The sequence below is a fragment of the Bipolaris zeicola genome (assembly GCF_000523435.1).
Source record: "Bipolaris zeicola 26-R-13 unplaced genomic scaffold scaffold_93, whole genome shotgun sequence".
Lineage (NCBI taxonomy): Eukaryota > Fungi > Ascomycota > Dothideomycetes > Pleosporales > Pleosporaceae > Bipolaris > Bipolaris zeicola.
In genome coordinates, this window is record NW_006912142.1 from 1 (window position 1) to 65591 (window position 65591).

The window sequence follows — 65591 nt, forward strand, 5'->3', positions numbered from 1 at the left end:
ATTGATTCTATCAGAGATCAGCTAAGTAGCTTAGATCTCCAACACTATATAACCTATAGGCTATACTATTAAAGCTTAATATAGTGGCGCAGACACTATATTAATTACTGCGATAGATAGCCACCTAGGAGGCGCAGACACTACGCAACGCGCGCGAAGTTAAGGCTTAAATTAGTCTTATTTAATAGAGCGTGAGAAAGCGCTGTAGGTCTTCTACTAACTTACTTACTAAGTAGATCGCGTAGTTAAGTAAGAGAGCTTAGTAAATAGTATATAAAATAACGCTTATAATAGAGGAAATAAGTACCCTTTAAGCAGCTCTAGACGAATTAAATAAGCGTAAGAGTCGTAAGCGGCAATACGTATAGATAGAAGAGACTCTTACTATAGATAAGGTATAAGAAGTATTAGCTAAATAAGCGGGTAGTAGTTATAGCAACGGTAAGAGTGCGTCGAAGAGGGTGCGAGGAGAGAGGCAGTGCAGGCGTTATAACTAGACTAGACATAACGTTCGTACCTACGTAGTTAAGATAGATAGTATAAGTAATAGTATTAATTCTAATAATTAATTTAGTATATTATAATAGTTTATTAACTGTGATAAAAATGCGTGATAACGTCTCGACGTCGACGTGCTAGTGGGGAGGTGGCCACTCGCTTGGGGTGGCCACCCGCTTATGAACTACGTTATCCTTGATCACTTTATAGTCATATCTCATATGGAAAAATCTTCATTCCAACATAGTAGAGATGTACTTACAAATAGAGATGTAGCGCTGATCTGGGCGATCCCTGGGTCTAATCAGGATACGAATGGAATGTGAATCGGGGTCAGGTTTGCTAATGCTACTGGGGTCTTGTGTTGTTACAATATAGAAAGACGTGGTTCTGTTTTAACTGGCTCTCCCGCAACTTGATAAACTGGAAATCACCATTCTATATTATAGTAAATTACTGCTTTTTAGAAGAGATATAGAAAGTAATCATTGAGTATGGCAACTACCACTGCTTCATAACCTGACTGCTAAGAGTGGCAGTTGTCATGGTTATTTACTCTATACTATCTTGACAGCATAGGCGGCCTTGTTTGATTTTCCGGTTTCACCGACTACGGAAGATGTAGTCCTTCTTCTAATCTCTATGCGATAAGGTGACACAATGCCATCATTGCAACATGTAGCGAGCCAATCAATCACGTCAGACAAGCACGCGCTCTTTGCAGATATCAGCATCACACACTCTTCTACACTTCAGAAACCGTTTCGACTCGAACCTCCGTCTTGTGATACCATCTTAAACTCGGTTGCATTCATCGAAACGTGGGGTTTACCTTCTACCTCCCACAATTGTGTAAGCGCCAGGTAGAGTGGCTGCCCATGAAACACAACACCGTCTCACGTGCCTGCGAGGTTGCGGCGCAGCGCCTGGGCGTGTACTCGATGACACAGTGAAGAGATCGACTTCACATAAAAGGCATCTTGAAGTTCAACCATCTTTCGTTAGACCTCGCACACGTTTTATTCTACCTTTCTTTTAACACCCAGATTGCACGCGGGCCATGAACGAGCATCATCTGGGGACCGCTCTTAGCAGACATTCTGACTTGTTGGCGCAACTTGGAGATCGAGAGCCAGCAAGTTTGATCGAGGCTCAGGCAGTCATCGAGAATATCAGGGCTGAGAAGGGTTATCTGGACAGCGAGACCCTACAAGATCTTCACAAAATCAACGAGCAGAGTCGGAAGAAGATTCTGCATTTAGTGGAACTAAAAAGAAAGACGGAGGCGGCGTACACAACGAGGTACGACTTTCCACATCACCTCGGCATCAATTATTGAAGTCATCTAGTATTTCTGAACAACTTTACTCATCGAAGTTCCGTTTTTTGTATGAACTAATCCAGAATGCGGATGATTCTTCTTACCGTATCTCCACATCGGCATGGCTACGCTTCGAAGTTACGCCAGAAAAGTTCGTGATTGAGACCAACGAACTCGGGTTCAAACGAGATAACATCGAGGCTATCTGTGCGACTGGGCGAAGCTCGAAGAAGTCGTCGGCGGAGGATGATCATATCGGCGAAAAGGGCTTTGGTTTCAAATCAGTCTTTTCTATCGCTGAAAAAGTCCACATACAATCTGCCTGGTGGTCATTTTGCTTTAGACACCGAAAAGGCGAGGATGGGCTCGGAATGATAACGCCATTGGATGCGGAGCCCAATGTATTGCCCGAAGGAGTAACAACCAGAATCTCAATGCAGTACTCGGAAGAAGCGAGACAAGACTATCAGCGTCTTGTCGAAGCTGTCCGGGAACTGCCAGATACGACTATCCTATTCCTGCAGAGGCTTCGCGAGATTCACATCAACATTCTTGATGATACTGGACAGTACGAAAGGACCAGTATTAGCAAGCAATACGATTTGGGAAACCGCACATGCACCATTGAGCGTCGCCAAGTTTCTCAAACTGCTGATATAGTAGACATCTGCAGATATCATCTATTTCGCAGCACTGTGCGTAACATGCCTGTGCACGAGCGTCGACAAGACCGCACCGAAGCGAAAATTGAGCTCGCCTTTCCGTTCGATTCCATCACCCAGCAACCTAAGCTCTCGAAACAAGGTCAGCATATCTTTGCATTCTTGCCGTTACTTCGGCTAGCCCAGCTTCAGGTTCGTCATCCAAATAGTGCACAAGCTCCAGCTAATGATGAGACCTAGTTTTTGATACACTCCGATTTTATAACTTCTGCAAGCCGGGAAAGTGTTATCGATTGTCCATGGAATCTCAAGCTGTGTGAAGCAATAGCAGATACGTTTGTGTCTGCTGTGAGCGGCACATTTGCCAGACCAGATCATCACTGCAATCACTCATGGCTGGACTGGCTACCGAATTCAGGGATGGATCGTCCTTGGAGTTCACTGTATACTTATATCGTGAAGACGTTATCTACAAAGCCAGTTGCTCAGACTTGGGAGAGCTCACGGTGGGAGGTACCGAAACAGTTGCGGATTGTATTGCCAAACGCTATGCATCACGGATTGCCCATCCTCCCCGATTTAGAAGATGAGATCTTCCTGGCTCCAGGATACACGACTAGACAAGTATCACGACTAAGGGAGTTGGGAGCTACCAACCTCTATTGGGATGAATTGATCGACCGCCTTCAAGCTGATTTGTTACGACCAGGGTCAAGACTCAAAACGACCCTGGCTACTGATCCATGGCATGAAGCTTTCGCTGGTCTCTTCCTCAAAATCTTTGAGACTGACGAGACGGCAATGAACAGAATAAAGCAAAGAATTCGAAGATTGGGCATCATTCCATTGCTTAATGGAATGCAATGGACTGGCGCACCTGGAGCTGGCATGGGTGGCTCTGAGAAGGTTTATTTCTCGTATACCGATCAAACACCGATTCCAGACCTATTCAATATGCGACTCCTCGACAGGTCTGCGTCTCGAAACACAAGGCGTAGAGCATTTTATAAGGCCTTAGGCGTCGAGGAATGCACCCGAAGCACAGTGTTCGCGAAGATCAAAGAGAGCCATCAGTCCCAGCCACCAGCTTGCGATGCAATTGCTGATCTCCAGTATCTGTACCATCAACGCTACGAATCAGATGACCTCAAGAGCTGGATTTGGGCACCTCTGACAACTGGCAGCGCCATCAAAGCTGCCAACAAGATATTCTACTTGCCGACGAATGGTGAGTTTGATATGTACCAACTTGTGCCGTCATCGAATCGATGCTTTCTTTCGAAGACACTGTATGACATCGAGCCTTCGGATGTACTCGTGAACAACGAAAGCTGGCGCAATTGGCTTGCCCGAAGCTTTTTGGCACAAAGCCACCCGTTGCTTATAGGCGGCCCATCGTTGAATTGGAATGGCCATGAGCTTTCGCCGTCCCTGCAGTATGTTTTGAAGCATATCCCAGCCAAATTTCTAGGAACACTCCGCGCCCATTGGCAAATCTATCAAATTCGGGCTCACTTGGTCGAAAAACCTCTACGCGCGTGTCATGTTCCGTGCATGTCGGGAACTTCTGCACCATTGGCGCTTGCGTATCTCCCAACGATAGACATCATGAACGAGATATCACGACTCGGCATTGAGGTCGATGCCGTACAGCTGTTGAGTGTGACTGAAGGCACACTCGATGAGGCTACCTACAGGTCATGGAAATTTCTTGAAGACTTCGGTGTCACCTCTAGGCCTAATTTGAAGTTCTATGAGCTAGCTATTGAGTCAAAGGCTAAGCAGACCACGAACGTTGATGTCAATGTGATCGCGGACATATATCTACAGATGGTTCGAATGGCCACGATCGAAGACCATGACCATTTTAGGTTAGGTTACCCTCCGCCTCTTCTTTGAATCGCTAACTAATATGTACATAGAAACCGTTTCGACAACTACTGCATCTGGGATGGCCATCGTAACGAATGGGTCACGCGCAAAAATTGTTTATGGGATGGTCCTGAGTTCATCAGCTCCAAATCTGTTCTTTCGCGCACGTACAATGGTTTTCCGTGTCTTGGCAGTTTGTTCTCCACCATATTGGATGTGCCAAGCACGAAAATCGAAGATGTGATACAAGAGATCGAGGCACGGCGTGATGGAGAAGAAACTGTCGCTCTAGATTTTATGCATCAGATTTATACATATCTGCACAAGGTGGCGAGTGGTGACGAAGACTGGCAGAAGATAAAGTAAGTCACCATTTCGACTCTCTCGAGTGGTATCATGTTACAGCACAAAGGTCGCCAAATGCTCGCCAATCTGGAGCGAGCATTTACCTACCAGGCGCATGTTTAACCCAATTAAATCGATCATACAGAGTAAATTAATATGCTAATAATAAGATAGGAGTGCGTTCACCGAGAGGCAGCTAGTGCTCGGTGATAACGGGATGTGGTATACTTTATCGAACTGCCTCTGGGGTAGTCCTTTTGCCTTGAGTGGGTTGCAAGACCTCTCAAAGATATACTCTGATATGGAGAATCTTTTCGTCCGAAGACTCAAAGTCAAGAGGGCGACTCTAAGTATGCTGATTGCTGAGGTCAAAATTATGGCCGAGGCAAGACAGCCACATGTCGAGAATATGAAGACGCGCTTGATTGATATCGGCAAAATGCTGGCAAAAACCCCGATGGATAGCAGTGTTTCGAAAGCGCTATCCAACCTCAAAGGGATCAAATTCTTGCCTAAGATGTCGAACGATGGCATATCTGTGCTTGTAGGTGCAGAAGAAGACTTTGCCATATCAGATCATCAACGATATGGCGACGCATTTGCAAACAGCAATGCTTTGCTTGACTTTCGGGTACATGAGGTCCAGAGTCTTCATAGCATCTTCAAACAAATGGGCTTGATGCATCGCTATCTTTCGTCCTTGGTGAAGGAGGTTTCTGATGTTGGAGAGAACTGCATTGAGGACGCGGTTTTGTCTCAGCAGCTCCAGGTCAGGGCTTACGCATTATACTGGTATGTTTACAACTCTTTTCTATGGAAACAACTGGACTATTGAATATTGGCAGAAGTCTGCATGGGAAAGAATAAACCTCTGACCATTGAAAAACATCCTACTTATGCATGAGCTGGTCTACCATACTGTTATTCACACTATAAATGCTGACGAAAAATAGCTGTGCCGCAAAACACAAAAGCAGAAAGGCTTTTCACGGAGATCGTAAACTTTTCGAGCAGCTCACTACGATACGCGTCTATACTACGGACGACATGACCACGAATCTTGTACTTAACCTGAGCTCTAGTACGATCAAAGTGCAAAGTGAGCGAATCGCCATACATAGCGAGATTTCTGAAGGCATGATCAAGATATATGTCCCTTATAAGACACAACAGCGTCGAATCTGTTACCGTTCGCAGCTTCCAAATTTGCTCACAAATATACTGAGTACCGGTCCATCGGCCAATTTCGATATCTCGACTATCATCTCGTCGAGTATTGAAGAGCTTGAGGATGTCCTGGTCGAGCAAGACATTCCACCAGTGTCATGGGTCAACAAACCTATGATAGTGGTTCCATATGGTCCGGAAGACGATAGGCCAATCACGCCCCCGGCATTTCACACCGGTAGTGACTCAGCGACAGCATTTTCGCGCTCTAGACCAATAACACCTGATGCGACACCCACATATCATGGACGAGCAGTGCCGACTCCAGATGAAGAATACATCGCAGAGGCTACTCCACCTCCAGAATACCCTGTACTCATAGAGCAAATCGTCCGAAGTGCACAAAGAACTAGTCGCGTGCGCCACAATGCCGAAGACATTGCTGATCAAACGACGTTCGCCGATCGAGCTCGGGACTATGATCACTACGCGACTTTTGGTTCCCGGGAGAGAGATCCTTTCGTGCATGATAGACGTATTGGTGCTGCAGGCGAAGGCTATGTAAGTTCATCATTCCTACCAAGCTTGACTTACTGACGTGCAGTTCAGGTCTTCGAATTGCTGAACAGCCTCAATCTACCGAAATTTTCAGAAGCAAATTGGCGCAGCACCATCCGCAGCGAACTTTCACGCTCAACGCACTTCGCAAATATAGCGAATTGGACAGGCCGCGAAACAGCAGATATCGTATACAAGGACGAATCTGGGCAGCTTACCCAGTACCTTCGTGAACATTGTAAGGGCGACTTCCCAAATCAGATTCGCGAAGACAGGAACTTTCAGACGCATCCGATCGAGTATTTTCTCGAGGTGAAGACCACAACTGGAGATTGTAAGACGAGGTTCTACATGAGCTCTGGGCAGTATAAGCGGGTATGTGATGTTTCGAACAAGAACCAAACTGCTTTGGACGAGCAACTACTAACACTTGCCTCTAGATGGAGAACATGGCGCTTGGAGTTTTTGAGTGGCATCCTAGCCAAATATATGTCATCATGAGAGTGTACGATTTGATATCACCAGACGTAGGCCTGAAGATATATATTGATCCTCTGCGGTTCAGAAACACCAAGTTGAAATTTGAGGCGGAGCAATGGTTTGTCAGTACTCTGTAGTGCAGCACAGATCATTTCAATGTAGTCTCAAATGTACACACTTGATAGGACTCGCTATGACTGCGATCTAGGCGAGTCTGCCATGCAGTCAGATGCACATCAGGGTGGTGACTTTGGCCAAAGCAGTGAAAGCTAGAATGCAATCTGCATGGAGTACCAATACAAAAATGGAAAGAAGCAATGCATACAGAAGAATCACAAAGATGTAGAGCTTGAAAAATATTTATGTGTTACTTTCCGGCAGTAGTTTTAATCTAAAAGTGACATACAGGGTTAACGCTCTGGCGTGCCGATGACTTGAGACAGCCATGGCGCTCATGACTATCACCCCGCTACAGCACAGCCAAGCCAAATGAGATCACTGTTGGCACGATGAAGGTGCACGAGGTGAATCAACTTGCAGCTGCAAATACTGTAGTGAGGAAGCGAATTGATTGTCTGTATCTGCTATCGTGTTGAGTATCTACAGGGACTTCGAGCCCACACCACCGCTCTTGCCACCGCCACTCAATCTATTCTCGGAATTATTATGAATATCGCCATTCCATACATGGTTAATCCGGACGAAGGAAATCTAAAAGGTAAGGTCGGCTTTGTGTTTGGCGGCCTTGCCGCTATTGCTACTCTCGGTGCACGGATCTATGTCCCAGAACTCAAGGGGCGTACAAATCGTGAGATTGATATGCTTTTTGCGGCTCGTATTCCTACAAAGAAGATGGGCTCGTATCATCTTGATCAGGAGGTCGCATCAGATGCAAGAATGACCATGAAGCGAATCCAGGCTTGATGATATGTTTCTTCTTTAAGTCCTTGTTCACAGACCTCGTGTAAAAACTCAAGTGTTATATGTATCTCTAAGTAATAATACAACCCCGGATTTCATCGCGTAGAAACTGATTGGCAGGATCTTCGCGCGCAAGCCACACCGCAAGACTCGTCATGAAATTACCTATCTGGCCTACGTCGCTGTTGCCGTGGAAGAGGGAAAAAGCTAGCACCCACACATGTGAACATTATAGCTGAAACTACTAAAGATATGATTAATAAGGTAGCAGGTTTGAGGAGCATAAGCGCACTTGACTGAGGAGTAGGAAGGGTTGGTTTCATAAGCTGATCAGTATGAAAAGTGAACTCCAAGTATCACCAAGCCAGCTATCGTCAAACATTGATGCTAATATGCTGCTGGAGAGCACATAGTCTTGTTTATTTTTGCCTCAAAAGATTTTTTGATGATACTTCGGCAAGTTATCTGTCTGACTTTCATCTATATTGCGCTGAATCAAAAGTCAATATGCGTGAGCCATAACCGCATAGTAGTATTAGTGAGAATCATGTTTTGTTTACTAATCATCTGGTTTTGATAAAAGTATTAGGGATATTTACATTTTACTCTGGGCATAAGACTTAGTAAGAATGTAAGTAAAGATCATTGTAAATAAGCTCATGGCAAGTCCACCGATCCAAGAGGCTTCAGCGTCATCTCTCACCTTGTCACCACTCACAAAGAGAACAACCCAAGCCCTGTTACCTAGCCCCAAGACAGTTCCAGTGCACCAGCAGCTTTCATAGAAACCGATCAGCTCGAATATAGAACTCAAGATGATCCAGGTGGCATTGACAACTGCAACAGATTTACCAACTAACCGCATAAGCACGGCAAGTCTACCAACCCATTTGATCTGAGGACTCCGTGGAACTTCGTGCGCTGCACCTACTGCTCTGTTCCGTCGCTCTTTTTGATATATAAGCATTACGTGGTGTGAAAGGACAACAGATATCAACAGAAGAACGTGTGCGGAAGTTGCGAGGATGCCGTATAGTAGATAACTCCCAGAGCAACATCCGAGACCGCGCACCTCTGTCAGGTATGATATGACAATGGCCGACCCAGTGACGCCCCACTGAAGAAATACGGCGACAATATTGGAGATTATGAAGTTCCATTTCCAATCAGAACTCTCTTTAACATCCTTCCAAGTCATGTATGGCTCATCAATATAGTGAGATGAGCCGACTGCGACCGGGGTCGTGTTAGTTCGGTGAACCTGATCTACAGGATCAGAAGGATCAGCTCGAACTTGCTGTGCATCCTGCAAATCGCGCCTTTTTTCGAACTCATCAACGATTCTGTCTCGTAGTTTTGGATACGTCAATATGCGTGCATAATTGTAAGCGGGGCCCTGGTGTGCTTCGTCTCCTTGCACACTACTCCACAGGGCATGATGTAGTTGCTTCAGCTTCGGCGGGTTTATGAAGCCAGACTCGGCTTCTAGTGCTTTTATTGGGGCAGACTTTCCACTTAGTATCTCGCCTTGTATTGCTTCTCGTACGGCGTCCTTTCGTGATTGTGTCCCAACAGCCATCCAACCCAAGACTACCGGAACTAACCAAGTCCAAAGCGTGCCGGAGGAGAGCAAAAGAGCTTCGGAATGCTGACCGAGCGATGTAACGTACGATTCAACAATGGTCAAAACCCAAGCAATGACTGCAAAAAAGGTCTGCGCAAAGAGGGAAAAGGTGTACTGCCGGCGAGTCTTATGGAGACGCTCTTCGAGGGGTAGCCATCGATCACGCAACCGCTCGGTATCCTCCTCAAACAATTTTTGGAACTCATCTTCTTGTATTCTGATTGGAGACTGCTGAGAGTTACAAAGGAAGTACTCCGCCGCATCTATTGCCTCACTCAAAGGTGATTTAGTTTTACCGTTACCGAATTTGGCTGCGAATATCAACGATGTGGAATGCGCATTGAGAGCTGTCGACATAAGAGAGAAGGTAGATAACATCGGACTTCCGACCGCGAGGCAGAAGCTCTCAAAGTTCCCAGATATGGAACCCGTTTCGTACGGTAGTTGCGCCGTCAGACCGAGCCAAGGTAGGAGGTAGTTTGTCACACCCGATGTGAAGATTGGAAAATCAAAGACCTGGCAAAACTTAGCGTTGAAATCATACAGCGCGAATTCTAAAACTCAAATTATGCGTGGAAACTCCATAAACCGGTACCTCCGGTTAAGTGTGCTGGTAAGGGGATGACAATACCATAGGAAAGTTCTGCCTGGCGCAGTACGCATGACAAGTCTCCATATCAATACCCCATGCATCCCATGCGTCCTTGACAAATGTCACGGGCTTGCGGCCATGCTGTGCGACCAGACCCCCAGCTATTTCCGTGAGGTTTTCGGCCTCGAGAAGGCGGCGTACACACTTCGTTGCCTACGAGGAGCCATCGCCGATCGGCGTTAGGAAATCTGTCAGCGTTGTATTGTTCATGTTATGAAAATGTAGAGATGACTTTCGAATCACAAGTATATGCTAGGAGAGAGATCAGACTTATCAGTCTCGCCTCAAGGACCAGGCTGGCAGGCAGCAGTTGCAGCTGCATTGGGTGTCACAAGCATACGGCAGGTATCGATGAATGCGGCTAAAATGAGGCGAATGTTTGACGATCCAATCAATCATGGTCGGTTGAGAATCTCGCATATGGTGGGGGCTGTGCTCAGCGTAGCAACACAGCGCATTCTACAGTAACGAGGTGAGGTTGCAAGCCACATTACCTTAAGACGGGGTTGATATAACGCAAGGCCACTCAGCGTTGATGATTAAGCGCCGCGATGCTACTTCAAAACACCGATCGCCACCAATAGGCTATAGTTGGCTTTTCAAGGGCATTTAGAGATAGAAAAGGCTTAAAGGCGTCTGAAGTAAGCTGAAATTGATGCGGCGCCTACAAAGTATATTTCTGCGATCTTCATGGCTACCACTGAATGGCCAATATATCCCAGAACAGAAATGTAAGTCCAGGCTGCACTTACCTCGAACACATGACTGTGTCCAATTGTATATGTAGTTCCGCGGAATGCTATCTGCACCCCACAGAGAACCTAAATGTTTGACTAGATCTATATCTACAAGGCCAGACTTCAAGAAACTTCAGCCTCATCACTCAAACTCAAGTATCGTTCTAAGGAAGATAGTATGGTAAAGATGATAAACAAAGCCAACGGAGCTTGAAGCTGCGTATCTACGACAAACGCGTAGCGCTATGGTTTCCTGATCCTCCTAATCCTATTCTCTGCGCGCTTCTCATCTAAACGGTATAGCTGCACCAAATCTGCGCATAAAGAGCGTGAATGTGTTACGACGCTTATTTCTGGTGTGCAATCGAATTCAGGTATTTAGACAATGAATACTGTCATATATCTGTTACAATATTGCCGGAATAATTTGCTTTAGCAGGCAACGCCTGTGATGGATCTGAGATGACAAATGCACGCTACTAAGGTCAAGATCTCTTAGCGTTTTCATTATATTTTTCGTGCACGCCTGCTTTTTACAGAATTTTATCATTAACATATTTTTGCGATAGATTAAAGTATATAATTGTAAATCCATACCAAGTTCAGTACAATTTTGATGCGCAGTCACATTGTTAATACAAGGCAATTTGGCGAGATCTCTCTCATTGGGAAATGCCCAGCGCTTAAGCTTTTACTCTATACACACCTCTATCAGACAAGCTTTCGCCCCATCTTACTTGCTCTGGATCGTAAGATTCGTCATAAATGAAACAACAATGCTAAAATAAAATTACACATCCTAATATAACCATAATCGTTATCCATCTGATGAATGATGTCTGGTTGATTACAACATAGCCAAGGTACTTCCACAATAGGGCATTTCGTGCTGTGGTTGAGCCGTAAACCCCTGAGAGCATACGAAATGCCCAAAACTATCTATAGTATAACCTTTGACTCCCCATTGCAGTCTAGAGATAAGAGAAGGGTGCCCTTTCCCAGGTAAAGTATAACAAGCTGCAGGAGTCTGGAAGCGCATCATGGGGACATTAGAGAGAATGCGAATTATTCAAAATGCTTTTGACATCAAAAGGATCATGCTGAGTGGGGAGCATGCAAGCCAGAACTGTCCAGTGGTATCTGTTCTGATTGGATGCTTGCCTGATTATCGGAAGCATATCTTTCAAAACGAATGGAAAAGATGGAATTTGATACGAGCTAATGCGAAAGCCCAGACAGTATCATAGGAGGGAGAGAAAAGCGATATGGTAGCTGCAGGAAGTGGGTGCGTCGCTGCTGAGCATGCAGGGTTCTAGACACCCGTAGTCCTTTACGCTAACTGGCATAAAATCTCTCACTCTAAAACAGCGGGAATTGATGTGATCCTTTGAGTAGACCTATTCTTGGGCATATTATGTCTTCAATAACGCGAAAATCTCTCGTTCATGATACTGGCGGTGATAATGTTGATTGTACGGAATGTACAGCGTGAGGTTTAAAGGTTGCGCACAATTGTACATAGCAAATGCCAGATTAAAATGAATGTCAGATTGTGAGAATGGTAGAAGGAACTTAGCCAACGAGATACTATGGTTGGGATGACAGCACAGCCGAGAGAAAAGTAGGGATGAGAGGGCGATGCCATTGTAAGCAAACATCATAGCTCTACATCAATGAGAGGAAAATACGGCATTCTCGGCTCAGATGTAACCGAGGTAATGCACGTTGTGCCTCATGTGTCGTTGTACGACTTCGGTTGAGGAAACCATGGTAGATTTAAGGTGATACTGCATAGCCAGCGTTGACGTGAGCGGTGTTCATTGTCACGCAAAAGTCACCCAGGGTGCCTCGACTTTCAACATATAGAGTTGGGTAAAGCAGAGAGGCACATGTGAGTATTGCAGGTGCGGATAATCATAGAGAAGGAACACGAGAAGATATGTGTCAACCTGCATATTTAATAGTGGAAAGAGCCTTCGCGTCTATCTTGTGAGATGAGTTGTCTTGACGGTTAAATCCTACAACTCTTTTGAACCAGAACTGCCACGCAACCTCACAGATCACTACTTCCAACGGCCTCACCTGAGCCAGGACCGACACTAAAGAAGCAAAGATCTATACCCCAACCCCGTGTGTTACATGAACTTGACCCCAAGTATGCGGCCTAGATGGCTAGATTGGCGATACGAACGGTTAAATTCACGGACCGAACCCGCGGATGCGCGGCGGCCTGAGACTTGGCGATCTTGGCTAGGATTCAGGGTCGAATCCTAAGAACCGATATAGTTAGTGTTTGCTGCACGGAGCGCAGATCCTTACATACACAGTACGATCAAGCCTCTTTTACAATGTGCAGGTTACCTGGATGTTGTGGTATTGTGTGTAGTAAGCAGGTAACAATCAAAGCTGAGCGGGGTCTTAGCATCGTGAGCTACTGGCCATGCTGAGCCACTCGCTATGCTGTTACTTCAATCACACGACGATCGTTAGGCGACCATCTGCAAGGCGGGCTATCTGGAAGGCAGGTAGCTATTTGCGGGGTATACTACCTACGGTACTAAGACCTAATAGGCGATATGTACGGGCATCTATCATCAGGGACGTCTTGGAGACACAGTCAGTGCTGAAATCCTACACCAGGAATATGAGATCCGCATGTTGGAGCAAAATAATCAGTGTTTGATTCGTCGCTCGGGGTCCAACACAGAAACCTAATTTACTTCTTCTTTAGGCGTACCAAATCCTCAGTATACTGATGTTTGAATTAGCCCTTTCAAGAATCATATCCCGAGAACTTTCCAAAGAAAGGTAGTAAGTGACATAGTCTTCGAGCGTACATTAAGAAGACTCGTCATGTGACTAAACGAAAGAGAAGCCTGAGTTGATGTATAAAAGGCATACAATTCTCCTCAAATTTGGAAAGCATCCAGACAGCATCCATCAGCCTACGGTCAACAATCAATCGCACACGCAAACGAAAACCTTGAAAGTCAATTTTCAACCAACCTCAAGCAAGTCTTCGAGCCTATCTCTATACCCCCATTTCCTAACACCCCCTTAGGCAACAATGAAGTTCACCACTTTCGTCCCCTTCCTCTTTGCTCTTGGAGCCGCTGCGCAGCAGAGCGCCCCCGTTGTTGGCGAGGCTGTGCTCGATCTCTCTGAGAATCGCCCAAGCCATGCTGACGTTGAACGTTCTGACGTTCAGCTCGTGGGTACCAACTCTCGCAACCCACGCAGCCTCCGAAGCGGAAACCTCCTCAAGCGTGAATGCCAGGGAGCCAACAGCTATGGCTGCTCTGCTAAGGGTTGGTGCTGGAAGGAATGTGGCAGTGGTAACTGGTGCTGGACTGCTCACAATGGTGGCAGTGGCCAGTGGATTTCGTGTGGCTCATCCAATGACTGCAACCGTAACCAGGCTTGCAGCATCGGCGGCTGCGGAGAGTGCGGATGCAGCGGATGCACCAAATAAGTTAAGGTTGCATCCGGAGTTGCGTTTAGGGGGCGTGCATATCGCTTATAGCAAAGAGCACAGTTGTTTGAAGGAATCAGAAATGGGGGCGAAGTTCAACTGCCGGTATAAGGATACTCTCTACTCTTTACGTACTACCAATTCTATACTGTACCCTCAGACGGAAAATAAAATGTGTGATGTGGTTGATGGTTTAGTGACTTAGTGGTTAGTATTTCGACTTGCGAAGTAATTGATACATCCTGGGAGACCAAGGTCCGATTCTCCGCTGACAAAGATCTAATCTCTTTTTTTTCACCTTTCCACAGACTTCTACATAACAATAAGCAGCTACATGATCAAGGCGCAATTTCTGGGCGTCACTTCGTTCCCGTGACGAACTAGCATCCTCGTAGCTAGTTAGTAGTTAGTTCAGGCTTCGCTGTACTGGTAGTAAGCGATGATAATAGCACTTTCATGAGTAAAAATATCAATTACAAACGACGATATACAGCCCAATTCTCTTGTTCACTGCCTTTCTGGGTCATAGATTCTTATGCGCTAGGTTCAATGAGACTTCCGATTACAACAAGAAGCTACAAGGCTACTTCATGCTGTTACTTTGGACTACTTCAGACACACTCTATCTTTGATCATTTTTTCTTGCATTGTCTTAGTCTATATAAGAATATAAAAAGATTGCGTTCTGAGAAGCTGAATGTCTTCTAGAAGTAGGATGCGTTGTAGTTAGCCCGTATACCACCAGCAAGTCTACGAGCATTAGTAGATTTAACAATGGCCTGAACAGTATTCAATATCCATAGCGCGCGTCCTCACCCACTAATATTATTAAAACGTTACATGCTTTACTAAATATAATAGCTCCATCCGTCCCTCAGTAGGCCGAGTCCTGTCCCGCTGAATCAAGGTGGGTATTGCAGCGCGATGCGGGGTATGCGCATTGCCACACCTAGCAATGCGGTTAGCTCGTACGCTGTTCTGCTTTTTCATTTTGAAGATTAGTGTATGGTAATTTTGGGCTGAAATGCCTCATGCAACTGATACACCCACGTGCATGGCAGTGCTTAATAATGGCATTCACATTGGAAAGGTTCAGTTAAGGTTAGCACGTCATTTAGTGCCCATATCTACGAATTTCGGCCCTAGTGCTGAAAATGGCTAGTCAAGTCAGAGGATATCGGTGAGTAGTTGCTACTCTCGTCGATTGTGCCCCCAAGTGCTGGCGCGAGGCTGAGCGGGGACTCCCATTGATACGATCTCAAGGCAGCAGTGTACCACTTGTCGGTTCTTCATTGGCTAGTTAAAAGTTCATATCAAGTAGTTAATTTCAAGAGCTGGTTTCGGCGTCTCCATCTCTGTGTACGGTAGCACAAGTGCCAGAAGAGGAGCACTTCTGAATCATCCCAGCTTCAAAATTCTAAGTCAGCAGAGCCGTAATGCCCGGAACCTGGTTCCTCCCTTCCGATTTTACCTTCACAACCGAAGGCCCGCTTCGGCTAAGCATGGTGATTCCCCACTGGTCTCGACCAACTACCGTCTTTGCGGAAATGGGCTCTGGCAGCAGCAGTGCCGTCACGTTACCCGCGGTCAAAACCACCGTAGAGCGCAACCGGGCTTTCAACCGCTCCAAGCCGCGCTCCAATAGCGTCGGGATGTGGGCCAAGTTCGAAGGGCTCGCCTCAGGGTTGGCCAATACGGAGACAGGCAAGAGCCGTATCACAGACTATAGTACAACGGACCATAAGATCCGGACCTTCGTAGATCCTCTGATGCCCGAAACAGTAAGCACGATTGCGAACCTGCCAACGGTACAGAAACGGATCAATTCGGGTATGTTTGGTAAGCGAGCCGTGTACGTAGTGACCGGGCTGCGTATCGCGACGTCGTCGTTCACTGTCACGGAGGAAGACTCATCGAATTTGTCCATCGAGGTCGAAGGGTCTGGCCCAGCTTCGGGAACGACTCCGGTCGAAGTTGGAGGCAAAATCAAACATGAGAGCGGGAAGACGGCAATGAATTCTTACGATACAGCCCCAGGGATCGTGTTTGCTTATCAAATTCATGTCATACGAACCCGTCGTGCCGGGGTGGAAACAGAGCTCTTTTCTCACACAAGCGGCTTCTTGACTGGTGAAGGAGGACAGAAAGAAGACCCACTGGTGGTTGTGGACGCCACCAAGGAGGAGATCGACGAGGATTTGGAAGAAGAGATTGATTACGAGAGTGCCCAAATTGGAGAAGATGAGACTTGTATTTATCTCCTCCCGAAAGCATGATTGGATGATCTGGGCAATCAGACATGAAATACTACGATGGTGAAGCCCACCGTCACTCTTGTAGCTGCTTGTTCATTTGCTCAATCGCCCCGCATATAGAGACTAAAATATCCAAGTCTTTTTCCTTTTCTCCCCAGTACCACATCGGACTGATGAAGTGCTCTTCTTCGTGGCGAGTAAGTGACATGGCTTCCAACATATGCTCCATGCCCTTCTTCGTGGATATTTTCGCAAGAATCTCCTCAAACCCATTATTTTTCATTATCGATGGGAGTGCTACAGCATAAGAGAGCATCATTGCGACAATGCCGGCGGCAATGGCGGTGGCTATGGACGTCCCTGCGCTGAGATCCGCCTCTGGAAAGTGACTCTTCACCTCGTTGACCATAGATGACGGAACGTCCTTGCCATAAGTACCCAGCTTTTTGCCTGTATGGGCTGGGTTAGAATTCAGGAATACACCTTTCGAATCGCCAGCGTAGATTGAAATGACGTCCTTGTGACTGGCAGGAAAAGATATCCTTTGCGACCATGAATTCCCAGCACTCGCAAGAGCAGAATCTTGTTCCTTGCGATATTTTTTGACCCTTTCAATCGCTTCATCGATTACGGTATGGTTCATCCCCGGCTTATCGTAGTACCCGAAGGACATGGAAATGATATCGACATTCCATTCTAGATCTAATCCCGCGTGCTCGATTGCCTAGCACGGAGCTGTCAGCAAAATTTGTAAAACGGTTACAGGTCCTTACTTTTGCAATGCTTTGCTGACTGTTTTGTAAGATGTGAGTATTCTCGGCCACACGAATTAGGTATAAATCCATTATTGGTGCCACATGCATAAGCAGTCGTGCGATGAACGTGCCATGGCCAAACGAATCGGTTTCAAAGTTCGATTCACTAGTAGTGAAATCTTTCCAGCCCTTAATCCGCTTGGATCTTTCGGGATCCTGGAAAAACTCAAAATCCCTCTTGCAACCAGTATCAAGAATGGCGACTCGTATTGGTTTCTTGATCTTTGCTAATCGTCGACAACGATGGATATGGCCTGCAATCTTTTGCAAATCAGACAAGTATCCTCCAGTGTTGTTGTTGTTGTCGTCGCCAGAACAAAAAGAAGACAAGGTGTCACGGGCCGGGACGGCCGCCAAAAGGGACAGGTATCAAAACAGTATATAGTACAAGTTGTNTATCTCGGAACTGTGGGAGGTGAGGCTAAGTACAGAATCCCAGCCAAGGCGCTATACCCAAACAGGGTAAGTGAGCTCTGGCAATGGCAGCGCCATAACATGATGCGGGCGCTGAAGTCAGTATATCGGCGGATTATTGCGACAGTGTATCTCTTTCCGAGTCTGAAGATTTAGAGATGATACATGAGCTAGCACTGGCGGTGCAAAAGAAGGTGCTGGGTCACGAGCATCTCTATACGCTGGGTAGTATGCGCAGATTGGCGCAAGTGCTTGAAGGCCGAAAGAAGTACGAAGAAGCAGAAAAGACGTACCGACAAGTGCCCGAAAAACAAGAGAAGATCCTTGGGCGCGAGCACGACGCCACGCTTTCAAGCGTCACCAATCTTGGATCAGTGCTTAAACAACAAGGCAAGTACGAAGAGGCAGAAGAGATGTACCGACAAGCAGTTGATGGCTGGGTGAAGGTGCTTGGGCTACTACACCCAGAAACTCTCAAGACCTTAAGTAAACTTGGATCAGTTCTGTTGAGCCAGGGCAGATACGGGGAGGCAGAAGTAATATACGAACGAGCGCTCAAAGGCTTCGAGAAGGAGTTTGCACCAGAGCATATATCAACACTTAACGTAGCTACGAACTTGGGCAGGGTCTACGAGAAGCTAGGCAAGGTTGAGCAAGCTGAGCATATGTATCAGCGTGCGCTAGATAGAGATAAGATCGCATAGGGGCTAGATTATATAAAGGCACATACTATAGTCAACACCAAAGACAGCCTCTACGGTGATCTATTCACGCTTAATGAACCTGAGAAGATACGCCAGTATATGGTGGCTACACACGGAAAAGCCATTCATCCCAAAAGCCCTCCACCTTACTTGCTGGCGCTCAATAATGTTTGGGCTGTTGTCTCTATGCAAACAAAGAGCTGTCTAAAAGACGCTTCACACTAGTATTTCAAAGCTCTCTTGAGCGATTATAAAATCCGTTCAACAGTATGCATAAAATATAGGTAAAACAGAGTAGCAAGCTGCTCAAGCCAGATAAAACTGACCGACCGGGTCAGTACAGTTTCGGTATGACCTGAACGTCACACAGCTGATGAGAGCTTACTCAGCTTATCACCGCTTTTCATTCTCATCCCTGTTGATGCCTGCTTATATAAAGCACTATGTTTAGTGGCAGATATCAAGAGAAATGGAAATCTCTTATGCTAACAACCAACAATTGAGAGACTCGCTGGATAATTCATCTGATGGATAAGATTTCATAAGTCGCAAGATTGAGAACATTTTAGCCTGATTGACGGTACAGTAGACAAAATTACAGTTCCCAAAAACATTCCTTCTAAACGCGGGGGGCAGGAGCAAACAGACTACCTACCATGAGGTGAATGGGTTAAGGGCGATGGGGTAGCCACTATGACGCTCGCTCAGTTCGTCACATCCAACAAGCATCATTAGCAAAGCTTTTGTACTATAAAACATTATATTCGTCATCTTTGCATAGCACTTTACGCATCTTTGTAATCCTCAGCTGCATAAACCTTATCTCTTCAAAGCCTTGGAGGACTATTCATCAGTTACATAATAGTAGAAAGCGTTGCCAAATCAACCATGTCGAGATGTGCCGATGACTTATGCGCATTCCATTCCAGCTCTTTCCTCGTGCCTGGTGGATTCGGCTGACTGCATATGGATATCTTCACAGGTGCTTTGTCCTTACGCATCGACTTTATCCCATTCAACTGCAGAAATAAGACCTTCCCACATGCAATCGTTGATATATTCCTGACATCGATAGCTCGTTTCTATTCTTTCATCTCTTTCTATTCCATATGCAGAGATGAGACGTGCACGAAGCAGAGACGTTCCAAAACAGTACATGGGTTGTTGGAAACTGAACAAAAGAGAGTTTGGAATGAATTCAATAGCCCCTGAAATGTACATAAGTAAACACATGAAGAAAAAAGATTGTAGGGATACATAGTGCTGGTGTAAGATAAAGGCTTACAAGCCTAATCTCCGAATAGCCGCATAGTTTACACTAGTAGCCTTACGCTCCACATATACTCGTGTCAGCACAGTGACACTGACAGAATGACACTGGTTTGGGTTGATCGTCCATCAGTACAGTCAGATTCTTGCAGCGACTTTTGGCCGTGGAGTATCGAGCAGTCTCACTCCGCAAATCACAGCGTATCAGACAACCATTTTTGAAGATCTTCTTACAGTCTGACCATTCACACATCCCGGACACCAGACACCGCAATTTCGGCACCTTGAACCGATTAGAATATCCCATATGGGAGCGGCTTTATCCTTTTGTGTTTGGCTCCCAAGAAAATATATCTAGGGCCAAACACGCCAAGTTTCTTTCGGTGTACATCTGGGCTCGCCACACTAGACCGGTCTTCAGGCTTTATTACTCGTTCTTTGCCATTTCGCAGATATCCCAAAGCCGATCAGCTCGAACTTATCTCTAATAACTAATTCCACAATCACCCTCTACACTCCAGCCATGAAGCTCGCAAGCGTAATAGTCTTCTCCTCCTCCCTTGTGGGCATGGCTTCAGCAGGCTACCTGATCAAGAGTGTGCCCGCAAAAGTGATACCGAGGGTAAAACCAAGAAGCCCGATCAACGGAAAACCTGGGGTAAGCAGAGACCCATAACGGTATCCAGCGCTTCTCTAATACAAACGCTAACGATTCTCAGTGCGACAACAGTCAATGCCCTCCACCTCCCGACATGGGGTGTTTGACCTCGACCAGGCACTCTATCGAGTGTGGCAATGGCAACGACGAATGCTGGATTATTGTAAGAAATTTATTCTTGCATGGATGATGCATAGATGCTAAAGAAAAGCTAGCCACGCGACTGTGCCTCATTGTGCCGATGCGAGTTTTATAATCCTTACAATGACCTGTTGGATTCTTGCGCTCGTGTAAGTAGTGTTCTCATCGCCAACTTGTCCTCACACTGCATTGATGCTAATTTGTTCTCGCAGGGTGTCCCAGGAACAGATAGTTATGAGTGTGTCTGTCTTTTCGACTGCGATCCTTTGGGCCCTAAATCAGGCAATGGTCAATGTACGGCTGATCAGGATGCTTGCAAGAGGTCGTAGGCTGGATCATTGTTCCACCATCACGGCTAGCATATAGGTGTATGTTTAATAATTGATACTAATAGCTAATGCACGAACCGTTCATAGCTAGCAGAACGCTCCCCGCTCTATGGGATCTACATGGTTAATGATTTATCTCCAATCCTCAAATCCTGGTTATATAATTGTTTTACGGTGACAGGCTGTGGCATTCCTTTTACTAAAGGCCCTATAGACGGGGACTAAGCGTAGAACCAGACCTTTTGAAATACTGTACTTTCAAGTGCTAGCATTATCACTAAATGCGATTTCCTTTAATCATCGTAGGTGCATTATAATTAATAGTCGTGTGATAGTTCTGATCGAGTGGGGCCTTGCATTTTCGGACGTTCGGCCAAAACAAATGCATAGCCAATAGTAAACCTATTTCGATTTTCTTAGTAATGGTTACTCTTCTTCCATATACGAGTTACTGACTCTAAGGTGTTGCTTTTGAAGAGAAAGTCATTCTCATAATGCAGCTAATTAATCTGGTATAGGTCGCCGTCGACTTCCAGCAATGCGGCCTTTGATGCGCTTAGTTTTATTTATTGGATCTGCGCTATTGCATATAAATCAATCTAACGCCCCAATAGCCCCTCTATGGCGGTGTTAATGATGCACACACGGAAGAGCCACGTAAGACGTAAAAGAGGAAGTATAAAGTGTCGGTTGAAAAGCTTTTGTAACTATTTATCTTCTAACTAATCATGCTCGATCACCCCAATCGTCTCAACTTATCTCAACCATCTTAATATAAGCTACTTAGAAAATATGAAGACTTCATATGCCGCCATTGTCTCTATTCTCTGTGTTGGAGCCTATTCCTACAACTCTCAGCAAGCCCTTGGCTCAGTCGATGTTCTTGGGACTTCATACGAATGCAAAAACGGTTCGCAATCTCCAAATGAAAATATAGTCAAGGACTCCCGGGAATGCTAACATCAAATGCAGGTGGCACACCTACCCTAGAGTGTACCGATTCCTCTACAGTTCCGACCTGTGCGTGCGCTTGTTCAAACGGCATCACTTTCAACCAGAATCTCTCCCTGAATTCTTCAACTACTCCACCTACGCCTTCCGACGATACCTGCCAGGCAGACAAAGCCATGTGTCTTAGTCGGGAGCAAGACCTCTTAAGAAGAGAGCAGGAGCTTTCCGAAAAATTGGCTAGATTGCAAACCAGCTCTTGGAAATACCTGGGTTGCTTTACAGACGCCATTCCCAGAGTGATAGACAGCAAGACGGAGTACAGTACCGTGATGACACGTGAGATATGTGCGGACTTTTGCACGGACTACGCATTCTACGGTGTCCAGTATTCTACTCACTGTTTCTGCGGAAACAGCTTTGAAACCTCGACTAAGAGTGTTGATGAGTCGGAATGCAACGGGAAGTGTGGCGGGAGCAGCGACATTTGCGGAGGCTATGGTAGAAACAGCCTTTTCGTAAAAGTGCCCTAAAGAGGTTTCCAGATATATGGAAGACCAAAGGACAAGTGTGAGAGAGTAGCAATGGAGGGTGGGCTGCATGAACAGAATGGATGATCTTGAGTGGATATGCTAATTAGGAGGATAGTTAGTTGTACTCGCATCTTCTTCATTATCTGCGGGCCGCATGTTTTTTCGTGAAGGCTTTTCCCAAAACGATCACTGATGAATAGGTGATTCCGCCGTAGTGGCCCATATCTTCATCATTTCGCATGAATAAACATAACATTGTAATCACAGATGTGGTCTAAATCTCTCCTTTTGAGTACAGAACATGGTATGAGACTTCCAAGCCCTATTTAATTATTAGGTAATCGTATTATAGTGATTCTGTTGCGCGATGACAAAGACTCCGGATCCACTTCTTTTCGATCGATCAAGAGGCATAACCATTTCCTAGATCCTAGCTTGTAGAGTGGGTTGGAGTTACATACCGGGGCTAAAGTCCAAAATCTACCCCACCTCTACCCCTACCTGAGGTCTATGCAAACACTATCATACACCTACCATACCTCGTGATGGGATGTGCCCATTTGCTAGCTTGGGAAATATGTAAGAAGCTAGTTCTGTCTGGACAGACACGTCTTTTGGGTTATTGTACACTCCAAACGTCACACAAATACCAATCTTGTACCAGAAAAAAAGGTATGTATTATCTAGAATACTCGCCATCCAAGGTATACTAACCATCAACTGTTCCAAACCAGGACCGAAGAAAACAAAAACAGATAAATCATCATAATCGTCATCATCAGCTCTCGATCTCTCGAATATTTCAAGACCATGATGGGTATTATACAGTTCACTTCACATATCAACCCAACCGATATCAACGGAGAAGCGACACGTTTTCTCAAAGATAACGCAACGTACCACCGTTGTACTTCCAGAGCTGCTCCAGACACACAGAAGCAGCCACGTACTTCCAGCTCTGGAGACTGCGATAGTTCTCCCAACCTGTTACCTCCAACGCCACCATGAAACACGCAATAGATCGCGGCAACGCCTCGGTAGCATCTTCTTCACCATCCCGGTCCTTGTCGCCATGGACAATGGTTTTGATTATGCTGCTGACATCGCGGTTGAAGCGCTCCTGGACCTCGAGATTGGCCTCGCGGATGTAGCGGGAGGGCGCGCGCTCCTTCTTTCCAAGGATATTGCCGCTGAATACTTCCAGTTCAGTAAGAGGCTGGCCGCGCGTGGGACGCAGCGTATCCATAATCTCGAGCATGTTGTCCTCGTACGTCTCGCGCAGCTGCTCGGCAAAGTCCCAGTGGTGCTCCCACTGTAAGCCCTGTGTCTCGCGAATGATGTAGCGCTTGAGTTTGTGAATCAGCGACTCCTTGCCCCAGCGCTGCCGGAAGATCTCGTAGTCTCTCTTCATCTTGTCGAAGAACTTCTTTTCATCAATGGCGCGGTACAGAATTCCTAGGATTTTGTCACTACGGTAGTAACGAATCCTCCCTTTGTCGGCGTCAAGCACACTAATGCTGTCAGGATCATCAATGTCGTCTTCTTCAAGTTCTGCGAGTTCTGCTGCACCAAGCTCGTTGATGACCAAGTTGGATCCTGGCGCCATGAAATCAGGCCGGAAGTGATCGATGCCCTTGGGTATTTGCGACATATCCGCCGGTACACCCGTCTTACTAAAGTCAACAGCATCAGAAGCAAGCTTGGCGAGAATCAGGCAGTCCGGATTTCGCGTGCCGTCAGGTTTTACATCGGCTCGAATCTTGTGCTTGTTGGAAATCTGACCCAGGCGATCCATTTTCATGTACTCAATGAAGAAATCGACAATGTCGTTGGCTTCCACTGGGCGACCCAAGTCCTTGGCAGGTATTTTGTCATATTCTGCTGGCTCCACAGTGTAGGCAGGAACGAGCCTCTGGTCGTATATGATGTGAAACAGGTCGCCATCAAGATCGCCTCCACTCAATTGTGATGGCAGATCGCGCGGACCCTGTTGTGAGAACACAACACAGTTATGAAGAGCACGGAGGGGTGAGTCGTCTGGGACATCTACTGCATCCACGAGTTGGACGTCACCAGGGTGCAGTGCTGGAGCTCTGGTGACAACAATTTGATTACCAACAAGGATACTCCTCTTCAGCTTCCCGGTCCTGTCATGGTCCTGTGTTGCAATATAGACCTCGCCATACTTGAGGGTATTCGTCTCGTCCATGACGCCGTACAAGAGGTAGCCTTTCTCGATTGGGATTCGAGCGCGGTACTTTAGACTTCTTAGTGAAGACATAGCTGCCACCTCCACAATGTCGGTCAGGAATCGATCCGCATGAAAGGACAAGCCTATGCGGTGCATCATTTCAAACAACTGTGGTACCTTGGCAAAGACACAGGAGTGTGAGTATGCTGTAAAATGTCAACGCCAATTCTGATGATGTAAAGCCTAATAAAAAACGTTGTTAGACTGTAAAAAATAGTGCTTACCAAGGAAGCTAGCAGCATTTAGTGGATGCTCAGTTATAAGTTTCAATGTGTTGACAGCCTCATCCTGTACACCCAGAAAGTTCTCCGCTGGGACGCCCAGGTCTTCCAGTATCTTGATGAACTGATGATTAAGAAATACTTGAAGTGGCTTGTAAGCGGCTCCGCAAAGCTCCAGGTCTCTCCAAGTTTCTTTAGCAATGTACTTTGTCATGCTTTTGCGAACATGTAACTGTTGACCAGACAAGGATGCATCGAGTGACAGGACCCCTTTGGCGCCTCGGTATCTAATCTGCAGGACGGTCGGCCTCTGCTGCCTTCGCTCTGGTGGGAGAGCGCGCCATACAGTACGGAGAAGCTCCAGTGATATTGTCCCGCAGCCATCACTAAACGTGCGACCGTTTCTCTCAACATCGTCCTTGACTTCGGTAACGTAGGCGGTTTCTGGAACTGGGACTGAGAATATCGTGTCAGAAAAGGCTTGACCGATTCTGGCGGCACACTTTGCGCTGCAATGGATATGCGAAAAGTCTCCAAGGTCTTGTATAACGTTTCGGGCGCGGACCAGGGACCCGTCCATCTCAAAAGGTGCCATGAACCAAGCTTGATGATTGCGCAGTGAAGCATGGGAAAAGCCGAGGAACTGAAAGGTCCGTCCTGCAACTGAAATACCGTTCTGAAGGACATTGCGGAAACGCTCATAGACTTGATTCTGGGACGCACGTGAGTCATGGAACACGGATAGTCCATCTTCATCGGCGAAGAAGACCCTCATAAAGTACTCGGTTCGTGTACTGTATTTTCGAAGGACACGGTTGGACACGTCCCAGTCTGGGCCTCGGAGTAATATACCTAAATATGGCATTAGTGCAATGAAAGTCTGTACATGCCCAAACGCTTACATACCTGTTGGTGTTACAGTGGCTTTGTAAGTCAAAGCAAGATGATGATGCTTCTTTTGCTTGCCATTCAAATCTCTGGAAGCTAGTTTCCAATGTTTGCAATCTTCAGCATTCTCTTGTACGAGTTCGACGAACTTCCTCACCTTGAACGTCTCTACGGAAACGTCCGGGGCTGGTGTAGGCACTTGTTGTCCCAGCCGCCTTACTGCAGTTGCAGTCGTCTCAGCACCGTGTTGCTTTGCGATTTGCTGAATATGTGGTATGAGATTGATCATCGCCGTTGGAGTAATGGTACCTTCCAACACGAGCGCTGCAAGCTGATAGCGGACCGCAAAGTTGAAGGCGGGCGTGATGGAGGGATTTTCGGTGGAAAGCTTTCTCTCGACGACAGCAAGTTCATCTTCAATCCTATGGCTGGCTTTGTTGGGAATCGTAGTTTGCCAACAATACTCTTCAGGTACTGAGTGGTCCTTGACGAAGTTCCAAGCATGCTGAGCACTCCGCGTATCAGAAAAGGTGATCTGATATACCATACACAAAGCGGAGTTCTTGTTGTTGTTGGCATTGAGTGCGCAGAGTCTCTCTAGTCTATTTGTCTTTTGCTTTGGTGTCAAGTTGAGCGCTGCCAAACCTGCGAGCAAAATTTGTACTTGAGGTGCTTCTTTGCCAGCATAGAGATGCAGATCATCAGTAGACTCGATGCTGTAGAACTTTGGAGGAGACTTTAGGGTAAACGTGATGGCCCCATTCCTTCCTTGATTTTCGAAGCCAAAGGATGGCACGACATGTTCGATGATTGCGTAGGGTATATCAATCCGACAATGCCAATTGTAAGATTCAAGGGTACTCTCCTGTAGATACACCTGTTTGATCGTATTAGCTGGCTACAGTTGAAACTTGAGAAAATGGCATGTAGAAGGCAACTAGTACCGAACTGGCATCTGCAGCTCATTTCTCCGGTCGTCTTGAACATATAAGTCGAGAAACTTACTACTAGAGAGGACTTCCCAAACGTGATATAGCCTTGCCTCTTGTCTTTGTACCTTTCCTGAAATGAAAGTGTCCCTAAGGTGGTGTAATCCCACACGCCTGTCATAAGAGCCGAGAATGAAAGTGTTGATCGACCAGCTTGCGAAGCCTGCGCTGTCGGCGCCTGGCTGCCCATTTTCGACCTCATGGCTGCATCCTTCTCCTGCAGCGATCTAACTTTGAGAGGATCAGGTTGCCCAGGCTTGTTGTTCTTGCAGAAAGTGAGTGCCTGACCCTGGAAGACCAGGGAGTGCAGAGGAACCTGTCTGCCGCGACTTCCGTAATACTGGAGGAACCTGTTGCCACTGCTTGTGCTTGGGACCGTGAGTATCGCAAACGGTCGTCCTTTGTGGCTATTGTGTTTTCTAATATCGAACGCCAATATATCAAGCTTGTGCAGTTTGTCTTTCAGGAAACGCTGCAACTCGATGTGATTTGCATCTTTGGGCACCTAGCAGCGCGCGATTAGTTTGTGTTTCGGAACACATATGCTTATCTCCCTAGCCTGCTGCTGCAAGTCACTACAGCTGACTGCCTTAGGGGAGGGGACTTACGCTCGGAATGTAGATGTCCATGACGGACAAAATGGTACGGCTTCAGCCTTGGTCCGCGCAGCGCTAGAGCAAGACTCGTTTTCCATGCGCGTGTTGGAACTGCAAATAAATGAGAAAGGAGGTAAAATCGAGCTTCACGGATATATCTTGTTGTAGGTGAGTGTGATTACAAAGTGGGGACTAGCGTTAAATGCGCGGTCTCACGTGCGGGGTTTGGCTGCCACTGTGTTGGTGAAGTGGGAATACCTTGCAACAGCAACTCTAAAATGGCCAGAATTGGCTTTCACTGCCAGGGCGAAACGCTATTGTTATTGGCTTTCTGAGACAGCCGCTGTGTTGCCTAGTTTCGGTCGTCAGCCACGGCGGTAGTAGTATGCAGGAGGCAGAGTGAAGCATGTAAAGAGCTCCAGCCAACAACCAACCAATCACTACTAACCGCTTTAACGCATGGCCAAGGCAAGGGCGTGGCACGGTCAAGACCGATTTAGATATGCGGGTTGCTGAACGGGCAGAAAGTAAGTCAAAGCCCGTGCGGTCTATCGATTTGGAGAGGCCAAGGCTTATTAAGTATCGGCGCGCATAGAGAGTGAAATAATACAGGCTATTGTTAAAATAAGTCAGGAAGGTTTTCACAGAAACTCGAAGCAACATCACAAACAAAAGTTTCTGCTTTTGTTCAGTGGCAAGGATGACCCGGTTCTTGTTTTCACGGGATTTTACAGCTTACGTCTTGTCTTAGGCTATGGACGGTATTATTTCTTGTCCGCTTCCTTTCCCGGGGCTTCCCTTCTCTCCAGTATTTTATCCACCAGGCCAAAGTCAACCGCCTCTTGCGCATCCATGAAGTAGTCGCGCTCCATGTACTTCTCAATCTCTTCGAGCGTCCTCTTTTTGGTGATATGGTTCTGGTAGATTCTGTTCAACTTGTCTCGTATCCTTAAAATCTCCTTTGCATGGTCTGCGATGTCGCTGGCCTTGCCACGGTAACCACCGCTCGGCTGGTGTATCATGACGCGAGCATGTGGCAGTATGTACCGTTGTCCTTCAGCGCCACCAGCAAGAAGTAGTGAACCCATGGATGCTGCGATACCCATGCATATCGTTGTCACTGGACACCGGATATAGTTCATTGTATCGTAAATGGCAAGACCGGCGCTGACACTACCACCAGGACTATTGATGTACATAGAGATGGGCTTCTCAGGGTTATCGGCTTCGAGGAAGAGAAGCTGTGCTACAGCATTCGCAGACATGTAGTCGTCTACTTCGCCATTCAGACAGATGATACGTTCTTGGAGAAGACGCGAGAAGATGTCAGAGGTTTTCCAGCCTCCACCCTAGGAAGTCAGACATGGTTTTGGAAACAAGACGAATTAGAGCTCACAGTGGTCTCTGTCACGTAGGGTATGGGGAGTGATATCGCGCGTGGTGTTTGTTGCTCAGGCTGTTGCGTGTTCCATTGAGGCTGAAAGCCAAACTTGCTCGACATGGATCGAATCCCATTCCTGTAAAGACATCGCAGGGCAGATGGCCTTGTAACCCGTTGTAATACTGCAGCCATGATTTGTGTTGTGGAGATCGTTGGTGCTTTCCCCGCAAGAAAGCTATGGTGCATGCCAAGCCGGAGGTCCGATGCCATCATGTCGCAGCTCAACCAAAGTCCTATCAACCTTACCTTGTTTCTTCTTCTTGCCCGATGCTAGGCAGATGGATCCTTCGCCCAGGGTCACGCTTGAGCCTAGCCAGACGGCACCCCAAGGCCCAATGCCGCGCAAGCTCCGCCCACATTCCCGGTCACGTTTTAAGAGGTGACGACCTCGGCCCCACGCGCAAAGATGATTACCAGACTGTCCGCGTCCGTAAGGACAAGCAGGCAAAGGATCTTCCATTGCCTCCATTACTAGACCCTCTGGTCTTGGAACAAAGGTCGCGCTTCGAGCAGAGAAAGGAAAGACCAAACGTTGCCAACTTTACGACATTCCAGAAGAGACTGTGGGAGAATCCATTTGGTACAAGACACCATGACATTTCTCTCAAAGGACTGCTTACTGACTACTGTACAGCTAATGCCTTAGCATCACCTGTGCGTCAATGTCGCTCAACGCAGATCTCGCTTCCTGTCGCTTTTCTGACGTCTCTCCACCCACGCCCTCACCCAACCACCCAAGATCCATGGCTTCTTCCCGTCTCACTAACAACCGACACTAAACATCTTGGCCCACCATATCGATTCTTGGGAAGACACCTAGTTGCAGCACATCTAAGCAAGAGCAAAGCATGGCAGAAGGTACTAAACTCACGCATGAGCGAAAAGCTCGGTGCGCATAACCTGAAGAACATAGTCTGGAGAGAAGATATGGCCGACTTCATACTGGAAATGATGCGCAAGAGACTTGCTGGTCGCTTAGCTTGGTACTTTGGATTTAGGGGTCGCTTGATCCCTGTTCCAAGTCCCCGGACTGAAGACATAGAGGACGTCGAGGATGTGTCCTGTGTGCTCATTTTTCGTTCGTTGCGCACGCGTGCGAATGATTTAAAAGTTCGTTCAGACGAGAACAAAACAGAGTTGGAGAAGTGGTCAAGCTATTTTGCCAAGAACTTTGCATCGAAACTTGATCCTCACGCCGCTCCAGGAGTCACGCACACATCGCCACACTGGTACTCGGGGCCTATAGTGCCTCGCATGCAACCTCGCCTACAGTTTCCTGAGCTCGAGTTTCATGTTACCACATGGAGAGGGAAAAAGGTGGCAGTCTACAGCTTATCAGATTTGCTGGGAGAAGAACAGGCACAGATGTTGGTGGAAGGTAGCAAGTACGCAAACGAAAAATGTGTCGTTCTGAAGAGGGGAAGACACAGCATACCAATCCAGATACTCCTCATGCAGGCCCAAGCGTATATTGCTTGGCCAGGACCATGAGTACGATTCAATTACAAGTTTTAGAACAAAGTTCGCCGCCACCTTACTCTTCACTAAGGTATATTACTTGCCAGACACCTCGCCCATTCTCTTTTCCCAATCAGGTTTTGTCAAGCCAAAAAGATGCATATCCAGTACCTTGCCATTCTTCTGGCAATGACCCTTCATCACACCTTCAGGCGCGTAGCCAGACTTTTCAAGGCACCGCATGCTTCTGAAATTGCCCGAAAAGACACCACCCCATATCCTCGTCAAGCGCTGTCCATTCCTGTCCCAGTTTTCAAACACCCATCTTGTGAATCCCTGTAACACCTCTGTCATGTAGCCCTTTCCCCAGTGCGCTGGGGCAATCCAGTAACCGACTTCGCCAGTGTGAGCATTGACATCACTGCCAGCCTTGATGCCGAGTCCTCCGATTACAACGTCTGGTTCCGAACGCTCGCATACAACAAAGGCCTCTTGGTATGGGAGTACAGTGTTCATGTTGATCCATGTCTCGGCGCTGGATATTGTGTAGGGGCTTGGAAAGGCAAGAGACATGTACTGTGAGACGCGTAGGTCGTTGGCGTGTAAAGACATGGACGGGGCGTCTGGCAGGTACATTGGACGGATTATCAGGCGTTCTGTTGTTGCTATTGGGGTAGGATATGCTGTGCCCTCAGATGCGGTTGAGTTTTCCACTGAAGTTTGCATCGTGGCGGGATGCGCTGTGGTTGGTTGATCGGCCATGTTGACCAAAGTTTTATCGCTGAACAAATGTGAAACGAAGGAGCCTGGCTACAATAGATGAATATATATATGGTGAGAGATTTGCGAGAATGTTATTTGAGTCAGTATTTTGACTCAACACATTATATAGATGGTTCCTTTTGAGTATGACGAAGCAGCTCAAGGCTGATGCACCTTCCCATACAGGACATCATATGACTCGAAGTGTCAGGCAACCAAAAAAAGCCACGGCCATTCACAGCCTTAATATGGCGTGCAGAAGTTGATGTCTCAAAAATATCCAGCCTAGCTCTATATTCCTTCAACATGAGATAACAGGGTGCCTTTCAACGAATGACGAACTAGTTCGACACGTGAAGGAGGGGGAGGGGGTGACGTCGGGGGGGCATGGTACTTGCGCGTCGCGCTAAAACGCGTCTACCATCGCGTTGGCGGTTCACCACGCAGACGAAATCCCATTGCTGCTATACAGCGCAGAAATGCCGTCTTTCGCAGCAAAGTATGTATTTGGATTTGCGTATAGAACCTGAAGCTAATGAATGCTCAGGAAAGTAGTTCGGACATATTCGCGCCAAAACAAACGCTCACTCTACGACGAACCGCCCACGAAGCGACGACGCGTCGAAACTGCAGTCGAGAGTATCGAGACCGAGGTGCTGATCCCTCCCGTTGTTCTCGCAATAGAAAACTCCTCGCCCTCACACACGAAATCTTCGTCTCCGCCATCAAGTCCAAAAGAGTCACCCGCCATCTTCTCAGACGCATTAGCTCGGTCTAGTCCACCATCGTCACCAACACCGCGCAGCTCTCCCCCTCCGCTCCAGAAACGTCGACCTGTGTTTTCTATATTCAAGAAGCAAACCAAAGCTACCACAACTAGCAAAGAGCCGCTTATAGAACGAGCCCAAAATGCACAAAGCCCGCCGAAACCACCATCAAAAAAGAAGCCCATGGTGCAGATGCAACTAGACTTGGCCTCGGAGACACGAAAAACATGTAAGACGTGTGGAATGCAATACATACCCTCCAATTTAGAGGATGCCGCATTACACAAGAAATTTCATGCAATCAACCTTGGGGGTATGGACTTCACAAAGGCGCTCGTTCAGCGGTTACGAAAAAATGAAATATGGAGTGGGAGTGATGGGAGCTTTATCGCGGTGGTCGGGCGCAAAGATGCGCTTTTGCTGCGGAGCCGGGCGAGCGATGTGTTGAAGATAGTGAACACTGAACTTGCAGCTGTTCCCATATCCGACGAAGAGCTCTGGAGCCAGAAGTGTCAGCCAACCACGACCGATATTCTGATTGGAGAAACAGTATCCACCGACGTTGAAAAGTCAGCGACAGACAAGCTCAAACCCGCCCTTGTCGATCGATTCAAAGTCTATCTTTACATCCGGGGTAGCAAGTGTGTGGGGGCTTGCTTAGCAGAGCGGATCTGGGAAGCCTTCCAAGCTCTTGATCCAGATGCTGCGTCTGAGCAGTCCTGCAAGCTCCCTGACACGACTCAAAGTTCGTCCATTTCTATCAGCAATGAATCCGATCCGGCCATCCTAGGCATATCGCGCATATGGACGTCAAATCAGCATCGGAAAAAGGGCATTGCGACAAGGCTGCTTGACTGCGCAAGAGCAAATTTCTTATATGGGATGAGGATTGAAAAGGCCAAGGTTGCGTTCAGTCAGCCGACAGAGAGTGGAGGAAACCTTGCGCGCAAATGGTATGGCAGCCAGGCAGGATGGCATGTGTATATTGATTAGGCAGTATGTCATACGTAGCAAGGGTAGGGTGTACCAGACATTCTATGTACATACACGGTGTATGACGTTGTATAGCCGGCGCTACAGTCGTGGCTGCTAGTACATATATGGCATTGACAGCACACGATGAAGCTGATACCACACGTTGGCAAACAACTGTTCGCTGGTGCAAACTTTGCACATAGACATACATGTGCAGGGCCCACCCGCGATATCCGAGCCGCTTGTTTGCTGGCTGGTAGGCGCAAATGGCGTACATGACAGGGTGAGATGCGATGGTGGGGGTTGTTCGCTGTCCCGCCAGATCGACGCGTGCATGTCGGCGATGATCGACTTGCTGGCCCGACCACCAGCAGGGGCATCTCTTCCAGGCTGTCTTACACTTACCGCCTCCTGCGAGTCTTTTCCATGTACATAGCATAATGAATTGATTTTAGCCCCAGCATGTCGTCCGGGAACCCTTTTCGCGCCTCGCAAGCGTTTCCTCGGCCCGCGCCCGTACCGCAGACTTCCTTTATCAACACGGATAGCAGCGTGCTCGAGGCTCGCCGGGGAGACAGCGACCATGGTATTCCCTTGCCTTGCCGTTCTGCTTCTGCTGGCATTGAAGGAGTAATTGTCTTACAGTGCTCGAAGATGCCGCCGCGCCTACAAAGACGAAGAAGTCTGTACGCATAGTCTCTCCCACTACCACCATTCCGCCGCCGCCCAACTTCGACGACGACAACAATGTCACGCTCAACGAACTCATGGCCCGGCGAGCAAGCTATGGAGGTCGCCCTGCGAGCCCGCCACCTCCGGTGAACCCCGCCGGTTTTGCCAACCACTCCATTACCGCAGGCGAAGCCAATGCGCAGGTGATTGGGAAAGATGCCCTGGTGACAGCAGGCGCATTGCCCAGCACCAGACCATACTTGAGCGGATCACAAGGAGCTTCTGCGCTAGGCAATGCACCCGCGAACCCGTTCTCAAAAACGCTGGCATCGCTGGAACCGCAGCAGGGCGAGGGCAGCACGGAAGAACGGACAAATGCGCAAAGGCCAACGCCAGGCAACAACAGAGCTTCGCTAGATGTGGAGAGCTTCAAGAATCTGCTCATGACTGGAATGCCTACTCCGCGCGCTTCCGGCCAGTCTGCGCGACCTGGAAGCGCTTCGTATTCGACTAGTAGTGGGCAATTTGAAAGCAGCAGCACAGATAGCTCTTCAGTATCGCGGCAGTCGATATCAGAGCACCCACAAGAGATACATGCTGCGTCGTCGCGAACTTCAGACGACGTAGCAGACGAAGATGAGGACGAGGGCGTGGGGATGATGCCTGAAGTGAAAAAGGGCAAGAAGCAACCCCCGCCTGCGCCCAAGCATCGTCATGGCAAACTCGTCGCACCGAGACAGCCACAGACAGTTCCGTTTGACCAATTCGAAGCAACTGAGCCTGTGGCGCCAGCAAGTGTTAGCCGGACAAACAGCTCAGATGCGAGTAAGCCGTTTCCGTCGTCTCCGATGGCCCAGCAGCAGTCACCGTCGCAACCACGGCCGACACCACCAAAACCAAGCGACGCTCCCAAATCTGCGGAAGATCCGGCGAAGCCAAAAAAGACCCCTCCACCTGTACCAATAGCTCGGAGACACAGTCAGTTGAAAACGACGACAACTACGGGAAACCGGTCGCGTAGCAGCTCGAATCTCACAATATCCTCGCAACACTCTATTGAAGCTCCGCAAACCCCAACATCAACCTACCATGACCCAATGTCGAGCGCAAAGTCACCACCTCCTCCCCCACCCTCTCGATACGGCGCGCGACTTGCGAACCTAGGAGCTTCAAGCACAAACTCCTCCAGCACAGAGCTAGCACAATCCTCCAGTTCAGTCCGAATACCGCGCTCCATCCCCGATCCCCCCTCTCCCCGCCGAAACGCTGCAGACTCGGAAGCTCCATCGCCAGCTCCCAGCATGCACCGCACCTCCTCCGTCTCCTCAACCCGCAATGCCCAGCGCAACGTCTCAGGCGGAAGCACAGGCAGCATCATGCCTCCGCCCCCTCCCCCGCGACGCCGCCAATCCAACCGCTCGAGCCTCGACCAACAACGCCCATACCCGTACTCCTCCACCTCCCCCTCCGAGAGCCGCCGCACAAGCACCGAGATCCGCCGCGCGAGCACTGAACACCGGCGCACTAGCGTGGCAAGTGAGAGCTCGCTGCGCCGCGCGTATGCGCCCGTGGATGAGAAAGGAGAAAACGAGCATGCGTTGTATTCGCCTGTTGATGAGAAGGAGAGGGTGCTGGGTGTTGATGAGAGCGTCAGTGTGGGTGCAGAGAAAGGACAGGAAGTGAGGAGTAATTCGAGTAATATACTCGATGATATGGAGAAGTTCCAGCGTGAGATTGATGAGTTGAGGACAAGGTATAAGTAGTTGAGAGTATACATATATATATATATATATATATCCGAGTTGGTGTACTGGTAAAGAGAGAGAAGTTGAAGGATGAGGGGGGGGGGAGGTTGCCGTTCAACACTCGCTCGTGCGCTCTCCCTTGTTTTTTTTTAATTTTACCTGGCTTTCTTTCTCTCTCTCTTTTTCTGAGGGGATGCGAGATATGCAGGGTCGTGGAGCAAATGGGGATCAAGGAGTAAGAGTATATATTACGCTATTGGTGAGGTTTGAGGGGGATGAGACGAGAAATGTATAATTATATCAAACCATTGCTCTGGCTGTTTTTTTGGGTTCTTTTGTGGGAGAGATATGGGGCGTAAAGCATCTTGTAACCTGTCTGTTCATTCTGTCGCATTGTCTTGATCCTGTTTGTCTAGTCATAGTTTGTTCGCCCAATGGCATGATAGAAGAGAATACCAAGGACGATTTTAGACTGATCTGCATACTTGTATGTTTTTTTTTTAAAAAGAGAAGGAAGAAGCTGCTTAAGATTATCATGTATAGTGAAGTCAGTGGAGCAAGGGTCCATTGCAAACGACGAGAAAAGAGAGAATGACGTAGTCAAGTTTTTGTATTAGTTTCGTCGGAAGCTACATAGATTCCATAGTAGAATCTGCTACTAGACGAATAATTAATTTACCCCATCTCCGCCTTAAAAAAAACTACCCATTACATTAAGTGTGAAGTCGTGAATGTGGGAGCATTGGTAGTCGTAGAAAGTGCGCGGTTCACGACGGATAGCTAGCCCGCCGAAGAAAACCCCTCCGCATCATTATCATAGCCAGCCCCACCCCGACCTCGAATGTTAAAATGAAGGCATAAAAGTCGTTTGTTTATTTATTTATCTTTTCTCTTCTCAATCCGAAATCGAACTTTGGTTTCATATATGCACAAAGTCTTATCAGACGAAGGCAACTAGGGCTGCAGCGCCAATAGCGAAGAGCGAGGCCAGGCCAGTCAAGGGCGCAGCAATAGCAGCTGCATTCGTAGTAACCTCTGGGAGAGCAGGACTTGAAGCTGGTGGGGCTTCGATGGTTGATGAGGCGGACGGCACAACGGTGGACGGCGCGACGACGACAGGAACAGTAGTAGCACCAGAGGCGGCGGGGGAACTCTCGAGTGGCGCTGATGGAGCAATACTTGGAGCCGGGCCAGAGGGTGCAGCAGTCTCTGAAGTAGGAGTAGGCTCATGGGGCGTTACAGCGCTAGTGGTACTGACAACGCTGCTCGGGCTAGGCGCTACGACCGATTCAGCAGGAGGAGGCGTTGGTGGCGGTCCAGGCCGGGTAATAGAGTGCGTGACGGTGATGGTGACGGTAGTTGGCGCTGGACAGGTAGCTTTTTGGTGAATTATGTTAGCTTGTGGTGTGGTGATTGATAGTAGTACTTAGGTGGCTGGGGAGTTATTTTTTTCTTGTTAACAAAGAAAGGTACTTACTTTCGTGACCGACGACACCCAACGCAAGCGCAGCAACCGCGAATATCTTGGAGCCAAACATGGTGATGGCAATAGAGCTAATCCAGGTAGTGGAAATTCGAACTTAGTAGCTCTAAAGTTGAAGTTGAAAATATGCTCGCGTTGAATTGATGCAGCAGCAGCGATAATTTCGGTGGTTGTCGTGAAGAAAGCAAAGCAATCGAGGTGAGCGGGGACAGAAGTATTGTTTATGGCGAGGCGGTTGGCCGTTTGCAGGCACGGCAATACGCTTGGCATTGGCGGCAGACAGCAGGCGCAGGCAGTAACCCGATTGCGTGAGTACAAACCAAGGAAAGTGAGCGTGAGGGCGTGATGGTCGAGTGGGGTGGTGCGCCGTGTTGGTGTCATGTGGTACATTATTTTTAGGCACCCTAACCTCTTATATTGCTGTACGTCCATGGAACAATATTGGAATAAAGTATTGAAATCCATATCGCCCAATCCGGATAACCGTTGTGGCGAGAACACCGTTTTTTTTCTTGCATAACTCGACAATGTGTTGTCTGGATCTCATTTCTCAATTGGGTATTTTTTCTGTTCTTTGAAAGCGACATATTCAACATTGCGCATTAATTTCAGCATGTGTAACATCGAGCATTACACTGGTCACATTATGTGCAACTGTCTACGACGGTCTCGCAACCCAACCAGAAAGAGAGAAAAGAAATAAAAGCAACATGTACAATATGGCAGTTTTAGTCCCTTACACAAACTCCGGTGCAACGCTTTGGCGCTTGATGCCAGACTGCACATAGGTCGATACCACCGTTATCCTAACCTTCTTGTGACTTTTAATTTCAAAAGATCTGACGAGCTGTCCAAAGAGGAAGCTTTCGAACCAGGAGTATAGATCCCTGGATCATGTCGTCTCAATGACCGTACTACTCTCATCTTGACAGCGAGGCAGCGATACATAGAAATCGCAGTGAAAAGTAGTTTCGTGCTGATGAAGTATTTTCATTCTTATCAAATTATGTAGAAACGGGATATTATGTCGGGACAGTTGAAAAGAATATCATCTATCCTGTTTGATAGTAATCCACCGATTTACGAACACTCAAGTGCCGTGCTGTAAATAATTAAAAAAATTTCATCATTCTTTCATGATACAAATATGCATAGTCTCTCTCTTTCATTCAGAGTCAACGATATATCTCCCGCTTGATTCGGACCTAATTCATTCCGAATTATCGTAATGGGCGTAGTGCAGACCCTTTCCTCGACTATACCTACTCTGTACCCAAATTTCCGGAAAATTCTGGAAACAAAACACTTGGGGAATTATGTAGAACAAGATAGCCCATAGCTTCTCGGAATCTGCGCAATACTGCAGCTGTGTAGGTATGATATCTTGGACTGATCATCTCAACGACAGTGACTCTATAATATTAGCTCTGCGTTTGATTATGCTCACATGCTAATGAAATTTCCTCCAGATTTGAAGCTAGTAGGTATCCTGAGCTGGAAGTACGCTGCCTACTAACCCTTTCGTTTGTGTAGAAAGGGAAGGTATGGGTTGTTAGCAGGTTATTCCACGCAGGAAAAGTTGGGTGGTAGATGGAAATACAGTGAACATTCTGTATGCTGATACGGAAGAAAACCTCAGTGAGAGGGAGAGACATAGTTGGGAACTTTATGGCAGTTGCATTTGCTAAGTACAAAAAAAAGGCTTAAAGAGCATATATAAAAGGCAAGGGTGTTTAGTGCGATGATTAGTATGGGAGAACAAACTACCAAGCTCACCACTTTCATCATAAGAATATTCGATACTGGAACGAACAGCTCAACTAGGATTGCAGGCCTGAAAATCCAGATCATTCCCTGGACTTGGGTTTGTGATTGGATTAAGTAAACGAGTGACTTGAAAGAGCGCCTCTTCTACCCAAAGCCCCTTTGAGATATCTAGCCACATCTTATTACTCGTATTTAATCCCGGAGCCATATCTGCAGAGAATATACGAGGGAGCACGCAGTATCGAAGGCTAATCCACTAGTAAAGCAAATGCTTACACCAACAGGGCGCCACATAAATGCCAAGACAACTAAGCATAGCACCATAACTTCTTACTTGGAAGATGCTGTCGAAGAAAAAAGTCAACCTCAGGAGACTTTGTCTTATTTCAAAAACTTAAAAAAGATCGAAATCCACCCTCCAGTCCAGATTACACAGGCGAGGGAATAGGTTAATAACTTCATCTTGGAAGGGTCATTTCACTCTGACCCTAAAATTGGGGCAGATGAGATGGTTAGTAGGTTGTGTATGAGATGCCCTTGGTAGAGTTTGGAGGGGAGGAATGCTGAAGTGTGGTCTCGACGGGTGATTAATCTCTGTTTTGATTAATTGAAGATAGTTTTTTGGTAATCTGGGCTCTAGAACAAGAATGACCAAAAATGATATAGAAAGGTGTAGATTGCGTAAATTGATTGCGATTAATCGTGTGTGAATTGGGCTGTGGGTTGAACTTTTAAATTTTGGGGGGAGATGAAGGTGATGGTTCGTGTGTATGCGAGGTGGGTCTGGTTAGATTTTTCATCAGGATTAGATGAGAAAGCTTTGAGATGCGTGATTAATTAATGTTGAAGATAAGGCGTGGCGTGTTTTCGTTCGTGCTGGCTGAGTTACTTGGTGTCTGCGATGGGCTTCGCCGTGAGATCGTGGAACGCACCCAGCGTCAAGGAGATTAAGAGCCGAAATGATAGTTCTCCTGGAATGTTCTATCAGATGAGAGAAACTTAGTTGGAATGTGGCCCCCTTCCTTCCATACCACCACAACACACGATCATCAGAATCAAGAACTACCACAAGAGAGCCTTAGCACTGCATCACTAATACATAGATGTTAAGACACTACCCAATATACCTACCAACATCACCACTCTCTCCACATAGTCATAAATCATAAAACCCACAAGGCCAACCTCGAGTCAGATTTTACCACATGGATTGTTTTGCCCACCCCTCAGCCAGCTAGTCTTTCTCTCTCTCTCTCTCTCTGGGTGTAGTGTGGATATCATAATATAGCTTTTATAGCGCATCCATGGTATTCATGGGCTTTTTTGTGTGTGTACATATAGGGTGTGTAGTAGGATTACTGGGAACTCAGAAGGGGAGGTTTTCCGTGGTATCGAAGAAGTGAGGTTTGGGGGGGGGAGGGGGGGGAGGGGAAAGTACGATGTAGGACTGAAAGAGCGGGAGTCGTGAAAAAGGGGGGGAAATACTTCGTATCGAGTTTTGGTCTATTTGTAAAGTCTACGATTAATTTTGTGCAAGATGTCAGAGAGATGGATATAGCTGCAAATGTTGTTTTCTCCTAGTTGACAATATGTGGAGTACGCTGGACGAGAGATAGGTTCTACACAGGGGACGAATGCAAAGGCTACGGAGTGAATGAATAAAGGCAAGGTGTGTCCCATCAGGGGTCAGAAGAATGGCATAGAGTTTCGTCCATGTGAGCACCGATACACCATGCCACCGCCACCAATATAGAACCGTGAACCCCAGATTCTCCCACTTTGGCTATGATATCCAGGGGCTTTCAAAAGGTCACCACCCCTGAGTACAGTACACGCAAGCGCACGAAATTAGGACGATGCAACTCGAGAAAGGTAGTTGCCACCCAAACCACCCTCTGACCCCATTCATTGATGACAAAAAAGAAGGGCTGTCTAGGGTATGGTGCAGATACTGGGGCCTAACTGACATGGTGCGGGAAGAGAGGGTGAGAGAGAGGACCAGGGACAGTCGGAAGGCGTTCCGGGTTGTTGTCCAATAGAACTACAGGGAGATCAATGGGCAGCATACAGCCCTCGCTTTGCTAAAGTATGTAACCTAGGAGTGTCAATCGGATCCCCAGAGGTTCCATTGATCCTCTGTCTGCAAATCTAGAACTCTACTTGTTAGTAATTGACGTGTCCCCCCCCCCCCACACACACACACTAATCGACTTCGGCTTCCAGTCGGACCCTTCGCTTATATGCCCTCGAGGTTGCGTGTTCGGCAGCACGGGAGATTGTCGCTCCGACGTACAGGGTCTTTGTGAACAGTCTGTGAGAATAAGAGTGCGCTAACCAGAGTGATTACAGGGTTGTGACAAGGCCAAGGTGCAAGATGACTCGGCTTGGCGGATGAGCAGTCACGGCTTCGTGATAATTAATATCGATATAGAATGCGAGAGAAAAAAACACGCGATTCTTGGCCACGAGGCGATCGGGGCATTTCTCCAAGTGGAGTGGAGTGGGAACAGAATAGAGACCGAAAGTGGGGCAGTACGGGACGTTCAAGGCGAACATGACAGAACTTGGGGCTGAACTGGGATGTCGGTTTTTCCGTCGCAGCCAACGGTCAAAGGCATTTGGAGGGAAACCGTTAAATTGCCCCCCCCCAATGCGAATTGTTTAGGGCACCAGGCGTTGTCAAGCGTAGTGCACACTTGGCTGTGATTTGACGCTAATCGTCAGGAAGCGCTCTCCGGGCCACTGTGAACCAGTGGGCGTGCAGGGTTACAAGAGGCTAACGAACGTGGCATGTGTATCATCCATCCACTGATGTGAGCCTGTGCTGGATCCTGGGAGGACGTATGGATCCGATACGAAAGAAGGGATGATAAGCTCGTAAAGAAGGGGTATACATGAGGGTTGTGATTGGACAGTCAGGCCACGCCACCCACAGAACGGAAGTCCGTGCTGGGGACCCTGACACAATACCCCGCGGAGTGTTTCTGTGAAAGCACCGAAGAGAGAACCTAGCATGTAAGAATTATCCCATAATCACAATGCATGTAAGTAATTCGAGCATCAAGGGTAGTGGGTCCCTGGCAGCTTCAGATAGAAAGATCTGCCCTGACTTGGCGCGTACATGCGTAGGAGGCCGCGGCGGCGTGTCTATCCGTAACAAATCACCCTGAGCATCGACAACCGTGCCATAGCGTGCTGGGAGTACTGGTGCGGCGGTGAAGTAAGGCCTATGTAATTGATGCGCCTGGTATCTGGTAGGAAATGATGCAACTGCCGGTCGGCTGCATACAACCGTAGGGAGATGTGTTCGCACGGGAATGATTGCATTCAAAGAATGCAAGGGAGATGAGATTGAGGGAAGCTGTGAGTAAGGAACACTGCACTGATGTGAGCGCTCTACTTACCGCATTGATGCCCATGCTTCCTGACATTGTTCATCTCAAACCCTGCGCAGGGTTATATTGCAGCCTTTGTACTATCAATAGCAATAAGAATGCCACGCGAGCGGGCTTCAGACGTTGTAGTGTTAGGTGCCGCCTTGTTGTTGAAAGCACGTTAACAAAGTCTCCCCGCGGAACCTAGTGCAGCCAAGATAATATCCGATAGGAAGGAAATTGCTGGTATACCATTACAGCCGGTTAGAATGCAAGATCATGCAGCTAGACCTGTGCTGAACTCAATCTGTGGGGCTCGGCTTTGGGCACCGTTCCTTGTGGATGGTTTCGACTTTGAATGATTACTCACAACGTCACGCTTACAGGACACGAGGCTTGTTGAATGCGGCAGAGAGAGCGACCGAGATAGAGGGGAGGGATTTTGGTTGAGACGAGATTTCTTGCGAATAAGTGGGTGCAGAAGAAGCAAGTTGGCCCTGGTCAGGATTAGTCGGCAGGCTTGCTTGAAGCGCAAAGACTCCCGTGCTGTTGGCTTTTGTGGCAGACCGAGTATTGTCTCGCGGGCTACAAGGTGACCGATGCGAGATTGGCGATAGCGTCGAAAATGGAGATGCTATTGGTTGCTCGGGCGATTTTGCAGACGATGGGATCTACGACGGAAATATTGCATCTGAGATCTGATCTGGGAGAGCCATGGTGCGGCCAAGGGGTGCTAGGCTTTGGACGGGCGGCGGATGTGAGATGATGTTTGACAGGCCGTGATTAGCAGCACCCCGGCGATCTGGCAATGGCGGTGCACTGCGGGGCGCACAGGCGGCGGAAAGCCCACGCTACGTGACGTCGGTGGCTCTGGGGGCTTCTGGATGCTGTTTCAAGTGACAAATGGCAGGCTTTTGCGCGACCCAAATCCAAACTCAGATTTCGCCAATCGTCAGACCCATGGTGAGTGAGCCCTCGGGGGCTGCCAGGGTGTATGGGCTACCGGGACGAGAGCAGGCTTTTTTTTGTGTGTCGTGGCGCGTGTTAGGCCAGGTTTTTGTCTGGTACTCTAGGGCAGGATAGTGGAATGCCACGGCAACAAGAATGCGGATGGCGAGGAGGAGTTGCAGGCAGTCACAATATCCGAGGGTTGACGTACTGGCGGGTTGTGGGTAAGTATGGGTACGTACTTGGTAGTATTGGAAGTAGTCGGCGACTGCTGCCGCTGCTGCTGGCACTACTACTCTGTACTGTTGCCAACTACTAAGCCGAGTGCCATCGGAGGATCAGCGTGCACCAGCTGGCAGCAGAGTTTTGTCGTGATCCCGAGCTTGGCCAAGGGCTTGCTGGGGGGGTTCGATGAGATCGGAGCTAGGCCCAATGTGGCGACTCGCGTATCTGCCCCAGTCCCCTTTTGGGGCTGGCAGGCAGGGCGATCGCCAGTCAGGTGGATGGGTTGGAGATGGCGATGGCGATGGCGATGGCGGTGGGGGCGATGGCGGTGGGGGCGATGGCGGTGGGTGGGAATAAGAGAGCGGGAGTGGATGGTGACAACGGGTGACGTCGATGTGTTTGGACGTTGGGGCGGTGATTAATTCGTTGCGCATTTTCCCCGCTAGGTACAAGGGCTGACTGTGAGTGGTGAGGACTAGGACGAGGACGAGGACAACTCGACAGCAACACCAGCAGCACCTCGCAGCACATCTGCTTAGCCCGCTCGCTACCAGGCGCCATATCACCCGCGCGCGCGCCGGAGGTCACGGACAGCGGGTGCAGGCCCAGGATAGCCCCGGCGGCGTGCTGTTGGCCTGCGTTGTGCGTTGGTTGCTGGGCCTTTGCTGGGCCTTTTTATCCGACCGGCCTTGTGTGCTTGGCTTCTGGCCCAGCAGTTTGTGGAAGCTCCTGCGCTCCTTCACCTGCGATCTCGATGGCGATGGCGATCGCAGCGCCCTCGTCTTCAAACCTTCGCTCGCCCTCGCGACAATAGCCGGCCCACGTCTCGTCTCGGCGGCCTCGTGCACGACCAAACAAGCAGGTGGATAGTCAGGTACGGTGCAATTTGTTGGCCCTGGCTGACCGGTGCAGACAGCGAGCGAGAGTGAAGGGCTGCCCGAGAAACCTTTCTTCATCCACCGCCTTGGTCCGCCAGCCTGCCAGCCAGCCAGCCCCCCCGAACCCGCACCGGCGTTTTACTTGCTCCCACCTCAGCGGGAGATGGCGCACTGGTACTAGCATAGCATGCTTGGCCGCCAGCACGCAGACAGGCCGGCGGACAGGCAGGCAGGCATGGTGGTGATGGCGGCCATGGTGGTGCTCTCTGTATTGCTTACGAGCGCCGAGGGCCTACGCAGCGCGCAGCCATTGAGCATGGCGCCCGGGCTAGGCCCAAACCCAGCCCACCAGCCCACCCAGCCCAGTCTTGCTGCTGCTTGCTGTTCCACCCAACTCGCCGACCCGCCCGCCCTCTCTCAAGGTGCCGGCTATTGGGCCGCCCGCTTGCAGTTGGGTGGCATGGGCGCTGGTTGCTGGCTGCTGGCTGCTGGCTGCTGCTGGCACCTGGTTACTGCTGGCACCTGGCTGACCTGCTCCTCGCTGCTGGCACAGTACACACAGTCCCTTGGCCAAACCCCCTCGACGTGTGCTCAATTGGCAAAAAAGCACATGCCTTTGCTTCTTCCCTCGTCGTTATAATATACCCACGTAAGCCACCATCGCCCTCGTCCCCTCAGCCTGCTGTCTGCTCCCCCCCTCGCATTTCTGGCTTCCTCGCGCGCTGCCGATTTTTTGCGCTGCTACTCGACACCACAGCTGTGGCCGTACCATTACACCACGCATCCCCCCCTCGTTGTCCGCTAGCATCCGCAGCTTGATGATCCCGGCCTAAAGTCCCCGGCCCGCTTCTCAGAACTCTCCCATCGAAGCCACTCACGACGTCCGATCGCTCCCACCCCAGCACCAGACCCTTTCATCTGCACTAACCTCAGCCCTTTGTGCATCCGCCGCCCCTCTAGCACCCCCATCGCACTGCCTCACGTCACTTGTCGCGTATCTGCATCTGGCGTGCTGCTGTCCGAACCCTGTCGTCGCGATACGTGAGCGCCTCTAGCTCCGTTCTTTTTCGGCCCATCTCCTTGCTCCGCCCTTACCTTGTGCGCCGCCCGCCCACCCTGCACAGTCGCCACTTTTTTCCCCTCTCCCTTAGCATATACATACTTTGGCTCGCCCACCTCCCTTCGTCTCCTGCTTTCCCAATTGCTCCTCACAGTCGAAGTCGTTGCTAGACGTACCCCTCGAACTGTCCCCTTAGCCCATCAACTCAACCTGGTTGTCGTTGCCCACGCTCGGATCCCGGTTGAAGAAGCTACCCCACCCACTGCCGCCACACCACCACGACGACTGCCACCATCACTGCCACTACTGCTACTGCTGTTGCTACCATCACTCCCAATTCTCACCACCACCACCTGCTCTGGACCTCACCATGCCTGCTGAGCGTCGAACTTTCACCGCCGCCCGCCCGGTCAAGACGGAGCGGACCCACGAGGAGAACCAGGAGCGGTTAGTCGTCCCAAGCCTGCTTTGCACAAAATTCACGTGCTGATCCTACACAGCGCTTACATTGCAGCCTCGCGCCGTAGTGATCGCAGCCTGGAGGCTCGCATCGAATCTGCGCGTAGAGCTTCTGAGATCCACAAGAAGCGCACAGGCCGCGCACTGCGTGTGACTGAGCAAGATGTCATCAATGAAGAAATGTACGAAGAAGAAGACGATGACTTACCTACGCAGTACCAGCGCCTCAACGCGCACTTGCACACCACGTCGGTCATGTTCAACAAGAAGCTCCATGACTACATTGCAACCCAGCACGGCGTGCGAAACATGTTCATGTCGCAGTACCAGAACCAGAGCCCCACCTTTCCGCAGTTCGGGGCTCAGTTCCCATCCACCGCCGGCGCTTTTCCACAGGCAAACAATTGGCTGAGCCCCACCATGCTGCCACCCCAGCAATTCGCTCCTTCCTCGCCCCAAGGCTTCCAGCAGACTCAGTCCTTCAGCCCCACCACCACCACCACTCAGCCTCAGCAGGGTTATCGGCAGTCCCCCTACCATGTCCCTCAACGGACACAGTCGCATCAGCGTGCTCTTTCCATCCAGCTTCCCCAGGCCCCCACGCAGTTTGATCACTCAGCTCAGCCACCGAGCGCAACCGCCACGACCCCCCAGACTGATGTCAACCGAAGCATGTCTCTGCCTCCTCAAGCCTTCCAGACCCAGAATCAGTCTGCCGAGCAATCTGCCCAACCGTCGCTGACGCACTCGCCTGCTACCCAGTCATCTTCCCCCGCCGATGGCTCCGTCGCCGACGCCCAGCAAGCCCCCAGCGACTCTACCAGCCCTTCTTCGTACTCTTTCAGCCCAGCAAGCTACCCTTTTAATTCTCACGTCTTTGGCACCAATCCTTTGACTTTGTCCATGCCGCCTGAGTCGCAGCAGTTCCTTGGATCATTCCTTGACCCCAACGATGCACGCACCGCTACGCTTATGGCTGGCAGTGAGAATCTGCCTCAGCCTTTTGCTCCCACCTACACCTACAATCCTAACAAGGTGTCGCGAACATCGAATGCCATGAATGTTTCCGAGAGCGTTCCCGCTTCCACCCAGACACTATCGTCTGGTCTGAACCTCAAGGTGGAATCCCTATCTGACGACTCATCGGCGCTGCCCACTTCCATTTCCGAGAGCTTCTATCCCACTGACGGCTTCCTTACTCCCGGAAACCCCGATTACGAATCATTTTTTGACTTCCAAGGTGCTGGATATGCTCAAGCCTTTGACGACCACTCGGCCAACGACCAAGACAACGGTAACAGTCTAGTGAATTGGGATGAGTAGTCGCAGCATTCACCTGGTTTCTTTTTAACCTTCTTTAGCTTGCTGCCACACCCACGTCGTTATTCTCATATCGGGCAACCCCCATTGTTTTCCTTTAAATACTTGTTTCCTTTTTTTTTTTACTTTGGAGTAGCGATTCCGGTTTTGCAAGCAGATGATACCTCTTACACAGTGTCGTTACGATGTCACGACTGAAGGCGTTGTCCGGAGTCATTTTGGGCGCCCCGAAAACGCTCGACCTTTTGTTGGATATGCATACATATCCGTATAGCGACGCTTAGCAGCATCGCCTGGGAGACAAAACTCTCTTCCCTCTCGGTCCCCATCTTCGAACTGAGGTATTCGTTGTATAGTATAATTGTTATTGCGGCCTCCAAGCTGCTGGTCGCACAGAAACCTTCCCCCTGTGGTATGACTTGTGATTTATGTGTGTGTGTGTGTGTGTGTGTGTTGTGACGGAGTATTTTGCATGCAACCATGATGCGGTAAGTTCCTCCAACTACTGTCCCAGTGGACCCTGTCCGTCTTGCCGTGCTCAAATCCCGAAGGGAGTGGCGCACTAGATGGAGTGGTGTATCAAGTTTCGCAATCAACCTGGCTATACAGATGGCATGTTATTAGTTTCGTCGGCCTTGGGCAGCAAAAGTGACACTGGTGCCAAGCACGTAACTGTGCGAGCCATGGAGAGGATGCGTAACATGTAACAAGCAGGATCGACTTGTCAATCAGATTGCGTTGTACTGCTGGCACAGAAAGGTACCTTGGTAATGGTTGACTAGGTGTGCTTTTTCAATATCGTCTTGTTCGGCGTCGTGACGCATGGTCCCTCGAGGCAACTTTGTGCAGGTGTACTTGGGGGACCGGGAAGCAGCGGAACAGCGGTGTGCTTGCCGAACAGTCACCTCTCAGGTAGGTAAAAAGACATGCTCAAACGCTCTTTCGCCGTCCAATAAACAAGCTTATTGTTAGTGCTGACGGCTCTATTTCTACCGTGCTCATGGTGGTGAACAAAGTAGAAAGCTGGCACCCACCCTGTATCTCGAGTGTGCGAAGTAGCGGCACTTGCAGTTCCCTTGGCTCGCTCACAATGCAAAGACAAAAGTGACACACGTGAGAGTCGTACATGGCCTGGTTGCACAGCAACTCATCCACATTCAACACTTGTCATCGGTCTATATGGCTCTGAGACCTGCTCGCGCCACTTTACGCAGGCTCTGATCAATGAGCAACACGGTGCATGCGAAACACATCACTGTGAGCGTTTACAGGCTTTGAGAGCTTGCTTACGCCCTATCGACCCTATCGCGAATCGTGCAGGCGCCTTGCAGCATCGTATGCCCGAGTTTTGGTTCCTGCATCATTGTGTCACCATGGCTATTCCAGCCTCTTGCCCAATGATACCAAGCGGTTCGTTCTTTCCCTCTTCGCAAGGAGGTTCATCAAATTATTTTTCAAGGAGGCCACACGTGATCTACAGCATTACTCTCATGTTCCTTGGAATACAAACATAGTCACAAACACTACACTGGGTGTACCGTCTGGCTTCGAGTCACTCGAGTCCATTGACTCGCAATAACACCATGTCCAGAGTAACTGACAGCGGTGGACGTCACCAACCCCAAAACTGATTGGCATCGTCACTTCTGTCATCCGTAACTTTGGTCTCCAACCGGCGGTCGTAGTATTTGCCTTATTCTGCACTACCGGCAGCGGCCGCGGCACTGCCTGCTGTGTAACACCCGGGACCGTGCATCATGCATCTTCTCCGCAACCACCTCTCCATACTAGGACCAAAAAGCCCAACCCATGGTTACCTTCTCAATGCACTCGGTTTCTTCCATGGACGTGTCTGCAGGCAACGTAGAATATACTTTTGTAAACAACAAATCAGAAAGTTGTATATAGCCTACTAGACTTGCCCAATCAACATCCAGAGCCTCATAGTCCAGCTATACCACAAAGGGGGACTAAGAGTATAAGAATTCTGTAAGAATCTAGACGCAGAGAAATGGCAACGGAAAGCAGATATGCCTTGTTGCATATCTGTACCTGCATCGCAACCCAGTACCTTAACCTTGTGCCACCGCAACGTCAGACCCACACCAAGGTTGCTGTCGTGGTGGAACAAGGGCAAAATATATAAAAGGCAACGAGACTCGACAAGACCAAGACTCAAGCCCCTCAGCTGTAGCTGTTTTGTTGGACTCACTCTACTCTCGCTTCTTAATCTTCTGCCACTCATTTCTGTTCGTCTCTTAGCATCTTGAGGCACTACTAGTCAAATTTAACCATGAAGCTCAACACCTACGTATCTCTTGTGGCGTTTGCGGCCTTAACTGCTGCTGAACGGCATCCTTGTACGTTTTCCCTTTTACTAGTGTGACTTTTAAAAGTTAGCAGTCTTCAGCTACTGTTTTGGCATTCGAATATACACAATTGCTGACACTTTTTTTGGTCAGTGAATCTACCAAAGCATGTGCGGCCTCGCCAATATTCTACTCCACCGCCATACTCGCCTGTGGGCCCGAGTTCGAGCAGCGGCAGTGGCAGCGCATCATCCAGCTTTCCTAACGGATCTTCAACCTCGCTGGCTACCGGCGTCTCTTCCACTGTTGACGTGCCATCTGCTCAAACGTCCTCATTACCGCCTAATGCCACATCATCTGGTCCTTCTACCATCGTCGTTACAAGCGTAGTTGTTATTACATCGGCCATTCCACCTCTACCGTAAGCTACAATGCATAATGCATCGCGGAAATCAAATGTTAACATTTGCATGCAGTACTACTTCGACCTCTACGGATGCTACTAGAAGCAGCTGGGGAGTCAGCAAATCTTCCTCCATCAGCATCCCGCTTCCCACAAGCCCCCAATCATCCGGGACTGGCTCCCACTCTTGGCCTCACCAGTCTTCACCTGGATCGTCAGCACCTTACGGCAATAGCACTTCAACCTCTTCATCTCCATGGGGCACAGGCACAGTGTCAATTTCCTCAAGCCCGCCCCTGACTTCTGCTACCAGTAGCCGTCCCTCCGCAGCCACCAGCTCCCCTCCCTACCCTTCAAACAGTACGCTCACAGAAACCAGTACGGGCCCTGTAGCTACCTCGAGCGGAAACGCAACCACATCCACAGTCCCCACTTCCTCCGCCCATTACAAACCCCCCGGAAACTTCACCAGCAGCCTCTCCATCGCAACCGACTCCGTCTCCCCACCCTCAACCCCCGATGTCTCGACAATCAGCTGGATCTCATTCACATCGGGAAGTCCATCCGCCACACCATCGAGTGCATCGTCGACTTCAAAATACACAAGGTCTACCTCGTCGCGCCGACGCACTACGACGACGACTAGACGCCGGTCGACAACACGTACGTGGAGCAGGACGCTGACTATGTCGTTTTCGTCGACGAGGTCTGCTTGGTTTACACCTACGCCTACGCCTTCGAGTGATTTGCCGTGGACTAGTAGTGCGGTGTCGGAGGAGGAATCTTCTACGCCGGCTTCGTGGTCTGGAAGTACGGTTACGCCGTCGGCATCGGAGAATTGGCCTTTGTCTTCTGCTACTACGCCCTCTGAGTCTGATAGCTGGTCGTCATTTTCAGCCACACCATCTGAATCAGATGGCTGGCCCTCATCTTCCCCCACCTCTTCTCCCCCCAGCTCATCCTCCGACCAAACCTCCTCAACCAGCTCTCCCGTATGGCCTCCAGTCTCCTCCTCCTCCTCCTCATCATCATCATCATCGCCATCCGACAGCGCCACAACACCCTCCCCATCCCCCTCAACAAGCACCGACGCAACCACATCATCCTGGCCCGTAACCCCCTCCTCCTCTTCTTCCCCATACAATTCATACTCCACACCACCATCCACCTACACCGATGCAACCGCGTCGTCATGGCCTGTCAATACCCCTTCCCCATCTCCCTCGCCTTCATTATATACTACGTATACTTCTTCTTCTTCTTCCCCCTCATCCTCTCTTTCTTCCTCAGCCTCTTCGCTTTCTGCCTCCTCTTGGTCGGCGTCATCGTCAGCGTCCGCGTCCGCCTCCATCTCCTCCGCAAACCCAAGCACCACCTTCCTAACCAGCACCAGCACGAGTAAATCTCAAGCGTACTACGCGCCCGTGCCGCCCGTGCAGACGTATGCGAATCAACACGAGCAGCGGGCCGACAAGGAGAAGAGGGATGTGGTACGTATACCCCCCCCCCCCCGGCCTCTCAACCCATGCGTGAGATGAGATTCCGGACAGTACTAACATGGGTGGGGGGTGTTGAGTAGCTAGGACTGTGGTTTGTGTAATCGGTCTCGGTACCGAATATGATCCATTTGGTGTCTTATTGGGATGGGTGGGGTGTAATGGATGGGGGGTGTTAGGCAAAGTGTCGTTGAGATGAACACGGAATAAGAGAGAAAAATAAGAAGAGGAGAGATGATGATGATGATGGATGGATGGATCAGTGGGTGGGTGAGGATAAAGGGTTTTTTTTTCACTTCTCTACTCTCCTTGATACGACTATATAATGGAATTCTTTTCTTGGTGTTAAGGCTGTTGGAAAAAGGGATTGGATGTGTGAAAAACACTGCAAATCAAAAGATGATTTACTATGACTTTGGATCAAAGGCTTGTTTGAACTTTTTGAGGACAGGGACAAGTGGGTGTGAGGGGTTGTCATAAAACGAGGCTGCCAACATACGAGGAAGAAGGCCCTCAAGAACCCTCGTCATCACCACACAACCACATTCACCAAAACCACAAGACGTAAACACAAGAAGCCCCGAGTTATTCCATTGAAAACATTAAGATTCATTTCGCCCTGCGCACAGGCTACTTGGGTTACTTTTATAATCCCTCTTCCCCATCATAAGATATGCAATTCGCTCATAGTTCATTACGCATCCCCTATATCATCCTCACATCTTGCCCTTAACCTCCCCCTTAACCTCTGCCGCCTTGCCCTTGGCCTGTCCCGCAACCTCACTCGCCTTTCCCTTGGCCTCGCCTGCAACCTGGCTCGCCTGGCCCTTGGCCTCTCCCGCGGTGTTGGGTGTAGCTTCCTTGACGGCGTTGGCGACTTCCTCTGTTCATCGAATCATGCATTAGCCAACCATACACACGATATAATGCGATATAATAAGGGAATGCGAGGGGGGTAGGACCATATGATGTCGTCATGTTCTCAGCTAACGTAAGGCTAGCGTTAGGGAGTGCAGATGTGGGTGGAGAGGGAATGTGGAGAGGGGAAGAGGAAGGGGAGGGAGAAAGATGGGAAAGAGGGAAAACGTACCGCCCTTCTCGATACCCTTCACAGCAGCACCAGAGATGGTCTTGTCGATAGTCTTTGCGGCATCCTTGATAGCGTCTACAGGGCTCTTGCGGGCAACGGGGGTAGTGCTGAACAGGCGAGCCTGGCGGACAATCTGTTGACGAAACATATTTGCTTTGTTTATTTGCTCGTTTTGATGGTATGTGGTTTGGGTTTCGAAGGCTAACGTGGATGCCGTTGAATGGTGAGAAAGAAAAGTTGTCAATTGAAGCTTGAATAGAAGTTTGCAACGAGTGCGGGCGACACGACAAGCTTTAAAGGATAGGTGGGAAGGGTGGAGTTAGTTGGTAGCTGCTGTGGTATGACGTCGATGTGATCAGCCAAGGAAAAGTGGGTAAACTACGCGCATGTGCATGTGGAACAAACATCGCGATTTGCGAATTTCGCATCTGAGAGGAACGCCCGATTTCTTGCATGTGCAAGGTGTTCGTTTCTGTTATTAACAATACGTATTCGTCTAGTGATATTAATATCCTTTACTCTTTCCATTGTCCGTTGTTCTCGTGATTAATTACTTCCTTTTGCGACGTCTAGTATAGCGCCTTCTGCCACCATGCACACCTAGCATTAGCATTACGGTCGCGGACCTCTTCAAAACCGGTAATGTCGAGCTCCAGGACGGTTGCGTTCGGCCCGTACATGTTGAATTCTTTGACGCCAACCGCATCTGGGACACCTGTTTCGGCAAAGCTTGTAATGAAATCTTGCAGAGCCCTGGCAACAGTAGCGTTGGTGACGCTATTAGAAAGAGCTCCGCCGTCGTAATAAGTATACGGCACGTCCTGTCCGTGTAAAGCTGGAGGAACGGCGAAGAGATAGACATATGTCTCGTTTCCATATGCCTCTGAGAGGTAGTAGGTGTTGCAAGTAAAGGCGCTCTCGGCAACGATCAGTTTACTACGCTCGTAGTCGTTTCGGTAACCCAGGGAGCCGTCGAAAACCGGTGGGTACAAGGTGTCTACAATATAGTCAATCGTTGACTGCGGCGCATTGGCATATGATTTTCCGAGCTGGGTTCGTAGCGCAGTGGAGGTGTTAACTGAAGTAGGCGTAAAGACGGCTCCTTCGTCGGCATTGTAACCAATCATGACGCGTACGTCCTTGTCGAATCGTCCCTGTGCCAGGAGCAGGCCGGGTTGGAGAGGAACGAAGTCTCCATCCACGACGGGTCCATAAGTATAGGAGCCATATGGGGAGTCATAAATGACTTGCTGAGCATTGGCGCGAATGACGTCGTCAGATGACAGGGCGCGGAGCTCAGCCAGAGACGTAACGCCAGTTAGGTTGAGAAACCTATCGTATACAGTCTCCTGGGTAATAAGGGAGTTGACTGGCTGCCAACCAGGGCTCTGCGGAATCGCTTGCTGGAAGGGAGCTGGGCCCTTGGAACCTCCGTATGCGGTAATCTGGTGCATGATGGAACCTCCACCTGCACTCTCTCCGAAAACTGTAACCTATGCAAAATGTCAGTCATGTCAGGTATGAAAAAAAACGACAAACTCTTGACTCACTCGGTTCTTGTCGCCGCCGAAAAGATGAATGTTTTCTTGGACCCACTCGAGCGCCATACGCTGGTCGTACAAGCCTAGATTAGATGTACCTCCCTCCGACTGGAAAGATGGACCTCCCATCCAGCCCAAAGCACCCAGGCGATAGTTCATGGCAACGTAAATGACATCTCCATTAGTCGAGTTTCCAGAAGCAGCAAGCAGACCGGCGGGGTTAGCATTCTTTGATCCTCCGGTGTATCCACCACCGTAAATCCATACGAGAACTGGAGCTCCGAATCCTTTACCGGCATTCTCGAAGACATCCTCGGGCACAAAAACGTCGAGGAAGAGGCAATCTTCTGATTCTCGAGGATCAGGTGGTGGGACTACGGCGCTGGCATTGGCTCCTGATGGTACATAGGGAACTGGCGGTTGTCCTAGTGCTTGCGCAACCAACGACGCTGCAACAGTTGCCCCCCATGCGCCAGTAGCCTGTGGGCAAATCCTACAACACGTAAGCAAAAAATCTCACTGCATATTTTGAATTGACTCAAAATACCTTGCTTCATCACCGTTGTTGATTGCTGACCGGTTCGTTGCTGGAGCCTGGGGCGGTGCCCATCTCAGCTCACCAACAGGAGGCGCAGCATATCGAATATTCGAAAAGTTGTAGAAGTTGCCGGTTTCCTAAGAGGGAAAGAAAAGTCAGAAAAAAAATCACCAGCTACACTCCCAATTGGGATGACAAGACAACGTACATTAAATCCCGAAGCGCGGTAGACTTGGTAGCCTAGGTCAACAGTAGGCAGTGACGACGAGTTCTGGGCGTACACCGAACCCACAAGGGCCGCTGTAGCAGCACCGAGACGAAACATTATCAAAGTACGTAGCAAACCCGGAGGAAAGGTAAACGGGACGCAAACACAAAGAAAAAAACCACAGCAGGGCAAGCGGAGGACCTTAAAGTATTTGTTTTTGTCTTTTCCCCCGGGGGACCTCACTTCGCCTCGTGAATTACCAAACAATGATCTACCTTTACCGCGGCATTTGCAAGGTACTCAGCAAAAACGCCGCTTTCTAGCCAAATGTAGACACCAACTCCATATACAGCTTGTTGGCATCTTACCGAAGCTAAGTTGTTAGTGGACAAGTTTCTTTGGCCCAAGTACGCTCAAGTAGCCGCAAACAGAAGTAAGCTCGAGTTCAATGCACCTCCCCCCAGGCAAGCCACTCAGTATAGTTAAACCGTGAAGGGGGAGGTCCAGACTAACACCTCGACGGGTACGCATGGCCGGATTATGTGGCTATGTGGAGTATAGAATGTATACGTCATGGGGCGGAGGCGCTCGGCGGTACAGCGCATGAATTAATTCGTCCGTGGAATAGTGTGTTAATTGCGCTCAGCCCGTCAATTCGACGTGTACAAACTGACGCTTGTCATGGCTGCCTGAACTTTTGAGACAAAAGTATTGTTCATCTTTGCAAGCAACATGGCCCAACTTTTGGACGGTTGAAACAAAGATGTTTAGGTAGATGTCAGTATCTTTTTTGGACCCGGCAACACGGCACCCATCCCCAAGGTCATCTCGGTTGGGGCATGATGCGAGCTCCGCATTGAACAAACCCGCACTAAGATCTTTGTTTTCCCCACCATGACGCCTTGCCTAAGGCAGGCTTTTGGGCCGAGGTACCCGTGTTTGCTGTTCGCTGACGACCCGCTAGTGTCGCCTTGGGGCGGAGTAAGATGCGGAGTCGAAGAGCTGGAGAAAATGCGGAGGACGGGAGAAAAGAAAGTTGAGAGAGAGAGAGAGAGAAAGAGAAAGAAAGAAGACAGAGAATAAAGTTACTCGGGGAAAAGAAAGCTTCAATGGTGTATTTAGACTCGGTGGTCGCTTGACGTTCGGGCTTAGCCTACTATGTATACTACTCCCGGGGCACCTTGTTTTGCCGCTTCAACCCCGATCTCAATCCATGTTGACCAAAGATACCTTCCTTTGAATCCTATATTAAGATCTTATTACACATGTATTGCATGTAAGCGCCCAGATAACGGGGACCAAGAGACACACCATGTGCGCATTCCGAATCTCGTTCAGATGGATGATAAAATATAATGACACACAGGTAAGCGGTGCGTCTTGGACTTGATTACTCGAACAATACTCACAGCTACTGGGCAACTCTGACGAATTCCCTGAAAGCCGAAGTCACGCGGAAACCACAAATCGATAGATAACAAGTCACGTGGAGCAAGAGTGTCCATTATCAGTAACATTCAAACTCCCCCCCGTCTTTGCCGTTTATTTTGTTTTTCTGCTCCCCCCCTCCCCCTAAAAGAAAGGGCAGTCAAGGCATATCACCAATCGTTCACTCATTCTCTGACATCCTCCAAAAAGCAAAAGTTCCACATGCAGTGTTACCCATGAACCCCCTTCTATACTTACCTACTATGCTACACAAAAAGGCAAGAACCAAAAAAGAAAAAGAAGCCCTTGTAAATTAAACAGACGCAGCAAGCAAACCGTGACACAAAAAATGCCGCAGCGTACAACAAAGTACAAAGCGTCGCAAAAAAAAAAGCGGTGACTATGGCTTTCGTTAATGCTGCTGACGAGTCGCGCGCGTCTCGAAAGTTTGAAGGGGGGGGACACAGAAATAAGCAAAAGAATGCGGTGGGAGAGGACAATGGAAAACGGCTAGGGCTAAAGCTAGTGCGCGCGCCCACGCGGCATTTGTTCTAGAATAGATAGGATAGAAAGGCAAAAACACTCGGGGTATTTTGAATATTTTTCTAATGATTTACGAAAGGAAACGGGAGCGGATAAATGCATCAGCCCTAGATAAGTGTGTTATCTACAGTATTATAGTAGGCGCATACGACCACGTTTCAGATTTTGGAGGGGGAGGGAGTGCCCATGATGCCCTCGTGGCAAAAAAAAAGGCTACCAGTACGACAGAACCCCCCCTCGCAATGCCTGTCAGTTGCCGTGCGTTGTCGCCGCCGCCGCCGCACTCCACCGCCCGCCCGTCCCCCCAATCCAAGACAGCGGGAAAAAAAACGAAGCTAGTACCGGACTGGACCTGCAACTCATCATGCGCATGTTGAGTTAAGAGGGGGCGCTCGCGCACCACGCGTGGGTAAGGGGGGCTCGACTCGACCCTGACCGACTAAACTCCACCTATAGAGTAGACTACAACTACACTAACTAATCCGACACCTCTTCTTTCTTTCCCCACCGGCCCAACACACACACCCACTCCTGTGCGATAACAGAAACAAAAGAAGATATGCAGCGGCCATCATTGCCATGATGAACGAGGGTGACTTTGGTGGTGCTAAAGTTTTTACGCAACAAGAACGCACGCTGAGAGCGATTGCTTTTCTGCAAGGTTGAGCCTAGTTAAGAGGATTTGGGGGCGGGCGCTGCTGTCGGTGAGAGAAAACGGAAACGGCCATGGATAAGTTTCAGCGCGGACATCACACTCATTCGACGCCAGCGTCCGAACGGACGAGGAGCCGGGCTCCGACTGCGACGGGTGACAAGACGATTGCGAAGAAGAGATCGAGTTTGGGACGGGCAGCAGGCGGGTTCCAAAGCAGACTGCTTGCGTCGTTGCGAAGTAGGAGGAAGAGCGACAGCAATGGGCTAGCGCCGAGCAGCAGCAGCAGCCCCTCGAGGTACGTGCCGTATCAAATCATGTATCACCCGGCAGTCGCTCATTACAGCCAAGCAGCAGCCCGTTTCTAGATGCATTGTTCCGCCTGCCAGAGGAGCTTCACATCTATATGCTACGCGAGCTTTGCGTCGCTGACTTGCTTGCATTGCGACGGACCTCGCGCGTGCTCAATATGCTGGTTATGGAGAATGCGCCGGCCCTGGTGCGGTACTGGGTCAAACACCGCATGGGCAATCTGCACCTGCAACTGTACCCTGCGCCGAGGCCCAATGCCATTGACTTTCCCTTTTTACTGACAATGAGACGGCGGCATATCGCGTCCCTGAGGTTGACGCGGCAGCTTGCCGATCACCTGGTAGGCGAGCCGGTGGAGCCAGCAGTGTCCCCACGCCAGATGCAGCTGTGGTCCTCGGTCTATGAGCGGATGCTCCCTCTGGTCTTTGGCGTGGGATACTTTCTAGACGAGCACAGACGGCTGCTGTTGGACAGGGACCTCGGACATATACGACCGCGTTCACGGATTGGCTACCACGTCCGCACGACACCGGGAATTGCCGACCAAGAGAGGAAGATTGTCAAGAATCTGGATGCACCACTGCGGCTGCAGTACTTTTACATGTACTGCTTTATAGTGCAGGTGCTGCTGAGAAAGACACGGCCGGCAAGTAGTGCTGAGGCGGTGGCAACGTTTCTACGCGGATGGTCCCACCAGCCGGCGTGCTACGAAGACGTTGCCTTTTTCCTGATACTGGGCGGTATAGGCCGGGTGGCCAAATTGCTCGCGTGCCCAACGTACAATGAGCGGAGACGGTACCTGCTTTCGTTCCGGACGCACATGTCGCCGCACACGAGCAAGTGCTGGAGAAGGCACTGGAAGGATGCAGGCGTAGTATCACCGGCTTTACTCGACGATATTCCTTGCACGCAGATTGGCATCACGCAGCTAGACCAGATCTGGGCTCCACTGATTGCCCAGATGATGGGGCCTGGATCCAGGGACTGCAGTGAACAGGAAAAGAGGCGCTACGAGGAACTAAAGTTGTCGGGCAAGTTCATCAACGAAGTGATGGGGTACGACATCCTGCAGGGCCGTGCAGCAGATGGGGGCGAGCTTGACGATGACCACGAGCCATGAAAAAAAAAGTATGTATGTATCATGGGTTAGCAGGGGAGTTGCTCTAGGTACATGATGGAAGGAGAGTAGAGAAGAAAAAAACCCTTGTATCGGTACCATTGAAGTGCCGTCCATGTTTGTTGTTAGGTTCTGACACATGTATGGTGCCGGGCAATCTCCGCTGGTTTAGCGGTTAAAGAGGCTTTTGTGTTTTGGTGTGGCTTAGTTTGTGCTTAAAGATGCAAGCAGCCCACATGTATTACGTACAGGACCGGTGGACTAGCGCGGTATAGAGGCCTAGTTTGAATTGAGGTCTGTGGACCCTGCAGAAGTCACGATGGAGGGTTTTTGTTGGTGAGTGACATTAGGCTTGGCGTGTTTTTTTTTGCATGTGCTTGACCTTAAGAGGAGGGCGTCAAGCAAGCTACCCACTGTGGTCTGGGCTTAGCATGTCAACGGCGGTTGCTGTGTGGTTCAATAGCACAGGGCGAGACAAGGGGGGACAGTTGGAGAGGCGTCGTCGACTGGTGGAGACGTGGAGGTATGTGGTGGGGTAGAGAGAGGTGCGGGATATTGCGACATGCGTAGTAGTGGGATGTGTGTATTTTTGTTTTGCTGGATTGGGGCAAGGTGGCAGGTGGGTGGCGGATAAGATAGAGAGGCAGCAGATGTCGCCAGAGCCAGAGCTATAGAGAGAGAGAGAGGCCAGACCCTGGAGGGGTTGCCGTGAGGGCCGGAAGCGTTGAGTCTGTGCGTGTCTTCTAGAAAGCAGCGAGTGAAGGAGGGGAGTGGAGCTCGGGTGTGGCTCTGCAGCAGACTGGCCGATGTGCAGCGAGGGGCGCAGCCAATGGCGTCGAGGCGAATTTTGCCGCAGCGTCAGTGGGCCGTAGCAGACAGAGTTGGAGTGGCAGCAGCAGCAGCTAGGACGGCATTACCCATTCATTACCCACAGCCTGGCGGGCTGCAAGCACGCGACATGACGGCAATTCAGCCGATGCTGATTAACGGCGACGGGCGAGACGGTGACGGACAGGGTGCTGCAAGTAGAATAGAGGCAAAGTCGAGTCAAGCTACGGTGCAACGGGCAGCATAGACAGCAGGGAGCATCCAAGACGGCTTGATGGTCTTGGGACGTTTCAGGCAAAAGCAAAGGCACGCAGTAGTGTAGGAGTAGTAGGTATAGTGTACGTAGTTGATAGGCAGAGGCAAAGGAGGGCAAAGGCGGGTGCAGGTCAATTGTGATTGCAAATGAATGGTTCCGTTCCGTGGCAGATTGGGGATGACGTGCAGAGAGCCAGACAGACAGGCAGGCACGCAGGCAGGCACGCAGACTGGCCCAGCTGCATCGGGAAGGGGCGATTGTGTGGATGCAGATGGATGGATGCATCGAGACGAGGCTGCGTCATTGGCTGCGAGTCGGCGAAGGGCGGACGGGGTGGGTGGATGCGCGGAATCGAGTGACAGCGCGACAGGCCGAGATGAGAAACAAGAGAACAACACTATGTGCGGAATTACCTACCTTAGTTACTACTTACTACCTAGCACACCAAAAGATGCTACTTGCATGCTACAACAGTGAGTATGTACATTCATGCCAACACCCACCCGCCCACACACACACACCATCATCGTCATCGTCATCACCACCACCACCACCACCACCATGACGTGCAGCTACGTAGCACAATGTACATACATGTATGTGTACTTGCGTACAGTAGTGTACATATGTACAAGTCTACTTTCATGTGCTCTCGCTCGCCCTCTCGCCGCCGGGTGCGTCTGGGGCGTCTGCAAACTGCAATGGGCTGCCCACCAGCTCCAACGGCGGCGCAGCCAATGGCGGGCCGTTGATGCTGACCGCAACAACAGGCCGCATGCATCCCGGTCACTGTAGCGTCGGCTCTTGGACAGTTGCTCCGCAGCCCCCGTAATTACTCCTACCACTTGCACCCAGCCCAGAAGAAGCCAGCATGCGAACTAAAATCCCGCTGCTCTCTACTCATGCCCTACTGCGCCAGTCCCAGCCCTAGCGTCGTCCTACACGCCCAAGCCCCAAACCATATAATCCCAAGAGCCCGGCCCAGCGTTTGCGACCACCACCCAAACCAGTCCCCATCCAAGTGCCACCCCTTCCACTTCCTCCACCCGCACGCCCTGCCCGACTCTCTCCACGAGACACCTCCACCACTACCACCATCACCACTACTACCACCTTCCCATACACTGGCGCACCACCCTCACTCCACCACACCACACCATTCACCACTCACAGCAGCCACCCACCACCCCATCTCTCCGCCGGCTCAAGTTTCGCGCGGCAACTACGCCTCTTCTGGGCTACCCATCAGTCAGCTGAGCCACCACTCCCGACCCCACCATTACACACTGCCAAACACCATGAGACGGTAGAGATTAGATAGCAGCAAACATGGACTTTACGGTAAGCACCCGCGCGCTTGTCCCTGCCTCCCTTCCCCAAAACATGCCCTGGCCTGCCCCCGCCCGTCGCCAGCTACCCGTCATGTGTCCCCAAACCTCGCCGCCCTCCCGAGCAAGCATCACGGCTAACGCGACGCCTCTTAGATTTCGCTCGCACACTTTTGCGAAGTCCACGGTCCTACCTCCATCATCTGTACCCAAGCATCCACCTCGCCCTGCGGCTCCTGCAACCCATGCGTCACGCCCCCGTCCGATGAGCCCCATTCGGCCTGCTCTTATAATGGCCTGTACGACCAGCCCACCTCCCTCAAGCTGAACCCGCGCGCCCCCCAACTCAACTCGCCCTTTGACTCGCCGCCCACCAGCCCAAACTCGCCCTCACATAACCCATACTTCCCCAGCTGCTCCTCGTCGTCCGCTGGCAGCAGCTTTGGCGGAAGGAGACCTAGCAGCACCCTCGAATCAGACTCGGACGTATGCGAAAACTGCCAGATGGTAGTTCCCCAAAAGTACAGCGACAAGATTCCCAACGGCGCCCCCGGCAGCCCCACCAAAGACGGACGAGGAAGGAACGGCAGTCCCGTGTTACGCAGCTCACAAAGCTATCCCGTACGACGCCCTATTTCGCGCGATGATGTCAGCAGTACCGATTCGTCAGACGTCTCCGACACCGAACAGTCGGCTTCCTTCCAGAGTGGCAACTCGAGCTTGTATCCCGACTCGGTACCTGCCTCGCCCTCTCTTAGCTCAAGAAGCATCCACACCCACACCCTCAACTACATCTCCACCAGCCAGCCACAGTCGCCCAGCACCTACTCTCTACTGCGACGCACCTGCATCCGAACTTTGTCGACCGAGGTCCTCCCCCTCAGCAAGCCCTCTGGTCCCATAATGTTTGGAGACTCGGTCGCCGGCTACACTATTGCCTACGTCTTCCGTCTGCAGGATCCGCGGTCGCGAGGCGCTAAGCGCACCTATGCGCTTATTGCTATGGCCGGTCGCGATTGTCGCAGAGCCACAAAGGCCATGGTCAAGATTACCGAAGCTTTCGAGGGCATCGCCAACAGAATCATTTCGCTGGCCGATAGGGTTCTTGAGCGCGAGAGCGCAGCCTCGCAGAGCATACCGCGTCCAGCAACGGCCGTACCCGGAAGCACTCCTCCCCTTGGCACTTCGGCGTCCTCGACATCCTCGACAACCTCACAGCTCTTATCGTCTCAGAAAGAGAGGACCTCGTCGACCACCAGTGCGCCCAGTTTCCGCAACATCACTCCCGTCTCTTCTTTCTTGTCTGCCAAAAAGCTCGACCCCGATGGCTTCCCTCGTGTGTCTCGTGACGTGATGAAGGCCAAGAGCCTGATTGAGATTGTCGGCCAGGAAAACTTCTTCGTCGACCTTCACACCCTCTTCTGCCGACTGCTACACTCTTTGATCAAGCAGTACGGATAGACTGTTCCCACCTGTCGCCTCTTTTCAGCGTACACCTTTACTTTCTCTTCGTTGTATGTCTTACTCATTGTTGCATTTCCTACTAGTCGTTTCTCGTCGTGCGTTATAGCGTTTTCCTTTTCCATTAGTTCCACAGTGTGTTGGAGCGCCGGCGTTGGGGTACAACCACTTTTCTTCCAACGACATGTTATCTTGCTTCGCGACTCACAGACCAGACGATCAAGGTCGAGTAGCTTTATACCCTGTTTGCGATACCCGAAGCTTCTTGTTTTTATTGCCGGGACTGAGCAGTGCACATTAGATTCGTGCAACCTGACTCTTACAACGGCGTTCTGGAGAGGGTAATCGGGGATGCGAGTGTCGACGATGGAATGCTTGCTACTATGTTAAGTTTCTAGTAGCTATGGCGTGATTAACGTCGTGGATGAGGTGATGGAAGAAGAACAGTAGTCACAATATGAAGTTGTTAAGACGATATTCGGTGTCCTTATGAGTACATTGTTTTGTGAAGTGCAAACTCTACTTGTCTACATGGCCATGTCTGCCTAAAGAGCCAAATCTCGTGTGCTGCATTAGGTTAGCTTGAGTACATGAAAGGCCTCAATACATTCAGGCACAGACACAAGGACAAGCACAACTCTAGTACTCAACTATCATCTTGAACACCCTGCTACTCAACTTCAGACCCTCACAATACCCTTCTGAAAAGATACACGGTATACATGTCTGCTGTGGCTTGCTCGCTTCCTCGACCCGATTTCCATCTCCACTGCTGCAAGCCTATGGCCCACCCGCGCCGCTGCGCCGTCCTCCGATACCGGAATTCTCCAACTACTTAATACCAGCATTTTATGATTTGCTGTGATCTGCAGGTCTGGAAGCGTGCAGTCTCCTGACAATAGAGCGAGTGATAAGTGGTACGCGGCTTTTTTTACTTGTCATGGCTTGATACGATATCGGCCCGGATCACTCGGCTGGCGGACGGGTGGCCTTGCATTGGATTTGACGTCATAACCTTTTGCTCCACCACCATCGCATAGTGTTGATGCTAGACGGATACGGCAAAGAAAAGCTCCGATACATGTCATAGCTTTGATCTTTTGCTCTTTCAGCGTTGCTTTAATTCTCCGTCTGTGGGGAAACAGGTGGCTGTGATTTAAGCATCATGGCTTAAGCCAAGTTTTCGACCGTCTGAAAGCCAAGTTTTTGACACTCTCCTTCGAGCATGACGAACGTTGCTGCTGGGGCGCTGGCTAGAAAGGAGTGATTGTCACGGAGGAATGCTCGTAAATGGGTACCGTGTCTGATGATTTACATATGTGGATTGAACAGCTGGGGTTCAGACAGGGTAGATGCGTTGAACTGACGTAGTTGGAGGTCACAGTATGACGAAAGCCAGGACATCATGTGTAACTTGTTCTACTGTCACCGAGGAGTATACAAATGGAATGAAAAGTACGCCTCATCATCTCACTTTCAACACGCCATCGTCGATATCACGTCAAATTAACTAGACATTCAACCAACCACAACAAAGTCCAAATCTATCCGGCACTTTTAACTCGTGAGAACGCCCGCCAATTCACCAAGCCACGCACGCACAAACAAGAACGCTTACCATAATAGGTAGTGTCATACCTCATCACCCCATCACATTTACCTCGTGGACCCCCCATATCACCTCTCAATATGGACTCTTTTACCGGAAACGGCTCAAACCAAGCCACATCCAACAACAACAACAACCAGCAAAAAGAAGATTACCTCGACAAGGGCCTTGACGCTGTAGAGAAGAAGTACGGCGGTGCATCAACTGAAGACACACAAAGGTATCGGGGTGTGAATGAGAAGATTGTACGTTCCCATCCTTGCCCTAGTTCCATCCAGAACCAAGGGAACTAGTTACATGAAAGAAAAAAAGAAGAAGAACATCAGGCTAACACTTGACCAACAATAGACCGATGGTGCACGCAACATGTTTGAAAAGGCGACTGGCAAGGATGTCCCCGACAAGTTCTCCAACTGAGGAGGACACACCACCATCACCGACCACCGCATCAACGCCTAACAAGAACGGGTGCTGGAAGGATAGAATGCATAAGCTGGACGACAAGTGGTCCAAGGTCCGACCGTACGTTGAGAGGCTGAACGGAACAATTGTTCCGTTGCGCTCAGCAGAAGAGCAAGACCGAGAACAACAGCGAGCAATGGAGCGTCATGCTGCGACGCGTGTGGACCACCAGACACAAGGAAACCTAGATAATGATACCTGTATGAATGGAGAATGAATGACGATGAAAAATATCCCCAAATTTATTAACCTCGTTTAAAACCTTTTCATTCGCGTATCACGTTATTCTTTATCGTATGAAAAAAAAGTGAAGCAAAGGAAAGCGAAGAAAGAGAAGAAAAAAAAATCCACTAAAACCGGTTGGAGGAAGTTGTTTCTCACACCGCCTCCCTTCTTACCTGCATTCTTCTTTTCTCCATTCGCCAACACTACATGGACAAGAAAGAAAGAAAAAAGGACCGAAGACAAGAAACCTCCTCAACCACTTTCGCTTCTTCGCTTCATTTTTTCTCCCTCTCTCCCTCTCTTTACTCTTCTGTCTTGGGGGACTGTATGGACTAGGATAGTAAGCTTATATGTACGTAAACGTGCGTTTTTGTAAGCGAACTATATGCTCCGCGGCCCTATTTTTTTTCTTTTCGTCTCTTGCCTGATTTGCTTTGCTTTGCTTTGCTGCTGCGCGCGCTTAGAGACATGCAAGGCATGGGTATGTCAAGTACACATGCATGTACTTAGACCTTGTGTACATGCATGCACGATGCACATGCTAAACTGGTGCTTACAGGATGCATGGGGGGGCGGTGCAGGAAGTGCGCTAGGCTGGGAAAAGGATGATGGTGGGTTATTATCCACTAAGGGAAAGATGAGGAGAGAGAGAGAGCATGTGAAAAGGTGCTAGTCGAGTCGAAGGAGAAATTGAAGCAAGAACCTCTCTTTGTGTTTTTATGGGTAGGTAAGGGCAAGACAAAAGTGCACAGGCCAAGTGTTTGTCGCCGTAAACAAGACTGCGAGATATCGATATCCAACAACCGCCCCTTGAATAACTCCCCTTAGAAACATTTACAGCACAAACATGTGAAGCCTCCCAAACCCGGCCATCTCGCATGTGACCACCCCTCACTCCCCCCCAAAAAAACAACACGCGCTACCCGCCCCCCCCCCCCTTATGCCCTTGTTACCCTTTTTTAACCTTTTTACCCCGCTCCCCCACCACCATACACATCCACCACCCGTTCTTACGGTCGATCCTCTAGATCCTCTGATCTTCGCATCCCGCAAAAAAACGCCCCCAGTCCAGTTCGCCTCACAAAAAAACATCCGACTTACAGGCAACCAGACCCCCCGCCTTGATTAACT

General features: G+C 49.5%; 30 protein-coding genes across 30 annotated transcripts; 20 read left to right on the forward strand and 10 right to left on the reverse strand.

The window, feature by feature from the left end:
* Positions 1 to 2523: 2523 nt before the first annotated feature.
* COCCADRAFT_98398 (uncharacterized protein) lies at positions 2524 to 2721 on the forward strand (the record flags this gene model as incomplete). The annotated part of the gene is made up of 1 exon (XM_007714933.1): positions 2524 to 2721. One exon carries the CDS (start codon positions 2524 to 2526, stop codon positions 2719 to 2721), a length of 198 nt encoding a protein of 65 aa, XP_007713123.1.
* A 714-nt stretch (positions 2722 to 3435) lies between these two features.
* Positions 3436 to 3678, forward strand: COCCADRAFT_98350 (uncharacterized protein; the record flags this gene model as incomplete). Its single annotated transcript, XM_007714934.1, has 1 exon — positions 3436 to 3678. A coding segment is annotated over one exon (243 nt), but the record flags the coding sequence as incomplete, so codon positions are not given.
* Positions 3679 to 3956: 278 nt separating this feature from the next.
* COCCADRAFT_98382 (uncharacterized protein) lies at positions 3957 to 4118 on the forward strand (the record flags this gene model as incomplete). The annotated part of the gene is made up of 1 exon (XM_007714935.1): positions 3957 to 4118. A coding segment is annotated over one exon (162 nt), but the record flags the coding sequence as incomplete, so codon positions are not given.
* Positions 4119 to 4650: 532 nt separating this feature from the next.
* On the forward strand, positions 4651 to 7040 carry COCCADRAFT_98337 (uncharacterized protein; the record flags this gene model as incomplete). The annotated part of the gene is made up of 5 exons (XM_007714936.1): positions 4651 to 4715; positions 4873 to 5490; positions 5973 to 6426; positions 6475 to 6798; positions 6864 to 7040. 5 exons carry the CDS (start codon positions 4651 to 4653, stop codon positions 7038 to 7040), a joined length of 1638 nt encoding a protein of 545 aa, XP_007713126.1.
* A 472-nt stretch (positions 7041 to 7512) lies between these two features.
* COCCADRAFT_98360 (uncharacterized protein) lies at positions 7513 to 7827 on the forward strand (the record flags this gene model as incomplete). Its single annotated transcript, XM_007714937.1, has 1 exon — positions 7513 to 7827. A coding segment is annotated over one exon (315 nt), but the record flags the coding sequence as incomplete, so codon positions are not given.
* A 592-nt stretch (positions 7828 to 8419) lies between these two features.
* Positions 8420 to 10422, reverse strand: COCCADRAFT_37505 (uncharacterized protein; the record flags this gene model as incomplete). Its single annotated transcript, XM_007714938.1, has 3 exons — positions 8420 to 9964; positions 10080 to 10253; positions 10333 to 10422. The coding sequence occupies 3 exons, from the start codon at positions 10420 to 10422 to the stop codon at positions 8420 to 8422; spliced, it is 1809 nt and encodes a 602-aa protein (XP_007713128.1).
* A 1262-nt stretch (positions 10423 to 11684) lies between these two features.
* Positions 11685 to 11906, reverse strand: COCCADRAFT_98359 (uncharacterized protein; the record flags this gene model as incomplete). The annotated part of the gene is made up of 1 exon (XM_007714939.1): positions 11685 to 11906. A coding segment is annotated over one exon (222 nt), but the record flags the coding sequence as incomplete, so codon positions are not given.
* Positions 11907 to 13904: 1998 nt separating this feature from the next.
* COCCADRAFT_26937 (uncharacterized protein) lies at positions 13905 to 14309 on the forward strand (the record flags this gene model as incomplete). Its single annotated transcript, XM_007714928.1, has 1 exon — positions 13905 to 14309. One exon carries the CDS (start codon positions 13905 to 13907, stop codon positions 14307 to 14309), a length of 405 nt encoding a protein of 134 aa, XP_007713118.1.
* A 1436-nt stretch (positions 14310 to 15745) lies between these two features.
* On the forward strand, positions 15746 to 16585 carry COCCADRAFT_5738 (uncharacterized protein; the record flags this gene model as incomplete). The annotated part of the gene is made up of 1 exon (XM_007714918.1): positions 15746 to 16585. One exon carries the CDS (start codon positions 15746 to 15748, stop codon positions 16583 to 16585), a length of 840 nt encoding a protein of 279 aa, XP_007713108.1.
* A 52-nt stretch (positions 16586 to 16637) lies between these two features.
* Positions 16638 to 17409, reverse strand: COCCADRAFT_5739 (uncharacterized protein; the record flags this gene model as incomplete). The annotated part of the gene is made up of 2 exons (XM_007714919.1): positions 16638 to 17288; positions 17338 to 17409. The coding sequence occupies 2 exons, from the start codon at positions 17407 to 17409 to the stop codon at positions 16638 to 16640; spliced, it is 723 nt and encodes a 240-aa protein (XP_007713109.1).
* A 542-nt stretch (positions 17410 to 17951) lies between these two features.
* COCCADRAFT_5740 (uncharacterized protein) lies at positions 17952 to 18497 on the forward strand (the record flags this gene model as incomplete). The annotated part of the gene is made up of 1 exon (XM_007714920.1): positions 17952 to 18497. The coding sequence occupies one exon, from the start codon at positions 17952 to 17954 to the stop codon at positions 18495 to 18497; it is 546 nt and encodes a 181-aa protein (XP_007713110.1).
* Positions 18498 to 20184: 1687 nt separating this feature from the next.
* On the forward strand, positions 20185 to 20894 carry COCCADRAFT_98429 (uncharacterized protein; the record flags this gene model as incomplete). Its single annotated transcript, XM_007714940.1, has 4 exons — positions 20185 to 20424; positions 20486 to 20587; positions 20640 to 20714; positions 20778 to 20894. Coding segments are annotated over 4 exons (534 nt in total), but the record flags the coding sequence as incomplete, so codon positions are not given.
* Positions 20895 to 21686: 792 nt separating this feature from the next.
* Positions 21687 to 21949, forward strand: COCCADRAFT_49095 (uncharacterized protein; the record flags this gene model as incomplete). Its single annotated transcript, XM_007714941.1, has 2 exons — positions 21687 to 21804; positions 21867 to 21949. Coding segments are annotated over 2 exons (201 nt in total), but the record flags the coding sequence as incomplete, so codon positions are not given.
* A 159-nt stretch (positions 21950 to 22108) lies between these two features.
* COCCADRAFT_43889 (uncharacterized protein) lies at positions 22109 to 22366 on the forward strand (the record flags this gene model as incomplete). Its single annotated transcript, XM_007714942.1, has 1 exon — positions 22109 to 22366. A coding segment is annotated over one exon (258 nt), but the record flags the coding sequence as incomplete, so codon positions are not given.
* Positions 22367 to 23255: 889 nt separating this feature from the next.
* COCCADRAFT_5743 (uncharacterized protein) lies at positions 23256 to 27353 on the reverse strand (the record flags this gene model as incomplete). Its single annotated transcript, XM_007714921.1, has 5 exons — positions 23256 to 24772; positions 24851 to 25699; positions 25754 to 26612; positions 26741 to 27229; positions 27333 to 27353. The coding sequence occupies 5 exons, from the start codon at positions 27351 to 27353 to the stop codon at positions 23256 to 23258; spliced, it is 3735 nt and encodes a 1244-aa protein (XP_007713111.1).
* A 731-nt stretch (positions 27354 to 28084) lies between these two features.
* COCCADRAFT_5744 (uncharacterized protein) lies at positions 28085 to 28821 on the reverse strand (the record flags this gene model as incomplete). The annotated part of the gene is made up of 2 exons (XM_007714922.1): positions 28085 to 28669; positions 28717 to 28821. The coding sequence occupies 2 exons, from the start codon at positions 28819 to 28821 to the stop codon at positions 28085 to 28087; spliced, it is 690 nt and encodes a 229-aa protein (XP_007713112.1).
* Positions 28822 to 28891: 70 nt separating this feature from the next.
* Positions 28892 to 30252, forward strand: COCCADRAFT_37510 (uncharacterized protein; the record flags this gene model as incomplete). The annotated part of the gene is made up of 3 exons (XM_007714943.1): positions 28892 to 28898; positions 29036 to 29341; positions 29396 to 30252. 3 exons carry the CDS (start codon positions 28892 to 28894, stop codon positions 30250 to 30252), a joined length of 1170 nt encoding a protein of 389 aa, XP_007713133.1.
* Positions 30253 to 30315: 63 nt separating this feature from the next.
* Positions 30316 to 30945, reverse strand: COCCADRAFT_98414 (uncharacterized protein; the record flags this gene model as incomplete). The annotated part of the gene is made up of 1 exon (XM_007714944.1): positions 30316 to 30945. The coding sequence occupies one exon, from the start codon at positions 30943 to 30945 to the stop codon at positions 30316 to 30318; it is 630 nt and encodes a 209-aa protein (XP_007713134.1).
* A 515-nt stretch (positions 30946 to 31460) lies between these two features.
* COCCADRAFT_37512 (uncharacterized protein) lies at positions 31461 to 35158 on the forward strand (the record flags this gene model as incomplete). Its single annotated transcript, XM_007714945.1, has 3 exons — positions 31461 to 31480; positions 31529 to 32701; positions 33355 to 35158. 3 exons carry the CDS (start codon positions 31461 to 31463, stop codon positions 35156 to 35158), a joined length of 2997 nt encoding a protein of 998 aa, XP_007713135.1.
* Positions 35159 to 36080: 922 nt separating this feature from the next.
* COCCADRAFT_5749 (uncharacterized protein) lies at positions 36081 to 36678 on the reverse strand (the record flags this gene model as incomplete). The annotated part of the gene is made up of 2 exons (XM_007714923.1): positions 36081 to 36517; positions 36618 to 36678. 2 exons carry the CDS (start codon positions 36676 to 36678, stop codon positions 36081 to 36083), a joined length of 498 nt encoding a protein of 165 aa, XP_007713113.1.
* A 3806-nt stretch (positions 36679 to 40484) lies between these two features.
* Positions 40485 to 40724, forward strand: COCCADRAFT_98422 (uncharacterized protein; the record flags this gene model as incomplete). Its single annotated transcript, XM_007714946.1, has 1 exon — positions 40485 to 40724. A coding segment is annotated over one exon (240 nt), but the record flags the coding sequence as incomplete, so codon positions are not given.
* A 1823-nt stretch (positions 40725 to 42547) lies between these two features.
* Positions 42548 to 42697, reverse strand: COCCADRAFT_98423 (uncharacterized protein; the record flags this gene model as incomplete). Its single annotated transcript, XM_007714947.1, has 1 exon — positions 42548 to 42697. A coding segment is annotated over one exon (150 nt), but the record flags the coding sequence as incomplete, so codon positions are not given.
* Positions 42698 to 45245: 2548 nt separating this feature from the next.
* Positions 45246 to 46657, forward strand: COCCADRAFT_5750 (uncharacterized protein; the record flags this gene model as incomplete). The annotated part of the gene is made up of 2 exons (XM_007714924.1): positions 45246 to 45322; positions 45376 to 46657. The coding sequence occupies 2 exons, from the start codon at positions 45246 to 45248 to the stop codon at positions 46655 to 46657; spliced, it is 1359 nt and encodes a 452-aa protein (XP_007713114.1).
* Positions 46658 to 48947: 2290 nt separating this feature from the next.
* On the forward strand, positions 48948 to 50966 carry COCCADRAFT_37514 (uncharacterized protein; the record flags this gene model as incomplete). The annotated part of the gene is made up of 4 exons (XM_007714948.1): positions 48948 to 49014; positions 49117 to 49384; positions 49440 to 50860; positions 50950 to 50966. The coding sequence occupies 4 exons, from the start codon at positions 48948 to 48950 to the stop codon at positions 50964 to 50966; spliced, it is 1773 nt and encodes a 590-aa protein (XP_007713138.1).
* A 612-nt stretch (positions 50967 to 51578) lies between these two features.
* On the reverse strand, positions 51579 to 52100 carry COCCADRAFT_98343 (uncharacterized protein; the record flags this gene model as incomplete). The annotated part of the gene is made up of 2 exons (XM_007714949.1): positions 51579 to 51745; positions 51953 to 52100. 2 exons carry the CDS (start codon positions 52098 to 52100, stop codon positions 51579 to 51581), a joined length of 315 nt encoding a protein of 104 aa, XP_007713139.1.
* A 421-nt stretch (positions 52101 to 52521) lies between these two features.
* COCCADRAFT_5754 (uncharacterized protein) lies at positions 52522 to 54356 on the reverse strand (the record flags this gene model as incomplete). Its single annotated transcript, XM_007714925.1, has 4 exons — positions 52522 to 53445; positions 53503 to 53986; positions 54041 to 54168; positions 54240 to 54356. The coding sequence occupies 4 exons, from the start codon at positions 54354 to 54356 to the stop codon at positions 52522 to 52524; spliced, it is 1653 nt and encodes a 550-aa protein (XP_007713115.1).
* A 2580-nt stretch (positions 54357 to 56936) lies between these two features.
* COCCADRAFT_98372 (uncharacterized protein) lies at positions 56937 to 58294 on the forward strand (the record flags this gene model as incomplete). Its single annotated transcript, XM_007714950.1, has 2 exons — positions 56937 to 57160; positions 57220 to 58294. The coding sequence occupies 2 exons, from the start codon at positions 56937 to 56939 to the stop codon at positions 58292 to 58294; spliced, it is 1299 nt and encodes a 432-aa protein (XP_007713140.1).
* Positions 58295 to 58722: 428 nt separating this feature from the next.
* Positions 58723 to 59366, forward strand: COCCADRAFT_26952 (uncharacterized protein; the record flags this gene model as incomplete). The annotated part of the gene is made up of 2 exons (XM_007714929.1): positions 58723 to 58814; positions 59039 to 59366. The coding sequence occupies 2 exons, from the start codon at positions 58723 to 58725 to the stop codon at positions 59364 to 59366; spliced, it is 420 nt and encodes a 139-aa protein (XP_007713119.1).
* A 1338-nt stretch (positions 59367 to 60704) lies between these two features.
* COCCADRAFT_26953 (uncharacterized protein) lies at positions 60705 to 62164 on the forward strand (the record flags this gene model as incomplete). The annotated part of the gene is made up of 2 exons (XM_007714930.1): positions 60705 to 60716; positions 60860 to 62164. The coding sequence occupies 2 exons, from the start codon at positions 60705 to 60707 to the stop codon at positions 62162 to 62164; spliced, it is 1317 nt and encodes a 438-aa protein (XP_007713120.1).
* Positions 62165 to 63853: 1689 nt separating this feature from the next.
* COCCADRAFT_5757 (uncharacterized protein) lies at positions 63854 to 64190 on the forward strand (the record flags this gene model as incomplete). Its single annotated transcript, XM_007714926.1, has 2 exons — positions 63854 to 64018; positions 64122 to 64190. 2 exons carry the CDS (start codon positions 63854 to 63856, stop codon positions 64188 to 64190), a joined length of 234 nt encoding a protein of 77 aa, XP_007713116.1.
* Between the last annotated feature and the right edge of the window lie 1401 nt (positions 64191 to 65591).